Source organism: Monodelphis domestica, chromosome 8 (assembly GCF_027887165.1).
Source record: "Monodelphis domestica isolate mMonDom1 chromosome 8, mMonDom1.pri, whole genome shotgun sequence".
Lineage (NCBI taxonomy): Eukaryota > Metazoa > Chordata > Mammalia > Didelphimorphia > Didelphidae > Monodelphis > Monodelphis domestica.
Window position 1 is genome coordinate 246,052,842 of NC_077234.1, and position 72,089 is coordinate 246,124,930.

The window sequence follows — 72,089 nt, forward strand, 5'->3', positions numbered from 1 at the left end:
TATTGTTCCTTAATTGTTCTGTTTTCTCTATGAAATTATACTTTCCTAAAGAACCTCCTCTCTCTGTTCTAATCAATTTTTACATCTTTGCCTTTGGATACCTTTCCCCATTGTATTTTTTCCTTTTGACTCCCTTTTTGAAGTGCCATTAAAATAATTGAAAATAATCCAGTTGCCCAAATCACGGGGTCTGGTTCTATCCTTAGCCCTTGTCATCATCATTTCATCTCAATTCCATGTGTTTCTTCCCCTCTGTATCCCATGACTCCCCAGAAGTCACTTTCCCCCTTTTCCTGAGATAAAATGTTACTAATAAAAGAACCACATTCCCAAAGGAAATGGCTTCCTATCTCCTAGATTTGGCTTACCCTAAGTTCCCCAACTCCATTCACTGACAACTACCTCTGGTTCCCTGGGAATGTTCTTTAGTGGTATCTCCTCCCTTTTGATTTGAGACTTATCCTTTAATTCTTCCTTTTTTATCCATGTTGTTTTCCTCTTCTTCACATTACTTTTCTTTTTCCCTTCATTAATCATTTGTGGGTTTGATGTGAGTGGAATAAAACCTTCCCGCTGTATGACCCCTTCTTTTCTGCAGTTTCATCCCACAAAATAACATGATTAACAAGTATAGGGTTGTAGAATTTGAAGCGTTTCAGGACTACTTCTATATCATCACATCTATTTCTTAAATTTCATTTTCATCTCTATCCCTTGTTATCAATGTGTTTATATTAATGCTTTTCCAATATGTCTATATTAATAATCCCTTTGTTTTAGTTTTGTGTTATTTCCTGGTAAATCTTTATTTTTTTGGCTGGCAAACTCCCAAAATGGAAACATTTATTTCATTAATTATCCTTTCCTTATTATTTGTATTTGTTCATCTTAATTCTTTTCTTGTTTCATTTCTCATAGGGTAGAGGTCGCAAGTAAAATATTCTACTCATATCAGGATTGTGTTTTTTTCTGTTATTATGGGTATAACTCAAATGCTTTTCTTTTATTGAATGCCCAGCTTTTTTTTTTTTTTTGCAAATATTACTCAGTTCATCTTGTGAGTTAGTAAGTAAGAGAATGTAAAAAAAGTGAGCCTAATCCCTCTAATTAGAATCTGAACTGAACCCAGCATCAAATGAATGCCTGAATATAGAACAGAGTTTAATGCCACACTATAGTCTCTGGAACACCAAGCTACTTAATGAATCAAGTAGCTACTAAATGTGTACTTGTTAATGAATTAGTTTAATGAAAAAAATGACATCTGTCAAATGGAAGATTAAGGAGTTTTAATCACTGAATAAATGTTTATCAGATAAAATACTAGTTTCGATCTTTAGCGTACTGGTATTGGTACAATAATTACTGTGGCAACTGTGCTCCCTAGGCTTAGACGTCTGATTTTTTAAGGAGTATTTGCAACTCAATCCTTTTTTTTCTCAGCTTTCTCTTAGATATAACAAAAACTTGCATCCTAAGCTTACATTGACTGTTCCTGCCTGACTGCACCATTTTTACAATCCTTGTATTACAAAGGGATTGGCCATCCTTTTTCTCCCTTTTCTTTTTCTATCCCTTTCCATCTAAGCACAAAAAGCTCTTAAGAAGAAGGCTTAAGTGGAGCTCAAGAGCTCATAAAAGAAGACTGTGAAAACTTTTTTATTCTCCAAGCCCCAGCAAGCATGAAGTCACTACCAATTTTTTTCTTTTTTTTTAGAGTAGTGGATTAATTTAAAACACAAAATACTGATTATTACAGTCAAATAAAAGCTTACCTGCTTCCATTCATTTCATTTTTAAACTTCCCGTCCTTTTATATCTCACTATCCTCTAAGTTATTATTCTAGGTGGTGCAGTGGACATAACATTGGAACTGCAGTCAATAAGTTGTCAATTCAAATTTTGACCTCAAATGCTTAAGTAACTATGTAGCCCTGGCAAGTAACTAAACCTCTGATTGTCTATAATTTATCATCTATAAAATGAGGATGATGATAACACTTTCCTATCCAGTTGTTCTGAGGTACCTATGAGATAATAATAATGGCAAAACATTTAGTATGGTGCTGACACGTAGTAATTGTTAATAAATATATTATTATTGGTGGTGGGGATGATGATAATGATCCCTGTTATTCTTCCCACATAGCATTTCTTCTCCCAACTCTCTGGCATCAATTTCTGTCTTCCAAGCCTAGAATATTATCCCTCCCCACCTTTTCCTATTAGCTTTCCTGGCTTCCTTCCAGACTCAGTCAAATTCTATCTTCTCCAAGAGACCCTTTCTAGTATCCCTTCTCTATCTCTTAGGCTATTTGCCTTCCCTTTGAAATTCCCTCTGATTTAGATAATTATCTCTTCTTTGTAGCATTGCACTTAGCACAGTGGGTGGTATAGTAATACTGTTTTCATAAAGTTTAAAAATAATCAAATTTTAATTATTCTGTTCATGGTTACCTGAGCTATTTCATTCTTTCTTTTTCTTATCTTTTAACTTGCCTCATTCTTTTCCTAATTTCCCCCTCTACACCATATTTGCCCTCTTCTTACTTGTATGTTTAATCACATTTCTAGATAAAAAATATAAAATGATGATTTAACTTGAGGTAGGAAATTGTGCTACCTAACGGTGCTGACTTAAAATTTTGTTGAAGGAAAAATTTGATTCTTTTATAAGTGAGAATTATTGAATTTAATTTATTTTTATTATATCAGTAATCTGAACAGTTTGGGTCAAAACCACACATACACACATCCTGCTAGATAATAACATGGGTAATGTACAAGAACTGTAAAGCAGGATACCTTAAACACGGTGGAAAGAAGAAAATAGCCATTCATGGATATTCTCTCCTGAAATGAAAATATAATAGGAGTTTCTTCCCTTAAGCAATTACCCTTGATGACCTCTCCCACTGGTATCAGACCCATGTCCCAGGCTTGTTTGTTCGTCCAGTGCTGACTATCTTTACAGATGTTTTGGATAAACAATGAGAGTAATAGGGAAAGAAATACATGCTTTTCTGGGCTATATCATTATATTCACTAATTTCCCTAAAAAACCTGCATTTACCTCAAATACCAAAATTCCCCAGTATGTCTTTGATTTCTATTCTACAATGAAAATTAATTATTTTTCATGGATTGTTATCAATGTCTTCTCAGGAATTAATATATTCACCTCCAATGCTGCTAATATTTAGTATATAATTAGGAGGCTGGATGCTGGAGATAATCCATTAGAAAAATATAAGGTCATGGATTTCAAGCTGGAAGGATCTTCAGTCTATCCATAAACACTTACGGACACATGTCACAATAGGAGTTAGCAAGGTTTCAGTAAGTTGGTGAGTCAGGAAAAATTTATTAAGTGCCCAACAATGAGTTAAGCACAGGAAATACAAAAAGAAGCAAAAGAGAGTTCATTCCTCTCAAGGAGCTTACAGTCTAATGAGGAGACAACATGAAAGACTATACAAATCTAGTTATATACTGATAAAAGGTAAATAATTAATAGAGGGAAGGCATTTGGATTGAAGAGTTTTCTCTTAAATATATTTTAATTGGGATCTAAGGGAAACCAATGAGGTTAGTAGGCAATAGAGGAAGGAAAGTGTTACAGGCATAGAGGATATATAGAAAAAATCCCTATCGTTAAAAAACAGTGTCATTTTTGTGAATGACCAAAATGCCAGGGTCACTAGATGAGAGAGTTCTTACCATAGAATAATGTATAAGAAGTCTGGATTATGTTATGAAGGATTTTTAAAATGCCAAGCAGAAAATTTTATGTTGGTCATTAGAGTTTATTGAGTAGAGAAGTAAAATGATTAAACCTGTACTTTAATAAAATCATCTTAGTGGTTCAATAAAGGATGAATTGGAGCAGTAAGAAAATTGAGGCAGGCAGAACCATTAGCAGATTATTACAATAGTTTGGTAGAAAAGTGGAAACAGTCTGCACTAGAGCTGTAACACCGCCAGAGGAGAGAGAAGAAGGCGTCTGAGAAATATGGCAAGGGGTAATATAGAGGTTTGTGCAACAGATTAGAAATGGTGCAGATAGACGGGGTCAGCTAGAGTGAGGAATCAAGGATAACTACTAGGTGATGAGTCTAAAGTCCTAGCAAGATGGCGCTACCTCTGAGCATAATAAGGAGGGAAGGAGTGTGGAAGATTATAGGAGAAAGATAGCAATTTACATTTTGAACATATTGAGTTTAGGATGTCTTCTGGAGTCCTTTTTGAGATATCTGAAAAGTAGTTGGAGATGGTTGACTGGAGATGAGCAGAGAAATTAGGTCAGAATAGAAACATGTAAATAGGGTAAGTATAGAAGAGATCATTAAATCCATGAAAGCTGATGAGATCGCCAAGAGCATCGGTATGGAGGGAGAAGAGAAAAGGGTATGGGGCCAATGACTACAGCTAGAACACTGTGGATGTAGAAGAACATCCCACAAAGGAGAAGACTGAGGAGAGACCATCAAATGGGTATGGAGAGACCCAAGAAAAAGTGGTCTGGAAACCTAGAGAGCAGAGAAGAACAAGGAGGAGAAATGTCAAAGGCTGCAGAGATATCAAAGAGAATGAGAAATGAGCAAAGGGTGTTAGATGTGGCATCTAAGACATCATGAATAACTTTGGAAAAAGACGTCTCAATGGAAAGATAAGGTAAAATGTAAATAGTCACAAAGAAAGTGGGAGGAAAGATGAACATATATAAATACAGATGATAAAAACATGTGTATATATATATATATATATAAACTGTATATTTCAGCATATTTATGTGTATATATTATGCATATAGGCATCATTGTTTGCTTGTTGCTTTCCTTGGGAGGTGCTCCTTGGGGATAGGTGCTTATATTCTAATGCTTTTGCCCCTTATTATATCCCAAATGCTTACCATGGGACCTCACACATAAAAGGAGATTGATAAATGCTTGGTGGTTGATTGATTGATAAATAGTATAGATGAAAGTGGGGTATATGGGGTGCTCAGGGAGGGGTAGTATCTCTGGTATGGAGGGCTTGTCGTGCCCTCCTAGGGCAGCTCTCCAGCCTCTGACCTCCACCTCTGACACCCAGCTCTCACTTGTGGCTCCCAGTAGCTGCTAGCATGCGGCAGTGGCCACACTCACGGCAAGGGCTTCGACAGGCCGGCTAAACCTTGTGAGGGGAGCCATCGTGTCGTCGACCCCTGGTGAACCAGGGCTTTGCTCACCCAGCATGTGAAGACTGCTTTGGCGGAACAGGCGGAAGAAACCAATAAGAAGGTTCAACGGCTGAGAGGGTGACGCAGCAAAGCACTGTGGAGTGCTCAGTGTGTTGGAGCACAAAGGACAACACAGCCATCCAATGCAGCTGAGGAAGTCTCCAGGTGTAACGATTTTTTGTGCCACTGGACCGAGGCTTCCAATGCCAAGAGAGTGAGACTGCCTCTGTGCATCGGCTTTTCCACTTAAATCTTCATGCACAAGTATCTTTGTGCACAAAAACGCACAAAGACAATCATCATCCTTGGTTACCAAGAGACTACTACTACTACTACTATAGATAAAAGTCCAAGATAATTCAGTTTGCTGTCCTTAATACAAAGCTGTCAAGAATAAGGCTGGGTAACCTTAAACAAATTCCAGGAAAATAACAGAAATATATATATATATATATATATATATATATATATATATATATATATATATATATATATATAACTAGTCTGTTTCAGCTACTCTCAAATTTAAAATGAGGATGATAAAAGCACTTCCCAAGGTTGTTCTGGGGATCAGATGACATCATAGTTGTAAAGCATTTAAAACAGTGCCTGGTACATAATAGGTTTTTTTGTTCAGTTGTTTCATTTGTGTCTGACTCTTTGTGACCCTCTTTGGAGTTTTCTTGGCAAGGATATCGTCATGGCTTTCCATTTCCTTTTTTACCGTTAAGGACACGTCCCAAATATGGTGATGAGACGTGCCCAAGGTCCCACCCGGTACCCATCTGGGACCATAGAATTCAGGAAGAGGAAGGTCCTCCTGATGCAGGCCCAGTGTTCTATCCACTCATAGAGAGTGTAGGTTGCATTCTTTTCTTATGTCATCGTTTCCTCAGATTACACATTTTAATCCTTGTTTCCTGATATTTTGTGATCCATGTTCTCTCCCCTCCTTCCTTTCCCTCCTCCAGAGGGCAGGTGAGATCATATTGGTTTCACACATATTCTGGTGGGTCTTCCTTATCCTCGCCTGAGGAACACCTTGGATGCACCACTGGAGGCCATGTAACTCCCAATGGGATGATCCCAATCCGGTGGAGGGCTGAGGGAAGACCCCATTCCCAGGATGACCAAGTGGCGGGGCAAAGAAAATAAGCCTCATGGTGGTCCCTGCTGTACCAGAGCACACCTTCTCTTTGTAATTGGAATACCAGCAAGAAAATGACTAATGATGGCACCTTCTGGAAGAAAATATTGGAGGGAAATGTGGGACACCAGCACTAGAAGCGTAGGTGAGCTGGGGATAACACTTTGACAAAGAAGAAAAGAGAGATCTCGGGTCTTCTGAGGAAGGCAACAACAGAAGGAGGAAATACAGTAATTGGAAAGCATTGGGGGGAAAGCCTTTTACAGTCATTACATATGGAGCAGTAGAAGAAAATAGGGAGGGGGACGAAATACAGAATATGTTGGAAAAATTTGGTGATGACATTAAAAAGGCTCTTCTTGCAAAGAGGAAAAGATTGGACATTTATACTAAAACTCGTCTTCAAAATAGTCATCAGAAAATTGAGCCTATTTAGAAAACACAACAGGAACAGAAGCGAAAATTCAACAATGAATATTCTTTAAAATCCCTGACATTATTTCAGCAGTATGATGTGGATGTTCAGAAAGTTAAGAAACAGAAAGAAAAACCAACTAATAACAGTGAAGGGTTTTTGAACCAAAAGAGGATAGTCTAGAGCATATATTGTATATTCGTTCTAAAGCAGATCAATAAAAAGGCAAGGCAATGGGGATTGATAGACTTGCCTAGGATCACACAGCTAGGAAATGTGTGGGGCCAGATTTGAGCCAAGGACCTTCCCTGTCTGGGCCTGGCTCTCGATCCACCTGAGTGACCTGGCTGCCCCAAATATGAAAAATACTAAAAGAATGTGGAAAACTTGGAGTGGAATCATGAAAGCCTTCTTAAAAGGGCACAGAATAAACTTACAAAAGAAAATAATGAGGGACATACAGCAGGAAGAAGTGGTCATTATTCTAAAATCTTTTCTATCCATGTCATTCTGATGGCTCTTGCAAGAAAACAATTGTATCTAAGTACATGGTAAAATGACAACTATTAGCTGGAGGAAATGCAAATATTTGTTGTGGCTTAAGAAAGCTAATTTAATGATTTTCTGCTGTTGCATAGCCATAGGTTGTCTAGCAGTGCAAGACGTCTTTGTTTCATATTTACTAAAATAGTTATATGGAAAGTAAATAGCCAATTAAAATGTACAATCTTTCCAGTTCTTTGGTATGAATGGATTCCACCCCCACCCATGTTAGCAGTTAAAATCTAATGGCTTCTAGCAACAAAGATTTAATTTGGAGGCAAAGAGGTGGTTTAAGGCACAGCTCGATGGCATACTAGATTAAGAGCCATACATAGAGATTGGAATCCTGGGTTCAAATCTGGCCTCATATACTTCCTACCTATGTGACCCAGGACTTCTCTAACTTCCTTCAAGATATAGTTTAAATCTCACTGCTCTAGGAGGTCATTTTGCATCTTGCCCCTTGAAACTATCTTCATTTCTTCTGGATATACCTTATATGCACCTCATTTTCTACACCTCATTTTCCTCTAGAATGAAAATTCGATAGCTTATTTTTTGCCTTTGCATTCTCAGACATTAAAATACTGCAATAAAAGTAGGAAGACACCAATCTCTCTTAAACAATGTCAAGTCTTACAATAGATGGATAATATTTTTAATATCCTTAGGTGACCAAAAAGACAATGCAATAGGGTCAGAGCATAACAGTAAGCCTCATCAAGGGAGGAAATTCTGATCCTTAGTTCTCTAGACCAATCAATTCTGAGGGACAACTTTATGATCCTTTGAGGAAAGGCTAGCAAAATTCACATTAGAAATTTGGGGAAAAGTACTATTCTAGTTCTCTAACTAGTTCTATGAAATTGTCAAATATACCTAGTAAAATATAAGAATTACTACTTGTAGACAAAGATAATTCAAGCGTAATGGAGATACTGAAATAACTATTATGGGAAAAAACTGATCTAGGTTAAAATTTATAATAATAAATTTATTACATAAACTATCATCAAAAAAGCATGGCCCATTAACTCATCCCAGATTTCCTTCTCCTAAAAATGACTATAATTCAAAAACATTTTAATTGTTCTATTTTTTTAAGTTTTTATTTTGTTTTTATTTTTTTAAACCCCTACCTTCCATCTTGGAGTCAATACTGTGTATTGGCTCCAAGGCAGAAGAGTGGTCAGGGTTAGGCAATGGGGGTCAAGTGACTTGCCCAGGGTCACCCAGCTAGGAAGTGGCTGAGGTCAGATTTGAACCCAGGACCTCCCCCTCTCTAGGCCTGACTCTAAACCCACTGAGCTACCCAGCTGTGCCCTTTTATTTTGTTTTTAAAGGAAGTTTTGAAATCATATCATTACTATCATGATCATCATCATCAACTATAATCAATAATGATTGAGGTTTCTCCCTATGATGGCACTGTGATATCTATGGATTCCTAAGTATTGTAACAAGAAAATCAATAATTAATAACAATCAATAATTGGCCTGTGATTTTTAGAATTATAAAAAATAACAGTGAGTTTTATAGTAAGATTATAGTCCTGGGGTAATACCTCAGTTATAATGGTAATTGTATTATTATAATAACTTTAAGGGTGTGATACCACCATTATTAATTATATTATAAATTATAATTAAAATTATTATATTATATAAATTATGAGTTATTTTATTAGTAATTATAAATTAATATATTTATAAACCATAAATTTTTATTATTACTCATAAATTATTCTGAATTATAATTATTAACATTAATTATAAATAAATTACAATGCTAATCCTAAGTGTGTTAATCCATTTTCTAGTGTACTTTATATCAAACTAATTCATGTAAAAGGCTACAGGGACCAGAAGACCACCCAAAGGCCATGGAGGACAGTCCCTTTTAGAGGGCTGGGACCTTGAAGGTCAGGGACCTTGAGAGGGCTCCTGGTAGTCTGGATGTATCTGTAAAGAAGTTCAGGCCAAAAGTGTTCTGACCTGACTATCATGTATAAGTCACCATTATCCATCTCACATATAAGTTCCTTTTTTTGCCTTTGGAAATCTATAAATGTCAATGCTCAAAGTCTCAGGTTTTTAAGTGGCAGGAAACTTGCAGACTTCTTGTCCTGTGATTTTTCTGCCACAATCAAGTCAAATCTTTACCCAGAAATGACTCTCAGAATCTTAGTTTTAGACTATAGAATCTGTATGTGTGAAATAATATTCAACCTTTTGCCACTTTAATTTGGTAAGCCCAGACAACAAATCAAATTCAAATGTTTTTTGATATTCTCATAGCTATCCAGAAAATCATGAGAAAAAATGGTTAGATAATTGCTTTGATACCAAAATATATAAGAAATCTGCAAAATTATACCTTGTTATTCAGTTTGAAAGCTTCAAAATAAACAAACAAAAATTTGTAACATAGAGAATCCAGAAACTGTATATTATGATTTTTAAATTCATTCAATGTGCCTTTAGAAGGTAGAATTATAATTACTGCTACACTGATATTTAAAATAATTGACTTATTTTACATATGGCAGCCAAGCCAGTTATGATGTTGATTATTTTTGTAATTTTGAGGCAGCTTCACACTCCTTAGATGGAGAAATGAAGGTTGAAAGTAGTGAGGAAAAGGTTGATGAAAAATGGCTTCCCTCACAACTCCCTCCTGGAGTCACTGAATTACTTGACAAAAGGGAGATCTCCCCTAAGTGAAGCCTTGCCCCTTGCTGGCCATGCGGGCCCTCAATTATGATGGGGAAGTCTCTACAAGGAGAGGTATGTGGGACCTCAATCCAGATATACACTGCATTCGGGCACTCACAAGCCTCCCCCTCCTATCTTCTTGAAAACTGGCAACAAGATGGCGTCTGCCAATGGGCTTACTCTTTAGATATAAGTAAATGAGATTTAATTCAGTATCTGACTGCTTATTTGATTTAATTAATGATTGGGGCAACGGGTGGAGGTTAGAGGGGTTCTGGTTGCTCTAAATCTCTTTTCTAAATAAAACTAATTACTGAAGTACAAGGTTTTCTCGTACCCAGGGGAGAGGTAGAATAGGAGAGAGAACTGCTCACTGATTTGAGTCTAGTATCTCAATAGTTCATGGAAATGAAAATCACTGAAGAAATTAGGTTTCTTGACAGGAACCAGCGATGTTTAAACAGGAACCCTCAATATTAGGATTTCTGTCTGCAACAGAAATCTCCACAGATGTCTTGAATGGCCCAAAAACCATCTCCTTCTTTCACTCCCTTCTGTGTCTCTGCTCTCAAGACCCTACTTCTCAGGAGAATTTCCCAGAAGTCCTTGTTCAGTTCCCAACTGTTGTTCTTGCCTCATGCTACACTAGATGCTCAACATTCCATTCACCCTCAATGGTTCTCTTTCCTACTCCCCATCATTACGTTTTAAAATAACCCAAGACAAGAAAACAACAATTGAAATCAGAATTCAGAAAAATAATGTCTTTCTAAATTTAGACAGACTTGGGATAATTGAATTTCATCTCAGATATGTCTGCACAACATCTAAAAAAAATAATCAGGCACCAGGAAGTTTCAAAATAGTTGAAGATTTTCTATCATGTAATAGATAAAATACTTAGATTTTTGTGGCTTTAGTAGATGTAATTTGGAAATTTGATATCATATAAAATCACAAAAAACAGAACACATTAGAAAAGACCTTGATTTGGGAAGGCTTGAAAGCGAAAGAAGAAAAAAAGGGTAGTAGAAATGAATAGATAGAGTCATAGAAACAATAAACATGGACTTGGACAGATTTTGAGAGATAGTTGAGGATAAAAGGACCTGGGGGTCCATGGGGTCACAAAAAGTTGGACACAACAATGACTAAACAATAACAATAGAATAAACCTAACTTTTAGCTCAGAAACAAATTTTATTTTCTAGTTTTAAAATGTTTAATTCCAAATGTCAATAAAATAGAAATACTTCAAGCACAGCTGCATGTGTAATAAAGTGTTGGCAAGCCAGAAATTACACTGTGTAATTTAAAACTCTTTTGTTTTATTTTGGAGAGGAACTGGGAGAGAAAGAACTTTTGGCAAGTGGTTCAGTTACCTCTCACAGTTGTGTAATGACTGAGGCTCATCAGGTCAATCCTAAACTCTTCTCCTTAATCCAAATTTTCAAAAAAAAAAAAATAAACAATATGAAAAACTCTCTAACATTGACATTCTCTTCATTATTTCAAATGCATTTTAACAAAATTAAACATGTTTTAAGAAAGATATTGTATACCTAGTTTTATGCAGAAAAATGGGTTCATATATGGTCTGGGATTATAAATCTATAAATGACGTAGTATAAAAAGGGGAAAATAAAATGTGGTTCCTACTTAACAAAGAAATTGCCTGAAGCTTTTATGATACACAGAACATATTACAAACAGTGGGGAAAATTCAGCAACCTTTTATGTGTATACTTTTTTCCTCTTTTTTTTATGACAATGAAAATTTCTAAACATTGGAAGTAGCAAACAAGCAGCTGTGTACAATAATTTAATAACCAACTATTACAAATATCACCATGGTTAGAGGCACAGTAGGGGCTGTGGTTGGCACAGCAGTGTCCCTAATCCCAAGCCAACATAAATTTAATGGATCCATTAGCTACACTGGGGGGGAGGGGAATTTTTGAACTGGGATAGTTCTGATTCCCACTGTTTGGGAAGTAGTAAAAGCTACTGGGATTCAAATTCATTGTTCACAGCCTAACACAAAATACACACTACTCAGATTTGCTAAGAAAATATAGAATATATGTTCTGTTACGCTCTGATAACATAGCATATCAATTGAACCAGTTCCATTTAAAATACAATGCCCCTACAAAGTCAGAAACTTAGGTAGTCATTCTGCCCTAGAGTTAAACTAATTCAATAGAAACATTTCAATGGTCTTAATAATTTCGTGATCAGGTACCTTTATTTAATTTTAGCCAACAGTGATAGCATGTATTTAAATTTCATTTAATTTAGTTATGATTAATGCCTACCTTATAGAAAATGTTCCTTCACACACTTGCATAGTTATTAGTTAATAATCTATTTTTTCAAAGTAAGAGAGGACAGGTTTTAATAACTACTTCTATATACTTTAATACAAGAGTAATGTTTCCTGTGCAAATCAAGCATAATTCTATAGACAGAGAATATTCTGTGTAAAATTGTATTTGATAGGATATTTTGAAGTTAAAATGTAGTATCAGTTCTCATTGTTGAATTCTCCAAATAAGCTGAAAAGAACATGAATTTTGCCTTTATTAACTATTGCCTCCCTTATGAATATGTTCTCTGCAATCAAAATTAATTGTCAGTGATATCATTAAGTAATGAATAATTTTGTGTGAAAAATTAAAAAGCAAAATTACTATTGCACAATAGTTATTTCAATGCCTATGAGGGAAAAACATATAAATCGGTATTTTGCAGTAGACCTTTTTTCCTGTGTTTGCCTTTCTATTGTCCATCTTCATTACTTGCTTGATTGATGGAAATTCTGCTCAATTTTTTCCTTAAGCAATATATGGAGAGTTAGTGATTTATAACATAAGATCTGAATTAAAAGTATTTCTCAAATGTTAGAGATGTGTTCAGTAAATAATTATAGTTTAACAAGGGAAAGGGTTTAAAAAAGGTAAAAGAAAACATGATATTTGAAAAAAAGAATAAGAGAGTAAAAGAACCAAGAAGGGGTTGGAAAGGAGCAACTTTTCTGTGGAAAACAACTTTTAAAAATAGGCAGAAATGACAATCCTATATAAATTAATTTACTTATTTAGTGTTATACAAAAAAAAATTTCAAAGAATTAGAAAAATTATTATAAAGTTCATCTGGAAGAACAAAGGATCAACAATATCAAATGAACTAGTGAAAAGAAAAAGGGAAAGGATGGAAATTTAGCATTACTAGATCTCAAACTATACTATAAAACAGTGATCATCAAAACTAAACTATTAGGTACTGACTTACTGGTAAACATGGCAGCAGTCTAGACAGAGGACTCTTACTCTCCTCAGTACCTACTGATATATACTACTTAGACCAAGAAAACTTAATTCATATGAACAAAGGGACTCTACAGTAGGACTCAGCATTGAAGATACATGGGATTTGGACATTTCCACACTATAAGGGGGTGAAAAACCTCCCACAAGAACAAGAGCTGATCTACCTTCCCCCACCCCACCAACAGAGCCAGAGTCAGAGCCAGCTCGTTCTAGAATCAGTGAGTGAGTGAGGGGCACCTCTAGAGTGAGTGAGGGGTGCCTGTAGGTCCTTGGCAGCTGACTAAGACCACCAAGGACCTAACCCAGAGAAGAGCAAGACCTGAGACCTCATCAGGCTAAAGAGGTCAGACCGTGGGTGCTCACAAGTTGACTATATACTTCCAGGGGAAAGTATGGGTATTTAACAAAATACACTTCAAATTATTTGTAAAGAAAAGACTGGAACTAAGTGGAAAGTTTGATATCCAAACACAAAGATCGAGAGCAAAATGAAAAGGCAAATAAGAAAGAGAGGGGAAAGGGGATAAAATTGTTTTTTTCCAAACATTCTACTTTAAGGGCTTCAATACAATCAAATTATTTATATTAATATATGGGTAAATGTTATTTGTAACTCTCAAAATAATATTCACTATTATAGTAATTAGAAGAATCATTCACAGGAAAAGATTGGGGTAATAAGTGCTATAAGATGAGATGCAAAAGAAGAAAAAGGGAGGGGGGAATCAAAGATGGCACCAAGAGATACTTGAAGAAATAAAATAAATAGGATAATCTTTATCACACAAAGACACATGGGAAGGGGAGGGGAAGAATACTCTTATAAGAAGGAGAAGAAGAGAGTGCAAATAGGTAATACTTAAACCTTACTCTCAGTGAAATCAATTCTGAGAGGGAAGAGCATCTAGATCAATTAGGGTATTGAATTCTATATTACCCTACAGGGAAAGTTAGAAGGGAAAACTAAGGGGGGGAAAGGGGGTTGAGGGGCAGAGAGTACAAAACAGGAAGGAAAGAAAAGGGGAGGGAACTTAAGAGACCCTAAAAAACAAGAAGGAGAAAAAAAGCTAGGGGGCAGAAAGGGAAACATATTAAGGGTGGGGATTAAGGGGACTGAATAAAAGCAAACCACTGGTTTAAAAGGATATAGCAAAAGAAGAAAGGACAGAAGTAGGAGAGGATATCAAAATAATGGGGAATACAGAAGTGGCAATCATAACTGAATGTGAATGGGATGAACTCACCCATAAAACAAACAAAAAAAAATAGGAGAGTGGAATAAAAACTAAAATCCTACCATGTGCTGTCTAAAAGGAACACATTTGAGACATGTAGACACTCACTAGATTAGAATAAAGGTTGGAGTAAAAACCTATTGGGCCTCATCTGATAGAAAGAAGGAAGGAGTTGCAATCATGATATCTGACAAAGCCAAGTAAAAATAGATCTGATTAAAAGGGATGGGGAAGGTAAATATATTCTGATAAAAGGGAGTATAGACAATGAGGAAATATCAGTCATCAACATGTGTTCACCAAATGGTATAGCATCCAGATTTCTAAATTAGAAAATAGTGGAGTTGAAGGAGGAAATAGTTAGTAAAACTATACTAAGAGGAGACCTAAAATTGTCACTCTCAAATTTAGATGAATCAAATCAAAAACTAAATAAGAAAGAAATAAGAGATGTGAGTGAAATCTTAGAAAAATTAGAGTTAATAGATATATGGAGAAAAATATATAGGGACAAAAAATAATACACTTTTGTTTCAGCAGCACATGGAACATTTACAAAGATTGACCATGTTCTAGGGTATAAAAATATGGCAAACAACTGAAGAAAAACAGAAATAATAAATGCAACCTTTTCTGGTCATAATTCAATAAAATGATAATCACTAAGTGTACATGGAGAGGCAAATCAAAAATTAATTGAAAATTAAATAATATGATTCTCCAAAATCGTTTAGAGAACAAATCAGAGAAACAATTAAAATTTCACTGAAGAAAATGACAATGATAAAACATCCTTTCAAAATCTATGGGATGCAGGCAAAGCTGTATTCAGGGGGAAATTTATATCCTGGAATTGAAATATTAACAAATTAGGAAGGGTAGAGGTCAGTGAATTGAACATGCAAATCAAAAAACTTGAAAGCGAACAAATCAAAAATCCCCAGAAGAAAACTAAATTAGAGATCCTAAAAATTAAGGGAGAATTTAATAAAATTGAAAGTGAAAGAATTGTTTAAATAACAAAAAAGACTAGAAGCTGTTTGTTATTTTGAAAAAAACAAACAAAATAGATGAAAAGGGAGACCTCACCTCCAATGAAGAGGAAATTAAGGCAATCATTAAAAATTATCATGTCCTATTATATGGCAACAAATATGGCAATACAAGTGGTATGGATCAATATTTACAACAATATAAATTGCCTAGATTAACAGAGAAGAAATATGATTCTTCAATAATCCCATATCAGAAAAAGAAATTGAACAAGCCATTAAAGAACTCACTAAGAAAAAATCACCATGGCCTGATGGATTCACAAGTGAATTCTATCAAACATTTAAAGAACAACTAATTCCAATATTATACAAACTATTTGAAATGATAAGCAAAGAAGGAATTCTACCAAATTCCTTTCATGACACAAATATGGTACTGATTCCAAAGTCAGGCAGATCAAAACAGAGAAAGAAAACTATAGACCAATCTCCTTAATGAACATAGATGTAAAAATCTTAAATAGAATACTAACAAAAAGACTCCAGAAGTCATCACGAGGGTTATTCATTTTGATCAAGTGGGATTTATACCAGAAATGCAAGGATGGTTCAATATTAGGAAAACGATCCACATAATTGGCCATATCAAAAAGCAAAACAACAAATATAACATGATTATCTCAAAAGACACAGAAAAAAGCCTTTGACAAAATACAACACTCATTCCTATTGAAAATATTAGAATGTATAGGAATAGAACATCCTATAGAACATTATTTAGATAAATTATTTATCTAAAACCATCAACCAATATCATCTGCAATTGGGATAAACTAGATGCATTCCCAATAAGATCAGGAGTGAAACAAGGATTCCCATTATCACCTCTATTATTTAACATTGTACTAGTAACCCTAGCAGTAGCAATTAGAGAAGAAAAAGAAATTGAAGGTATTAAAGTAGGCAATGAGGAGACCAAGCCATGACTCTTTGCAGATGATATGATGGTCTGTTTAAAGAATCCTAGAGAATTTACTAAAAAGCTAGTGGAAATACTCAACAACTTTAGCAAAGTGGCACAATACAAAATAAACCCACAAAAGTCATCAGCATTTCTATAAGTCTCCAACACATCTCAGCAGCGAGAATTAGAAAGACAAATTACATTTAAAATCACCCTAGACAATATAAAATACTTAGGAATCTATCTGCTGAGACAAAAACAGGAATTATATGAACACAACTATAAAACATTTTCCACACAATTAAAACTAGTTCTCAACAATTGGAAAAACATTAACTGCTCATGGGTAGGATGAGCCACTATAATAAAAATGACCCTCCTACTCGAATTTATTTACCTATTTAGTGCTATACCCATGGAAGTACAAAAAAACCTTTTTACTGAATTAGAAAAAAAAACATGAATTCATTTGGAAGAACAAAAGATCAAGGATATCTAGGGAAATACTGGGAAAAAAATGTGAAGGAAGGTGTCCTTGCAGTACCAGATCTCAAACTATACTATAAAGCTATGGTCATGAAAACAATTTGATACTGACTAAGAGACAGAAAGGAGGATCAGTGGAACAGACATGGGGTAACTGACCTGACCAAGACAGTCTATGATAAGTCCAAAGATCCCAGCTTTGGGGGCTCAAATCCACTATTTGATAAAAACTGCTGGGAATATTGGAAGACACTGTGTGAGAGATTAGGTTTGGATCAACATCTCACACCCTACACCAAGATAAACTCAGAATTGGTGAATGACTTGAATATAAAGAAGGAAACTATAAGTAAATTAGGTGAACACAGAATAGTATACATGTCAGATATTTGGGAATGGGAAGATTTTAAAACCAAGCAAGAGTTAGAAAAAAATCACAAAATGTAAAATCAATAATTTTGATTACATCAAATTAAAAGTTTTTGTACAAACAAAATTAAAAAAATTAGAAGGGAAGTAACAAATTGGGAAACAATCTTCATAACCAAAACCTCTGACAAAGGTCTAATTACTCAAATTTATAAAGAGCTAAATCAATTATACAAAAAATCAAGCCATTCTCCAATTGATAAATGGACAAGGGACATGAATAGGCAACTTTCAGTTAAAGAAATCCAAACCATTAGTAAGCACATGAAAAAATGGTCTAAATCTCTTATAATCAGAGAGATGCAAATAATAAACAACTCTGAGGTATCACCTCACACCTAGTAGATTGGCTAACATGACAGCAATGGAATATAAAGAATGCTGGAGGGGATGTGGCAAAGTGGGGACATTAATTCATTGCTGGTGGAGTTGTGAATTGATCCAACCATTCTGGAGGGCAATTTGGAACTATGCCCAAACGGCGCTAAAAGACTGTCTGCCCTTTGATCCAGCCATAGCACTGCTGGGCCTGTACCCCAAAGAGATAATAAGGAAAAAGACTTGTACAAGAATATTCATAGCTGCAATCTTTGTGGTGGCAAAAATTGGAAAATGAGGGGATGCCCTTCATTTGGGGAATGGCTTGTGGTATATGTTGGTGATGGAATACTATTGTGCTAAAAGGAATAATAAATGGAGGAATTCCACGGAGACTGGAATGACCTCCAGGAAGTGATGCAGAGCAAAAGGAGCAGAGCCAGGAGAACATTGTACACAGAGACTGATATACTGTGGTACAATCGAATGTAATGGAGTTCTCCATTAGTGGCAATGCAGTGATCCTGAACAACCCGGAAGGTTCTATGAGAAAGAACACTATCCACATTCAGAGGAAAAACTGTGGAAGTAGAAACACCAAAGAAAAACAGTTGCTTGATTACATGGGTCGAGAGGGATAAATGATAATCCTACTGCAAACATGGAGATGAAGGACACATGTAATACCCAGTGGAATTGCACATCAGCTACAGGAAGGGTAGGGATAGGAAAGGTAGGGATAGAATATGATTCTTGTAGCCAAGGAATATTGTTCTAAATGGACTAAATAAAATTAAAAATAAAACTATATGGTACTGGCTTAGAGATAGAAGGATAGATCAATGGAAGAGGCTTGGGGTAAATGACAGTAGCAAAATAGTGTTTGATAAACCCCAAATCCCAGTTTTGGGGACAAGAGCCCACTATTTAACAAAAACTGCTGGGAGAATTCGAAAACAGTATGGGAGAAATTAGGACTAGATTAAAATCTTCCACCCTATGCCATGATCAATTCAGAATGGGTAAATGACTTAAGTATAAAGAGGTAAATCATAAACAAATTAGGTAAACATAGAATCTTGTATCTATCAGATCTATGGGAAAGGAAAGAATTTAAGACCAAGAAGGATATAGAGATTACTAAAAATGTAAAAGGAATAATTTTGATTATGTTAAATTAAAAAGTTCTATACAAACAATGGTTATGTTAAATTTAAAAGTTTCTGTTCAAACCAAACCAATGCAACCAAAATTAGAAAGGAAGCAACAAATTGGGGGAAAAATTATAACCAAAACCTCTGACAAATGTTTAATTTTCAAACTTATAAGGAGCTAAGTCAATTTTACAAAAAATCAAGTCATTCCCCAATTGACAAGTGGTCAAGGGACATGAATAGGCAGTTTTCAGATAAAGAAACCAAAACTATTAATAAGCACATGAAAAAGTGTTCTAAATCTCTTATAATCAGAGAGATGCAAATCAAAACAACTCTGAGGTATCACCTCACACCTAGCAGATTGGCTAACATAACAGCAAAGGAAAGTAATGAATGCTGGAGGGGATGTGGCAAAATAGGGACATTAATTCATTGCTGGTGGAGTTGTGAACTGATCCAACCATTCTGGAAGGTAATTTGGAATTATGTGCAAAGGGCTTTAAAAGAATGCATATCCTTTGATCCAGCAATACCACTGCTGAGTTTGTACCTCAAAGAGATAATAAAGAAAAATACTTGTACAAAAATATTTATAGCCTCGCTCTTTGTGGTGGCAAAAATTGGAAAATTAAGGTGTATCTCTAAATTGGGGAATGGCTGAATAAATTGTGGTATCTGATGGTGAGAAAATGATGTTGTACTATAAGCATTGATGATCTGGAGACTTTCTATATGAACTGGGAGAACCTCAATGAACTAATGCTACTGCAGTAACGTGTCTGTCTCCTCTTAGTATTCTTCCTCTTCCTCTTTCCCTGTCTCTCTCTCTCCTGCTTTGTCTTTTATTCCATATCCCTTTGCCTTTCTCACTCTCTGTCTCTCTCTGTCTCACACCAAAGTAGCATTAGAATTTGTGGGGACAGGGTTCGGGGAGACAGAACTGTTTATTTTCTAATCACCAAAGCATATGACTAATTTTTTGGTTGTCTCAAATTTCTGGCTACTGGAAAAAAAAAATTTAATCTTGACTAACTCAACTTGGTCCATAATTTGTTTGTTTTTAACAATGAGCTAACATTATATGAACATAAATGCAAAGGTAAGTGAAACATTGATGATAGAGATATATAGCAAGACAGAATAGATAGATGATAGTTAGATAGAAAAACAATTGAGCAAATAAGACTCATTTTTATATAATGCTTTTCAATATATGGAGTACTTTAGTCTTCCAAACTCTGAGACACATACTTCAAAGTATCAAAATAATTATGATTTCATAACTGTATGTCTTCCTCCCACCATGCAATTTGCTAACTCCTTCTATACCTTATGTAAGACAAGTTGATGAGATGTTGCAGGCAATAAAATTGTCACCTGATGGTTAAACTTCTGTTCCTGAAAACTAAAAAAAGATATAAATAGTTCCTGTTTGGTAGTTTATTTTCCTATTTTCCTCTTGGATTAACTAACCATGGCATAAACAAAGGAATGGGACAATCAATGAGAATTTTTTTTTCAAAATTGTTAGTGTTGTTATGGCAAATATTCTATAATCACTAGCTTCACAGTTCCATAATCAATATTGTAGCAGTTTTCAAAGTTTTCACATGTTTAGGTTTTGTTTATTTTTGTTAATTCCTACTCGACAACTTCATTCCAATTTGTAGTCAAAGTTGCAAAATTGACAAGTGAAATGTTATAAAACTTCATTTAAAAGACATTCCATATGTAAACTGAGACATCAATCCACTGTTTTAATCAAATCCATCATGTCTAGAATGCTCTAGTCCAGAGAAAACTAGTGTTCACAAATGTCACTTTATATTCAATTGTGAATTTCCAAAACTTAAAATCATTCTGGAACAAAAACTCTATTGAATCTAGAAATTAAATTTAAAAATTGAGATTTTAAAGTTAATAAAATTTCACAACAATTTGAAAAATAAAAATATGAAAAATTAGGAGTAAAACATGTGAAAAGCATTATGTAATAGAAAAAGCCCCATTCTTAGTCTAAGCAACCTAGATTTGAGTCCTAATTCCAACAATTTTGGAGTGAGTAACTTTTGTGGGTTCATTTTTTCATCTGTAATCTGATGTCATTCAGCGGCAAAGTCTGTCCAAAATCATCATAGATCTCTTAAATGAAAAAAATCAAATGACTTTTTTGTGTTCTTCATTCTGTTTGTTATTCAGGTTCTACTTTTGGCATCTCACTTTTACTAATCTCTCATTACATTTCCTTCCAGTTATCTTCCTAGAAATCTCCTGTTTTGTTATTCATGACACTATATTTCTGTGCCACATCTACTGTGCTCCCTAGTGCCAACAGGAAAATATAATTCTGTTTGGGATCTGTTGTGTTTGAGAATCCTATGATATACACAAGTTGAAATATCTAGTAAGAAGTTGGTTATGAAGATCAAGGCTCAGAAGGGAAATTTTAAACATTAATGTACTATGTAAATGTATGTCTATTATTTTATTAATCTCATTATTATTTCAAGTCCAATTGTTTCTCAACACAAAAACTAATTCTTAAAACTGCCTTCTGTACTGACATGTATCGAACAACCAGTGGGAAAAAGTATTTCTCTCTCTAAATCTATTTTTCTCATGTTTTAATACTACATTAACAATATATTAATGTTATTTTCCAGAAAACTAATCTCAATGGACAATAAAGAATTATAATATTTATAAATGAAGTTAATTACTTTTATTCAGTATTCTATGTTCATAATCCCATATTGTGAAAAGTAGTGTGGTATGGTAGAAAACCATGCAAATAATATAAAGACTCAAGTTTTAATTTTATCTTTGCCACTTATCAGCTGTATGTTTGTAGGATTAGGCTAAATGATTTATATGGTCCCTTTCAGCTCTGGTAAACTCTGAATATATGTTTTTCATATCCATAGCTTGGCCATTTTGGTCCTGTCATTCTTTCAGAGTTTGAATCACTTCATTAACTACTTTTGACTGATGGATGGTTCCATTTGCAAAATCATTTAATTTTTTAAAAATTTCTTGTTTTCCTTTTCCTATGGTAATATGCACCAGACTTCCTTAATTATCTTTAATCAATATTTGGTTCAGAGACCCTGTTAGACAGAACTTTAATGGCAAATTCAAAGATATTTACAAGAAAACTTTAAGCAAGATATGGAACAAACTTCTTCCTATATTTCCAATGAAAATAGTCTCAAATTAAAGGCATGAAGCATTCAAGATAGACATAAAGGGCTTTCTTTCTGTGAAGGTCATCACATATTTTAAATGGTCTATAGGTAACAGGATACAACTGAGGAAGAAAAACATGGAGGCGCTCCTAAGATAGAACATATTTTCCACTTCTTGTATTTTACATATATTCACAAATACAGTCAAGTAACCTTTTCTCCTTGCCTCTATAAACTCCCTACTTTTGGACTATTCTTACCCTTGCTAATAAACAAGATCACACAAGAAACTGTTCTGAAGTCATTTTGTCAAGTAATGCTTCTTCCTCCCTTTTCAAATAATTTCCATACTCCATGTTTGATCCTTTAGTTTCCAAATATCATTGTAGTTGGCATGTCACCTACCAATCTCCTCATGTAGACATCTATATAGTAAAGGTCAATTATTATCATACTGCTTTTTTAGTTTATATGAAGGGAAGGAGAAAGAGAAATCATATAACTCCATTCTTAACACGAGAAACCCCATATTATATAAAATCTTCCATTTCATCCAAAGTCAATAAAGATGTGCTCCAATTTTTCTTTCTCATTTAAAAGTATTTCATCCTTATCTATACCATTGAGCTAATAAAATAGACATTCTAGGTTTATGCTAAAATTCTAGAGTGAGGTTATAATGCAAAAGCAACACACTTGTAAGATTTTTAAAAGGAAAGTATTCTTCTTGACTCCTTTTAAGATTCTAGAGTAGGGGTGATTGGAGCATTATTTTCTTAAAGTAAAAAGACTCTTAAAATCATTATTCATGTTTCTGTTACTTTTAATAAAATTATTAATTAATGTATGATCAAAATGTGGTCCTTTAACCAAAGAATGTGTATTGAAGATTTTATAAGCACAACTTCTCTAAGGCTCCATTGATTTTCTCTTTAAGTGGCATCCTCCAAATAGGTAACCATGGTAATTGCACCCAAATTCCTTGATTATTTTGAATTTGTATCCCCAGTATAATACAGTGCCTTGCAAAAGTAATCAAATAAATGTAGTTTTAGATGAATTGAAATGTATTGAATAAGAAAAAAAAATTTAAAGAGTCATCAATGTGCATAATAAATATTTTATTATTTCTCAATTCTGGGACAAAAGACGTTTTAAAAAATATTAAGAGTAGTAATCTTGGTGCTTCACCTTGCCTCAGGGCCTCTCCTCCCTTGTCACCTGCCCCTGTGCCCATATTGCCTTCTTGGCTCTGCCAGGTTTTCCACCGTGGTCCCCAGGGATCCGGATCCATGCCTTCAATTAATTTGCAAAGCTCTGATGGAGAGATATTTGAAGTTGATGTTGAAATTGCAAAACAGTCTGTAACTGTCAAGACCATGTTGGAAGATTTAGGATTGGATGATGACGGGGAATATTATCCAGTTCCTTTACCAAATATTAATGCAGCAATGTTAAAAAAAGGTAATTTAGTGTTGTACTCACAACAAGGATGATCCTCCTCCTGAGGATGATGAAAACAAAGAGTAGCAAACAGTTGATATTCCTGTTTGGGACCAAGAATTTCTGAAAGTTGACCAAAGAACCCTTTTTGACCTTATTCTGGCAGCAAACTATTTAGACATTAAAGGTTTGCTTGATTTCACATGCAAGACTGTGGCAAATATGATCAAGGGGAAAACTCCAGAAGAGATCCGCAAAACATTAAATATCAAGAATGACTTTACTGAAGAGGAAGAAGGCCAGGTACACAAAAGGAACCAAGGGTGTAAAGAAGAGTGAAGTTTTGTGCCTGTTGACACTATAACACTGTAAGGATTATTCCAAATAACTAGCTACAATGCTCTGTTTATAATTGTTATTATTAGACAAATGCAGGAGCAAAATCCATTGTATTAGCAGGATATAGATCATTTCCATTGTATGTCTATTGTTTTTTGAGACCAGAGTCTAATCCTATGGCTGTTAAACCAAGTATAGTCAAAAGTCTTTTTACTTTGATATGAATAAAACTGAAACTGTGGGTTCTGTATGGAAAGTGGCACTTTTGGCTTTCTTTTTATCATTTTGAGCACAATAGTATTCCATCACCAACATATACCACAGTTTGTTCAGCCATTCCCCAATTGATGGGCATCCCCTCATTTTCCAGTTTTGGGCCACCACAAAGAGCGCAGCTATGAATATTTTTGTACAAGTCTTTGTGTCCATTATCTCTTTGGGGTACAGACCCAGCAGTGCTATGGCTGGGTCAAAGGGTAGATATTCTTTTGTCGCCCTTTGGGCATAGTTCCAAATTGCCCTCCAGAATGGTTGAATCAGTTCACAGCTCCACCAGCAATGAATTAATGTCCCTACTTTGCCACATCCCCTCCAGCATTCATTACTTTCCTTTGCTGTTATGTTAGCCAATCTGCTAGGTGTGAGGTGATACCTCAGAGTTGTTTTGATTTGCATCTCTCTGATTATAAGAGATGTAGAACACTTCTTCATGTGCTTGTTAATAGTTTTGATTTCTTTATCTGAGAACTGCCTATCCATTTCCCTTGCCCATTTATCAATTGGAGAATGGCTTGATTTTTTGTACAATTGATTTAGCTCATTATAAATATGAGTAATTAAACCTTTGTCAGAGGTTTCTATGAAGATTTTTTCCCAATTTGTTGTTTCCCTTCTGATTTTAGTTATATTGGTTTTGTTTGTACAAAAGCTTTTTAGTTTGATGTAGTCAAAATTATTTATTTTACATTTTGTGATTCTTTCTATATCTTGCTTGGTTTTAAAGCCTTTCCCCTCCCAAAGGTCTGACATGTATACTATTCTGTGTTTACCCAATTTACTTATGGTTTCCTTCTTTATGTTTAAGTCACTCACCCATTTTGAATTTATCTTGGTGTAGGGTGTGAGGTGTTGATCTATTCCTAGTCTCTCCAACACTGTCTTCCAATTTTCCCAGCAGTTTTTATCGAATAGTGGATTTTTGTCCCAAAAGCTGGGATCTTTGGGTTTATCGTATACTGTCTTGCTGAGGTCGTTTTCCCCCAGTCTATTCCACTGATCTTCCTTTCTGTTTCTTAGCCAGTACCAAATTGTTTTGATGACTGCTGCTTTGTAATATAGTTTTAGGTCAGGGACTGCAAGGCCCCCATCATATGTGTTTTTTTTCATTATTTCCCTGGATATCCTTGATCTTTTGTTCTTCCAAATGAACTTTGTTATGGTTTTTTCTAAATCAGTGAAGAAGTATTTTGGTAGTTCAATGGGTATGGCACTAAATAGATAAATAAGTTTGGGTAGGATGGTCATTTTTATTATATTGGCTCGTCCTATCCATGAGCAGTTAATGTTTTTCCAATTGTTCAAGTCTAATTTTAGTTGTGTGGCGAGTGTTTTGTAGTTGTGTTCATATAGTTCCTGTGTTTGTCTTGGGAGATAGATTCCTAGGTATTTTATTTTGTCTAAGGTGATTTTGAATGGGATTTCTCTTTCTAGTTCTTGCTGCTGAGCTGTGTTGGAGATATATAGAAAAGCTGATGATTTATGTGGGTTTATTTTGTATCCTGCAACTTTGCTAAAGTTGTTGATTATTTCAATTAGCTTTTTGGTTGAATCTCTAGGATTCTTTAAGTAGACCATCATGTCATCCGCAAAGAGTGATAACTTGGTCTCCTCCTTGCCTATTCTGATGCCTTCAATTTCTTTATCTTCTCTAATTGCTACTGCTAGTGTTTCTAGTACAATGTCAAATAGTAGAGGTGATAATGGGCATCCTTGTTTCACTCCTGATCTTATTGGGAATGCATCTAGTTTATCCCCATTGCAGATGATATTAGCTGTTGGTTTTAGATATATACTGTTTATTATTTTTAGGAATGACCCTTCTATTCCTATGCTTTCTAGTGTTTTTAATAGGAATGGGTGTTGTATTTTATCAAAGGCTTTTTCTGCATCTATTGAGATAATCATGTGGTTCTTGCTAGTTTGCTTGTTGATGTGGTCAATTATGTGGATGGTTTTCCTAATGTTGAACCAGCCCTGCATCCCTGGTATGAATCCTACTTGATCATGGTGAATGATCCTTCTGATCACTTGCTGGAGTCTTTTTGCTAGTATCCTATTTAAAATTTTTGCATCTATATTCATTAGGGAGATTGGTCTATAGTTTTCTTTCTCTGTTTTTGACCTGCCTGGTTTTGGAATCAGTACCATGTTTGTGTCGTAAAAGGAGTTTGGTAGAACTCCCTCTTTGCTTATTATGTCAAATAGTTTGTATAGTATTGGGGTTAACTGTTCTCTGAATGTTTGATAGAATTCACAGGTGAATCCATCAGGCCCTGGGGATTTTTTCTTAGGAAGTTCTTTGATGGCTTGATGGATTTCAATTTCTGATATGGGATTATTTAAGAATTCTATTTCCTCTTCTGTTAGTCTAGGCAGTTTGTATTTTTGTATATATTCATCCATTTATCCTAAATTGGTGTATTTATTGCCATATAATTGGGCAAAGTAATTTCTAATGATTGCCTTAATTTCCTCCTCATTGGAGGTGCTGTCCCCCTTTTCATCTTTAATGCTGTGAATTTGCTTTTCTTCCTTCCTTTTTTTAAGTAGATTGGCCAGTACTTTGTCTATTTTGTTTGTTTTTTCAAAGTACCAGCTTCTTGTCTTATTTATTAAATCAATAGTTCTATCACTTTCGATTTTATTAATTTCTCCCTTAATTTTTAGGATTTCTAATTTGGTTTTCTGCTGGGGGTTTTTAATTTGATCGCTTTCGAGTTTTTTCAATTGCATTTCCAATTGATTGATCTCTGCTCTCCCTTGTTTGTTAATATGAGCTTTCAGGGATATGAATTTGCCTCTAATTACCGCTTTGGCTGCATCCCAAAAGGTTTGAAAGGATGTTTCGCCATTGTCATTTTCCTTGATGAAATTATTAATTGTTTCTATGATTTCTTCTTTAGCTAAACGGTTTTGGAGTATCATATTGTTTAATTTCCAATTGGTTTTAGATTTGGTTTTCCATGTACCATTACTAATCATTATTTTTATTGCCTTGTGATCTGAGAAGGCTGCATTCATTATTTCTGCTTTTTTGCATTTGTGTGCTATGTTTCTGTGACCTAATGTATGGTCAATTTTTGTGAATGTGCCATGTGGTGCTGAGAAGAAGGTGTATTCCTTTTTATCCCTATTTATTTTTCTCCATATGTCTATTAATTCTAATTTTTCTAAGATTTCATTCACTTCTTTTACCTCTTTCTTATTTATTTTTTGATTTGATTTATCTAAATTTGATAATGGTTGGTTTAAGTCTCCCACTAGTATGGTTTTATTGTCTATTTCTTCCTTCAATTCTCCTAGTTTCTCCATTAGAAATTTGGGTGCTATATTATTTGGTGCATACATGTTGATTAATGATATTTCCTCATTGTCTAGAGTCCCTTTTAACAAAATATAATTACCTTCCCTATCCCTTTTGATCAGGTCTATTTTTGCATTGGCTTTATCAGATATCATGATTACCACTCCTGCCTTCTTTCTATCAGTTGAGGCCCAGAAGGTCTTACTCCATCCTTTAATTCTGACCTTGTGGGTGTCAACCCGCCTCATGTGTGTTTCTTGAAGACAACATATGGTAGGGTTTTGGATTCTAATCCATTCAGCTATCCGTCTACGTTTTATGGGTGAGTTCATCCCATTCACGTTCAAAGTTATGATTGTCATTTGTGGACTCCCTGGCATTTTGATTGCCTTCCCTAATTCTAACCTTTTCTTCTTCGGCTCTACCTTTTAGTCCAGTGATTTACTTTGAATCAGTCCCCCTTGTCCCCTCCCTTGATGTTTCCCTTTTTAGTCCCTCCCTTTTTGTTCCCTCCCCCTCCCCCCTCTCTTTCCCTCCCTTTTTGTTCTCCCTCTCCCCCTCCCCCCCTTGGTTTTCCCTTCTCCTTACCCTTGTTGGGTAAGATAGAATTCAAGATCCCAATGGATCTGGATGTTTTTCCCTCTCAGAGTTGATTTCCCTGAGATTGAGGTTTAAGTAAACCCCCCCCCCTCTCTTCCTCTCCTTCTTATAGGAGTTTTCTTCCCCTCCCCTTCCCCTGTGAATCTTTGTGTGAGAACCATTATTCTATTTGGTCTTTCTTTACCCCCTATTTATACATTACATTTTCCCCACATATTAGTATACATGAGTTGATATAAATGTAGTCCTTATAGAAGAGAGTTTGAGTAAAAGAAGATAACATTTTTCCCCTTTCCTTAATATTTACCTTTTCAGGTATTCCTTGCTCTTTGATTTTCGGTATCAAACTTTCCACAGAGCTCTGGTCTTTTCTTTGCAAAAAGTTGGAAGTCTTCTATTTTGTTGAATGCCCATACTTTCCCTTGGAAGTATATAGTCAGTTTTGCTGGGTAGCTGATTCTTGGTTGGAGACCCAGCTCTCTTGCCTTTCTGAAGATCATGTTCCATGCCTTACGATCATTCAGCGTAGAACTTGCAAGGTCTTGTGTGACCCTGATTGGCATTCCTTTATATCTAAATTGTCTTTTTCTGGCTTCCTGTAGGATTTTTTCTTTTGTTTGATAGCTTTGGAATTTGGCAATTACATTCCTGGGAGTTGTCTTTTGGGGGTTTAGTGTAGAAGGTGTTCTGTGAGCTCTGTCAGTGGCTGTATTGCCCCCTTGTTCTAGAATCTCTGGGCAATTTTCTTTGATTATATCTTGTATCACCATGTCCAGTTTGGTGTTTATTTCTGGCTTTTCTGGGAGTCCAATTATTCTTAAATTTTCTCTTCTCCCCCTGTTTTCCAGATCTATCACCTTGTCGGTGAGATATTTTATGTTCTCTTCTAATTTCTTGGTGTTTTGGCTTTGCTTTATTAGTTCTTGCTTTAAAGCCTGGTTTTCTTTTACACTTTGGTCAAACTGGTTTTGTAGATGCGTGAATTTCTTTTGCATCATTTCCCACTTTTCCTCCCAGAGGGCTTCCATCTTTTTGGTCCTTTCTGATTCAAATCCTTCATGGGTTTGTGGAGAGTTTCTATTTTCTTTGGAAGGTTTTGGAGAATTTTCTTGTATATCTTCTTCTATCTGTTCTGTATTTTGTATTTTGGCTCCATAGAATGTGTCCAAAGTCGCCCCTTTCTTCTTATTTTTCTTGGTATTTTGGGGCTTCTGTGCTTCTGTGGAGTTTGTCATCTCTGAACGTGGAGGATTGGCTTTTCTTGTCTTTGTCTGGTGATCAGAGGCTTTAGTCCTGGGCAGATGTTGGTTCTATGAGCATTCCCTGGGTTAAACTGAATATGCCTCACTGGAACTGGAATGGAAGGGTCGGACCACGAGGCCACACTCTCCCCCTGGCTCGATTTCCGGAAGTTGCCTTCAGAATCCCTGGCCGTGAGGCTGTTTCGTCGGCCTGCGGGGGGATGGGCTGCCGCTTCCCCAAGCTCTGAGAGCACAGACTTTCACTGAGACTTGGATAGCAGGATCCAGCCCGTGAGGCTGTCTTGCCCGCCCTGAGGGTTGCTGTTGTTTTGACCAGCTCTCTGCAGCGGAGGCCCCAGGCAGTAACTTTCACCCGGACCGACAGGCTCTTTGCAGCGGAAGCCCCAGGCAGTAACTTTCACCCGGACTGGGACTTGGGTAGAAGACCCTGAGGGTTGTTGTTCCTCAGACCCTGCTCTCTGAGCCTGGCGCGGCTGCCGCTTCCGGGAGCCTTGGACTCTGCGCTCCTACCCCTGAGGTCCGAGTGATCTCGGGTTCTGGCTTTTAAGGGGAGCCGTACCTTTTGAACCGGGTCCAGGTCCAGGAGGAGGGTTCTCAGGGTCTGTGCTGTTGATCGTTTTGAATTTCGGCGCCTTAGGAGCTTCTAGTTTGAGATCGGTCGGGAAGGGTTTTCCGGAGATCTGAACTTCAGCTTTCTCTAAGCCGCCATCTTAACCGGAAGTCCTCTTTTTATCATTTTGTAAAGCAATTTGGTCCAGTTATTGTCCAGTTTTAATCTTCAGTTTTCTTGCTATCTGACTTCCCCTTTAAGAAACATTGGCATTGTAAATAAAATGACTTGCAAAAGTTTTCCACAATAGAAAAAATATTAAAAAGAATAGACACAATAACTGTATACATTGGCACTCTGAATATTTGCTATATCTATAATAATGCCTATAATAATGAGGGCAGGGTCAAGATGGCGGCACAAAGGCAACAAACATTCAGACCTCTGAAGATCCTTTCTTACCACTTACAAACTAAATGCTCCTAGGGGACTGAAAATCAAACCTAAAAACAAGAGAGAGCCAAGGAACCCTCCTGCTTGATCCATCTTAAAAGGTACACCCCCAAAGTCAGAATTCAAGAACACTCTGGTTTAAGGGGAAGGAAGAAGGAAGGTTCTGGGACCCCTCCCCCAAATAGAGTACTAAACCCCTGGTGGCAGCTGGAACCTCTGGACTGGAAAAGGCGCCAGTCTGGAGGGAGTAACTTTTGGCAAAGCTGTGCCAGGCTCAGAGCGTCCAACATAGACAGTGGGGAAGCAGTTAGAGAAGAAACACAGAGCTCTGAGCGGGCAGCAGTTGCAAAAGTGGAGACACTCCATATTGCCCCCACCCTTCCCAAGGTTTTGCCCTCAGGGCACATCCAACAACCCAGCTGGATTTACTCCCATCAACGCCTTTAGAGGGAAGGGAAGCTCAAACTCCAACACCCCTCCCCCACAGACTTCACTGAGAGATTTACTGACAAAATTCCAAGGGTGAAGGAGGGAAGAAAGGCCCAAAACCACAAAAAAAAAAAGAGAGAGAGAGAGAGAAGCAAGAGCTCAAGCAACTGCAGGGAGTAAAGAAGGGGTAAATATGAGCAATCAACAGAAAAAGAAAAAAGAAATTACAATTGACAACTTCTATACAGACAATGAACAAAGAGCAAACATAGTATATTCACAAAGATTAAACATGTATTAGGGCATAAAATCATAGACAACAAGTGCAAAAACATTAATAATAAATGCAACCTTCTCAGATAACAATATAATGAAAATAATAATTAGTAAGGATACATGGAGAGAAAGATGAGAGAACACCAAGCAAAAAACCAGAAAACCCAGCAAATTGGATACAGGCTCTGGAAGAACTCTAAATACAATTCAAAACACAATTAAGGGAGTTTGAAGACGAATGGGAAAAGAACTTAAAAACTAAGATAAGACATCTGGAAACAGAGGCACTTAAACTAAAGCAAGAAAATAGTGTCTTGAAAGCCAAAATCAACCAACTGGAAAATGAGGCAAAGGAGACGAAAGATGAGGGGGAGAGGATGAAAGATGAACTCCAAAGAAAATCAGACCAGAAAGAGTAGAACAACCAATAAGCCAAGGATGAAATCTAGTCTTTAAGAACCAGAATCAAGTGACTTCACAAGGCAGCAGGACACTATAAAACAAAATCAAAAGGATGAAAAATTTGAAGAAAATATGAAAGACTTCATTCCCAAAACAGAAGATTTAGAAAATGATTACAGGAGAGACATAAGAATCATTGGTCTACCAGAAGACTATGACAAAAGAAAAAGCCTGGACATCATACTACAGTAAATTATCCAAGAAAACTGACCCAATATTCTAGAACAAGAGGGAAAAGTGGAGATTGAAAGAATACAAAGATCATCTCCTGTACTTAATCCCCAACTGACAGCACCCAGGAATGTTATAGCCAAATTCAAGAACTATCAGACCAAGGAAAAATATTATAATCTGCAAAGAATAAGTCATTCATATATCATGGAACCACAGTGAGGATAACACGGGATCTGGCGGCATCTACACTGAAGGATCAAAAGAATATGATATTCTGGAAAGCAAAGGAACTAGGTCTACAACCAAGAATCAACTACCCAGCAAAACTGGCTATATTCTTACAGTGGAAAGTATGCTCAGTTAACATAATAGAAGAATTCCAAGCATTTGTAAAGAAAAGATCAGACCTGAACAGAAAATTTGATGCCCAAGCACAGAACTCAAAAGAATTATCAAAAGGTAATTTAAAAAGAGGGAAAAAACAAAAGCAAAACAAAATAAACAAAAAAAAAACCCTCTTTTTTTAAAGAGACCCAATACATTAAAATGATATTTATCCCTATAAGAAAAGAGATCATTGGTAACTCTTAAAAATTGTTATTATCACCTGGGCAACTAGAAGAATTACACTTAGAGGGAACAGTGACAAACTCTATAGGATGAAATGATAAGACATAAATATGTATATCGACATATCTATGCATAATATAAATATAATTATATTTTTAATATTTATATTTTTAGAAAAATATAGCTTTTCTGATTTCTCTTCCAATTAAGTTATTTCTCTCTCAATTATGTTTATTTTTTCTTTAGTTTTTCTTATGATCATGATTTTCATCCCTACTGTTTTTACTTATACTGAAATATATCAGATTTTGTGTTAGGTTTTTTTTTTTTTAATTTTAACTTTCTTGATATCTTTCTGTTTCAAGTGTATCTCTTGTAAACAACACATTGTAATATTCTGGTGTATTATGTATTCTGCTATCTGCTTCTATTTTGGAAGTGATCTCAATCTACTTATATTTACAGTTACTGTTTATTTTTTCAATCCCATTATATTCTGTTTCTTATTTTTTCTCTTTTTTTTAATTCTGTCTCTCTTAAAAACTATTTTCTTTTTAACCACTCACTCCCTTAATTTGTCTTTCCCTTTATCACTTCCCTCCCTGTTCCCTTTTGAGTAAGTAACATTTCTATACACAACTGAATGTGGGTGTTGGCAGGGGGGGTATATATTCTTTCATCTTTGAACCAATTCCAATGAGAGTGAGGTTCAAGTGTTGCCTGCCACCCTGTCTCCAATTTCCCCATCTTTTGCAAAAGTTCTTCCATGTTCACCTTTTTTACGTGAGAAAATTGTCTTCATTTTACCTCTCTCTTCCCCTTTTTCCCAGCTCTCCCTTTTTCTCACCCTTTCACTTTTTTCAGAGATCATTCCAACTTAATGAATCCCCTGTACATATAAATTCATTTTAACTTCTCCAGTAATGATAAAGTTCTTAGGACTTAAATGTTGCATCTTCCTACATAGGAATGTAAACAGTATATAGTTATCTCACCTGTTAGGATTTCTTCTTCACTTAGATTTTATGCTTCTCTCGAGTTTTGTGTTTAAATGTCAGATTTTCTATTCAGTTTTGAAGTTTTCAGCAAGAATACTTGAAAAACATCTAATTCAATAAATATCTGTTTTCCTACGGAAGGATTAGACTAAGTTTTTCTGGGTTAGTAATTCTTGGTTGTAATCCTATTCCTTTGTACTCTAGAATATCATATTCCAATTCCTCCATTTCTGTAATGTGAAAGCTGCTAAACCTTGAGTGGTCCTGACTGTAATTCCATGATATTTTAGTAATTTGTTTCTCACTGCTTGAAGTATTTTCTCTTTGAACTGGGAACTCTGGAATTTGATCATAATCTTATTAAATGTTTTTATATGAGGGGCTCTTTCAGGAAGTCATCAGTGGAATAATTATGTTGTTTTTATTATTTTCCAGTTTATATGCCAATAAAATTTTTAACATTTTGCAATTCATGTACTCTTACTCTCTCCCATTCCTCCCCATTTCACAGTCAACATGGAGTCTAGAAACCTCAAATGTGTAGCCTCGTAAGATCTGATTGCTGTGGGGGTGAAAAGGTGTAGCCTTGGGGTTTGGGAAGGATACCTTTCTGCAAGAATTCTAAGGCTTAAAATGAAAAAGAAATGTATTAATTTAGAGAGTAATGTTGACAATGGCCAGGAAGATAGTACAAGAGGAACAGCAAGATGGAAGGCTGCTCCTTGGGAAGACAGCATGGATGGAAAGGCTGTCACCCTGGGAGGAAAGCATGAATGGAAAAGCTATTCCCCAGTCATGCAAATCAATTCTGGGGATTTTATACTCTTTACAACAGATACTGTGTCATTCAGTCAGTGGTTTGGTTATCTGACTGGGGTCTGCCTGGAGACATAGGGAATGACCTTCATAAAAGATTCTTTAGTTTTAGGGAACAGACAGATGTCTGAGATGTAGCCTGATAGGATCGAGGTGTAGCCTGGAGGTGCATCTCTCTGTTCATCTTAAATCTAAAGGAGGATCAAAGGAGGACAATCATCTCAGGGTCCTATAGGGGTCATTGGATGTTTTAGGTTAGGAGTCACGAGGATGTAAGGGAGCAAAAGAATTTCCCTGATAATAGTTTGCCTGAGTTTCTGGGGATACAATGCCCATGTCATGATGAACCCCAATTTTTAGGACTTATTTGTAAATTGGAGACCATGAAGCTTGTACTTGTTCTCTGTTCCATTAAGAATCCACTCTGAAGGGAATCTCAGGCTAGCAGTTTCAGACTGAATAATAGACCCTGGGGTAAATAATAATCCTAGTTAGATGGGACTAAGCATATCTTAAGTACCCTTTTTGTCTTAGGTAGTCTTCCCTATTGTGTCATAGACCCTCTCCCAAGAATACCCACACCTGGGAAGAGACCATCCTTTTATCCTTCATTGTAAGTATCCCCTTCCCTGCCACCTTAGCCTCTAGCTATTATTCTTTTCCCAAGCTTGATTGTATCCTGTCAGTATAGTTTAAACATTCCCATTTCCTTGTAGCTTTGGTGATGACAATCATCTTTCCCTGCCCCTCTATCTCCCCAAATGGTCCCCCAAATTCTTTTGTTCCTTAGAGTCATCACCTAATGTGGTGGCACTCCCAGAGATAATATCCCTAGAGTCCAAGGTGTTAACCCTGAAAAAGTTATGGCACCAGACACTGAGTAAAGGGCCAAATATTGGACTTATCCCTATCCTGATTAAACAGTTGGTTTTTCTGACTACTTTGGTAGTTCTGTGTTATTTCCAAGTTAACACAGGAAAAGGTAGTAATACAATATAGAATATAGATATATTATTACATAATGAAAAATGGCATGTTTCAATCTGCATTCAGACTTCAGCAGTTCCTTCTGTAGAGTGGATAGCCTTTTTCATCATGAATCCTTTAGAGCTATCTTGGATCTTTGCATTACTGAAAATAGTTGTCATTCACAGTTATGTACAACATTTTCCTGGTTGTACTCACTTCATTTTTCATCATTTCATATAACTCTTTCCAGAATTTTTTGGGATCATCTTATTTATAATTACTTATGGTTCAATATCATTTCATTACAATCACACATCACAGCTGGTTTGACCATACCCCAATTGATGGACATCCTTTCAATTTCCATATAATCCTTTGCTACCATAAAAAGAGATACTATAATTATTTTTGTACAAGTAGATACTTTCCCCCTATCTTGATCTCTTTGGGAAACAGACCTAGTAGTGGTGTTGCTGAGTCATAGAATATGCAGAATTTGATGGTCCTTTGGGCATGGTTCCAAACTGTTCTCCATAATGGTTGTGCAGGTTAACAAATCTGCCAGCAATTTTGAGGATCCCAATTTTTCCACATCCCATCCAACATTTATCATTTTCCATTTTTAGCATATTACCCAGGCTGGTAGGTGTAAGGTGGTATACCAAAATTGTGTTAATTTACACTTCTCTCATTAATAGTTATTTGGAGCATTTTTTTATAATTTGACTAAAGATCATTTTAATTTCTTCATCTGAGGATTATCTGTTCATATACTTTGACTAGTTGCCATTTGGGAAATGCTTTCTATTCTAATAAATTTGACTAAGTTCTCTATATATTTGAGAAATGAAGCCTTTGTCAGAGAAATTTGCAAAAAAAATACAGTTTGTAGTTTCTTTTAACTTCTTTAATTGATTTTGTTTGTGCAGAACCTTTTTAATTTAATGCAGTCAGATCTATCCACTATATTTCATAATGTTCTCTCTGCCTTGCTTAGACACAAATTCTTCCCTTATCCATATATAGGAAGGTAAACTATTCTATGTTCCTCAGATTTATGGTTTTTACATTAATTTCTAAATCATGTATTCATTTTCACTTTAGTTAGTACATAGTGGGAGATGTTAGTCTGTGCCAAGTTTCTGCCATATTAATTTCTATTTCTCCAGATGTTTTTGTCAATGATAAGATCAGTAGATTATTTCCATTTCTAATTTACTGCTGAATCTAAGATATTAGGGCAACTTTCCCTTATAATATCATAATATTATTATAACATGATGACTAGGCTTTTTCTTTCATCATAGCCTTCAGTTAGTCCAATATATTTTAAATTATCTTCTCTGTTTTCAAGATCAATTGTTTTATGATGAGATGTTTCATATTTTCTTCTATTTTTCATTTTGTTTTATTATTTCTTGATATTTTATAGTCACTAGCTTCCACTTGTCCATTTCCACTTTAAAAAAATATTTTCTTCAGTGAAATTTTGAAACTATTTTTCCTTTTGACTAATTTTGCTTTTTTACAGAGTATTTGCATTTAGTGAATTTTGGGGCCTCTTTTATTATTAAGTCAACTACTTTTTAAGGTTTAATTTTCTTTAAAAATTTTGTATTTCTTTTACTTGTAATTTTATCCTTTACTTCTTAATTCCCTATTCATTATTTTCTTGAAAATCTTTTTACATTTACATTGAACCCACATTATTGAATGTGGGTTCAATTATCATTTTTTCTATGAGGCTTTTCTATACCTGTTTCCACATTATTTTCTTCCTCTGAGTGTGTTACTATCATCATAGTATATATTTGTGGTCAGATACTTTTTTGTTGTTTGCTCCTTTTTTCCCAGTTTATTTCTTGACTGAATTTTATGTTAAATTGGATATTGATTGTGGGGAGGATTAGCAGGCACAGTCTCAATCTTTATCCATTTTTGTGTAGCTAATTTCAGTTAGTTCTGGGAATCAGCAAGGTTTTGGTGATGCTATAGTGATTTAATCCTGGGATAGATATGGTCACTATTCTGCTTAAGTGCCCTTGTGGTTAAGGACTAGTGCTATTCCATGCCTTACAACTATAGGCAGGTTCTCTGCTCCCTGTGACTGCTCACTATAAAACTTCTATTCCTTGCAACTGTAATCTAGAATAGTGAATTGGTAATAGAGCTGCAAATCAGGACCTGTTGTACTCAATGCTAACATAGAATCTTCTGTAATTTTTTTTTAATTGAGTCAATTTAGAACATTGTTCCTTGATTAGAAGAATCATATTCTATCCCTCCCTGCCCTACCCCTACGCTTCCACTGGATATTACGTGTCCTTGATCAGAACCTATTTCCATGTTGTTGATGTTGATGTTTAGAGTCTACATCCCCAACCATATCCCCTTGACCCATGTATTTAAGCAGTTGTTTTCTTCTGTGTTTCTACTCTCAGAGTGTATTCTCTAAATTTGGATAGTGTTCTTTCTCATAGATCCCTCTGGGTTGTTCAGGATCACTGCATTGCCACTAACAGAGAAGTCCATTACAATCAATTGTACCACAGTGTGTCAGTCTCTGTATTCAATGTTTTCCTGGTTCTGCTCCTTTAACTCTGCATCAATTCCTGGAGGTTGTTCCAGTCTCCATGGAATTCCTCCACTTTATTATTCCTTTTAGCACAATAGTATTCCATCACCAACATATACCACAATTTGTTCAGCCATTCCCCAATTGAAGGGCATCCCCTCATTTTCAATTTTTTTTGCCACCACAAAGAGCACAGCTATGAATATCCTTGTACACGTCTTTTTCCTTGGTATGTCTTCGGGGTACAAACCCAGCCAGGCTATGGCTGGGTCAAAAGGCAGACAGTCTTTTAGCGCCCTTTGGGCACAGTTCCAAATTGCCCCCCAAAATGCTTGGATCAATTACCAACTCAACCAGCAATTAATTAATGTCCTGACTTTGCCACATCCCCTCCAGCATTCATTACTTTCCTTTGCTTCAATATTAGACAATCTGTGAGGTGATACATCAGAGTTGCTTTTATTTGCATCTCTCTGATTATAAGATATTTAGAACACTTTTTCATTTGCTTATTTATAGTTTTGATTTCTTTAACTGAAAACTGCATATTTATGTCCCTTACCCATTTATCAATTGGAGAATGGTTTGATGTTTTGTACAATTGGTTTAGCTCTTTGTAAATTTGAGTAATTAGACTTTTGTCAGAGATTTTTATTATGAAGATTGTTTCCCAATTTGCTTTTTTCCTTCTAATTTTAGTGTCATTTGGTTTTATTTGTACAAAAACTTTTTAATTTGATGTAATAAAAATTACTGATTTTATATTTTGTGATTTTTTTCTAGCTCTTTCTTGGTTTTAATGTCTTTCCTTTCCCAAAGATCTGCCATGTATACTATTCTGTGTTCACCTAATTTACTTATTGTTTCCTTCTTTATATTCAAGTCATTCACTCATTCTGAGTTTATCTTGGTGTAGGGTGTGAGATGTTGATCCAAACCTAATCTCTCCCATACTGTCTTCCAATTTTTCCAGCAATTTTTTAAATTAAAGAGTAGCTTTTGGTCCCCAAAGTTGGTAACTTTGGGCTCATCATAGACAGTCTTGCTGAGGTCACTAACTCTAAGTTTTAATACCATTTTGATGACCACTGCTTTATAGTATAGTTTAAGATCTGGTAGTGCTATGCCACCTTTCTTAGCATTTTTTCATCATTTCCCTGGATATCCTTGATCTTTTGTTCTTTCAAATGAACTTTGTTATGTTTTTTTCTTTCAGTAAAAAAGTTTTTTGGTAGTTCAATGGGTATGGCACTCACTAAGTAAATAAGTGTGAGTAGGATGGTCATTTTTATTATGTAAGCTCATCCTACCCATGGTCAGTTAATGTTTTTTCCAATTGTTTAGATCTAGTTTTAATTGTGTGGAGAGTGTTTTGTAGCTGTGTTCATATAGTTCCTATGTTTGTCTCAGCAGATAGATTCCCAAGTATTTTATATTGTGTAGGGTGATATCAAATGGAATTTCTCTTTCTAATTCTTGATGCTGAGATGTGTTGGAGATATATAGAAAAGCTGATGACTTACATGGGTTTATTTTCTATCCTGCAACTTTGATAAAGTTGTTGATTATTTCCACTAGCTTTTTAGTTGATTCTCTAGGATTCTTTAAGTAGATCATCATATAATCTGCAGAGTAATAGCTTGGTCTCCCCATTGCCTATTTTATTTTATTTTTTCCCATTTGAATGAGTTTATTTAGTCAATTTAGAACATTATTCCTTGGTTACAAAAATCACATTATTTCTCTCCCTCCCCTCCACCCATTCTTCCCGCAGCCAACATGCAATTTCATTGAGTATTACTTGTAACCTTGATCAGGACCTATTTCCATGTTGTTGTTTGCACCAGGATGTTCATTTAGATTCTACATCCCCAACCATATCCCTTCGACTCATGTATTCAAGCAGTTGTTTTTCTTCGGTGTTTTTATTCCACCAGTGTTTCCTTTGAATGTGGATAGTGGTTTTTCTCCTAGACTCCTCAAAGTTGTTCAGCATCACTACATTGTCACTCATGGAGAAGTATATTGCCTATTTTAATAACTTCAATTTCTTTTTATTCTCTAATTGCTACTGCTAGTGTTTCTAGTAAAATGAAAAACAATAGTGATGATAATGGGCATCCTTGATTGACTCCTGATCTTATTGGGAATGCATTATCCCCATCCCCATTGCAGATGATATTGGCTGATGATTTTAGATAAATATTGTTTATTATTTTTAGGAAAGACCTCTATTCATATGCTTTCTAGTGTTTTCAATAGGAAAGAGTGTTGTATTTTGTCAAAGACTTTTTCTGAATCTATTGAGATAATCATGTGATTTTTGTTGGTTTGCTTGTAGTTATGGTCAATTATGTGGATGGTTTTCCTAATATTGAAACATCTTTGAATTCATGGTATAAATCCTACCTGGTCATAGTGAATAAACCTTGTGATGACTTTTTGGAGTCTCTTTGCTAGAATTCTATTTAAGAATTTTGCATTTTGTTCATTAAGGAGATTGGTCTATAGTATACTTTCTCTCTTTTTGACCTGCCTGGCTTTGGAATCAGTACCATATTTGTATAATAAAATGAATTTGGTAGAACTCCCCCTTTGCTTATTATGTCAATTTTTTTGAATATTATTGGGATTAGTTGTTCTTTGAATGTTTGATAGAATTCACTTGTGAATCCATTAGGCCCTGGGGTTTTTCCTTAGGGAGTTCTTAGATGGCTTTTCCAATTTCTTTTTCTGATATGGGATTATTGAAGAATTATATTTCTTCTTCTGTTAATCTAGTGCTCCTCAACCTGCTGGGGCCTCAGGTCTAGCTGCTCTCAGGAATAGGTCCTCGATGGTCTCAGTCAGCTGGAAAGGACCCAGAGGTGCCCCTCACTAACTACAGAGCTGCCCCTCACTTACTCACTGATTCTAGAGTGAGCTGGCTCTGACTTTGGCTCTGTAGGTGGTGTGGGGGAGGGTAGATCAGCTCTTGTTTTTTGTGGGAGCTTTTTCACTCCCTTATGGTGTGGAAATACGCAAATCCCAAGTACCTTCAATGTTTCGTCATACTATAGAGTGCCTTCGTTCATATGAATTTGGATTTTTTTTGGCTTTTTGAGGTAGTCTGTATCAGTAGGTGGTGAGGAGTGGAAGAGTCCTGCATCTAGATTGCCACCATGTTTACCCGGAAATTTTCTGTAATTTCTGTATGTGTTATCTCATGGTTAAAAGGCTGTCAAGGCCTTCGTTGTCACTGTGTATGTAGACTCTAGACTGATATCCACATTGGTGTCATTTTTGCAGCCATCTTAATTTTTTTAGGATAGAAAAAATGCATCACCTTGATTTTTTCTTGACTCTGCTGCTCCTAAATTTAAATTTGGGGAGAGTCACTGCAACTGATCTATCCTTTAGGCTCTGTCCTCAAGAACAAAGTAATGTAATAATTAAAAAAAAAGTTTAAGAAAATCTATGAAATGGATCAAGAATTCAACTTTTAACTAGCTCCATCTGAGAAAAGGCAACTTTAAAGAGTAATATCTTGTTAGAAAAATGGCAAGATTTTAAAATTCATAATGAGTAGAAATTAACAATGGTATTTCCCTGTACTTTGGATATAAAGAATTTGCAATTTGTCTGTACTTATTATATAAATGTTGAATCAACAAAAATTTCCAAATTATCAATTTCATAGAAAAAATATTGCCTTAGGAAATTATTTTTGACAGGATCAAATAAGTTAATATATCTAAACTTTATTTCCATCTTTATGACTCTCTATATATTTTAGCTATTGTTATGATTATTACTAACCTTTTAATTATGGATTAGGAATATAAATTCTGGAAACCTATCTATGTAATTTCTTCTTGGCCTTTTATTCAATAAAATCCAAATAGGATATGTCTCCTATAAAGTGCTAACAGAACATACACTTAATGAATGCTCAGGTGGTACAAAAGGTATTTACTATTCTTCCTGCTCTCTACTGATAGTGCTTTCTCTCAGATTACATTCCATCTCTTCCATATATAACTTGTATGTACAAAGTTGCTTGCCTGATGTCTCCTCCATTAAAATGTGAGGTCCTTGATGATAGGAACTATCTTTTTCAATTTTTTTATATTGCAAGCACTTAACAAAATTACTGGAACATAGTTATTAATAAAATGCTTGTTCTTTGACTTACTGAATGTGAGATAGAAAATTTTAAAAATCATATAAAGGAGTTTTAGACGTCTATGGAAATCAGTAGACAATTTTTCCTCAATGCCCTCTTTTCATTCTGGTACCCTCCAGTATTAAATTCTCTGTTCATATTATCTTTTATGCCTAGAATGTATTTTCCTTTCCTATTTTAGATTTTCCATAATTTTATACCCAATGAAAATAATCTCTTTTCTTAATACTTTAAAGCACTTTACCTCCTTTTGCATTGTTCATTATTCCTTTATCATAGGTAACTGTAAAAATGCTTCCCCTATTAGACTAAAAGTACTATGATTAGACTGTCTGAGAGAATGATTAATAATAATTTGTTGAATTGAATGTGAATTCATTTTGTTAACATTAATCTTTAAACTTATTTAATGTGTGCTTGTTAAACATTAGTCATATGTAGAACTCTGCTAAGAAGTAGAGGAACTTGTTTTTCCATTAAGAAATACATAATCCTGCTTTCATGGAGATTAACTTTTTCTAGGGGCTAAGATACAAATGGGTCTGAAAATACATAATATTATATAATAAGAACATTATAAAGTTGTGAAATAAAGTATCACTTGAAGTCTGAAGGGAAAAATAATTAATTTAAAAATATTTTAAATACTTTATAAACTGGAATGGAAAGGATAAATAGGAATTTATCAGGCAAATAGACATAAAATATTTTTGACATATTTAAGGGAACAGAGAGTAAATTATTTTGGATGAAGAATATAGTATATAGCAGGGAATAACATAAGCTAAAAATAAAAAATCTGTAGAGGATGATACAATGGAGGGCCTTGAATACCAGGCAAAGAAGTAGGAAATTTGCTTAGGTGACAAAGTAGCACCATAGACTCTGAGAAGAGTATTGTTGTAAAACATATATGCATAAGAAAGATTATGCTGAAAACATTGCAAAGAATACATTGATGTCAGCAGCTGGGTAGTTTAGTGGATTGAGAGCCAGGCCTAGAGATGGGAGGTCTTGGGTTCAAATCTGAACTCAGATACTCCCCAGCTGTGTGATCCTGGACAAGTCACTTAACCCCCACTGCCTAGCCCTTACCAATCTTCTTCCTTGGAACCAATACACAATATTGATATTAAGACAGAGGATAAGGGTTTTATATTCATAAAAAAGAACAAATTGAAAAGAGTGGAACCATTGACAGTGGGAAAACTCACCCCCCCCCCAGTCTCTAGGCAATCATTGCTACAGTAAATGCAGTTTTAATCAATTGTAATGTTTGGAAAACTTTAAAAAATAATTCCCTTGAGAGTTTCAAATTAATTTGGATAATTAATATTTTACCTGTCCCTTTGAACATTTATCCCTCACTGCAACAATTCCTTTTGTACCCAGATAAGACTTATAATGCCATGTAGATAGATCAATAGATATAGATAGATATTCAATTAGAATAAAATAATTTTGGAAATATTTCCTATACTTCCAAGGGCTAAATTTTAGGGGGGGTTGTTTTGCATATACCTGTATGTGTGTGTGTGTGTGTGTTGTGTATGCATGTGCTGGGAAGGGCATTTTCATGAAAAATGGACCAAATTCATAAATATGCCATCACTCTATTGAAAGCTAAAGAAAAAATACAGTATGAATTGTGAAGCAGAAACACAAGTAAATTAACAGATAATCCATGTCGTGTAGACCACACTTTAGCTAAATTACCTGTATTGATCTTAATTAACCAAATGGCTCCATTAAATAAATTAGAAATCTAAGAACCACAAAGGAATATACTTCACTATTTTTCTTGTTTTGATTAATCATGCAGCAAAAGTAATTAGTCTTAGGGGGATCCCATTTTAAACTTCGTTATACAAATTATTGAACAATGAAGTAGTAAAGAAACTAGCTCTCCAAATGGATGTTTGAGTATGATATCTATCCTATTTTTTATTACTATTAGCTGTGGTAATTAAAGTCAGGGAGAGAAGGAAAAGTGGTTACATTACAAAGAGTTCTCTTAATTCTATTTTGAATATCCAGTGTCTAATATTGGACACCAGTGTATATAGATAAATGTAGATCAATCAATAAAAACTTTTTTATTTTTATTGTCCAATCATTTTAGTCATGTCCTGCTCTTCATGACCTGATTTTGGGTTTCCTTTATAAAAAAACTAAGTTTTTTGCCATTTTCTTCTCCAGTTGATTTTATAGATGACAAACAGACTTAAGTGACTTTTCCAAGATCACACAGCTAATAAATATCTAAGGCTAGATTTGAATTTGGGTCTTCCTGATTCGATGTGTGGAGGAAACAACACCAACAAATATATTCAAAGCAAACTATATACAAGATGAATAGGAAGTAATTATATAAGTACATATATCTGTTAATACCATATGAAGTTCATATTGACAGGGAATAATATCAGAATTAAGATTCCAGAAAGAACTTTCTGTCCTAATTTACAAATGGATATAATACACACTATTCCATGGGAGAGGAGGAAGAAAGCTTCTAAATCTAACTGCAACTAATTAAAGATTAATCCTTTTTCATTAATTAAAATATGCTTTCCTTCTGATAAGTGGTTATAAGGGAATACTCTAAACTACCTTATAATTTTCAGTGTTTTAATGTCATCTCTAAATAAGTATATGTGACTTTGTTCTAGTGTGGAAGAGTAGTGAAAAGCAGTCATTATTTTGCAGATAATTTTCTGATATTAGCAACTGCAGCTTGAGTGTCAAAATGTGTCAGGCACCCAGGGTTGTCAGTCCTCAAAAATAGCAGAGCTGTCAACACATCCTGATTCCCTCCACAATTAGACAGAATTTTTCTATTAACCACTTGAATGCCCAATGGACAAATGCTACAATCATGAGGTAGCACCTGTACCAATGTATATTGCTTGATCTGAAAGTTCATTTGCAAAAAAAAAAGAAAGAAAGAAAGCAAAATTGCTAAACAAAAGCATCCCTGCATTTTTGGCAGTGAAGGAGTTTCTTCAAAAATGGTAGATTTTGTCTACTTGTGCCAGAGACACTGGTTTATTTGAGTAATTCAATCAAATATCAACTCAAATAAGTGACAAAAATAAGTCTCTGATTGAATGACAGGTGATCATGACAGTAAATGAACAACATTTTCTTGTTTTTTTTTTACAATTAAAATTTCAGAGAATAATGTTCAAATGAATTTATCTGGTTAGATTTTAGACTTCTATAGATAGATACATAGACAGACAGATAGATAGATAGACAGACAGATAGAATGATATAATGATAGATAGATAGATAGATATAACTTTATATAGTTTGTCCATTTTTTATATAATTATAACCCACTTTCCCATAGTTCTTAACATAATATATCATAACAATATAGGGTCAGGGTCAATAATTGATCGATGAGTTCCACTTGGCCCTTTCCATTTTGAGCAGGATAAAGCAAGTCACAAAGGAATGAGCTGGAATGGATGAATTGTAACATTTATTATGGATATCATTGTATTATTTTTTCCACAGGTGCATACCATTCTTCCCAATTTTCCACATTTTCTCCAGTATCCATGGTAACTTGGGAAATAGTCTTACTTTGTAGGGATAATAAGTAGATACTATAAAAACAAGAGTTAGAATATCAATGAAGATATGGCCAAAGAGTCTGAATATATGTGAATTTTATTTTGGTGCTTTTTTTGCTCTCAGCAAAGGAGAATCAGTGGGATCAGATTTTAGCTTAGGGGGAATCTGAATTCCAGACTCTATTTTTGTTATCTGTTTAGAAGCCTTTAGGAGATTTGTGCAGACTCTACAGTGAAAAGGAATGGCATTAGATACTTAAAATAGTGGCCACTGGATATCTACCTGAACCAAGCTCTGACTACATTTTAAATTAGGAACTAGAACAAATATATCCAGTTGTCTATGGATTATTCATTAATCTTTTTTCCCCCAAAACTCTTACCCAGGTCTGTGATTCAGGGCAAAGGGTTCTTCCAGGGAGGGTTCTATATGACTGAGTTAAAAAGAAAAAGGTTATGGGAAATACTAACGTCTCTTATAACTATTCCTCGAGAAAAAGAGGGTCTCGATAAGAAATCAGTTGGATACTATGAAACCTTTTGAAGTCACCTTTGTGAAACTGCATTGCTTTCCCTGCTATTTTTCAAATAGAAAAATATCCTTCAGTAGGGACTGTATTACAAGTCCAGTCTGAAGATTCTGAGTTCAGGCTTCCAAGGGAGGCATACAGAATCATTGTAGCTATGACTCAATGATTAAAGCAGTGTGAGCAAGACAGAGATTGATTGTACTTTTATTGTAAATATCATTGTATAATTTTCCACTCAAATTCACTGCTCTTACAAACTTTCAACACTCCACTATATCCATGGCAACTTGGATTCCAGGGAGTTTTCTGGAATGAAAAGTAGACATTATACAGATAAGAGTTAGAATATCAAAGAAGCTATAGCCCTAGCTTTTATTATTTGTATAACCATGAGCAAATTGTTTAACCTCCTGATCCTCAGTTGGCTTCTCCCTAAAATAGACAATCAAATTTAAAGTGCCTAGCTTGCTGAGTTATCACAAGGATCAAATAGACAGAGGTTGTATTAAGGGCTGAATTATTTTACTCTTCATCAGTTCATGTGGGTCTTTTCAGTTCTTTCTGAAGTGATACTGTTCATCATTCCTTTTGGCACAATAGTGTTCCATCATCATCCTATACTATAATTTGTTCAGTCATTCCTCAATTATTTCCAATTTCATTAGCTTCCAATTCTTTGTCACCACAGAAAGTCCAGCTATAAATATTTTTATACAGACAGGTCATTTCCCATTCTTTAAAATCTCTTTAAGATACAGACCTAATAGTGGTTTTCCTGGATCAAAAGATATACACAGAATAGATGAACTTTAAATCAACACTCTCCAGAACAATGGAATTAATAATTCTTCTACATACAATTGGTGGCTACCTTTACCCATTTGTACCACACTGAATTTCTATTTATATTTTATATGACAGTAGTAAAAGCATTGCTATTCTAGAATAATAAATCTCTTACTCATTTAAATTTTCCCAATTTTTATTTTGAGGTATTAACATGATATGAATTTTTATTCATCTGTCTTATATGATAATGCAAATAGAACCAAAGAAAGAAGCTCCAAAATGGTGACTAACTTAAATGTACAAGCTTGTCTTCTTTTTCAAACATTCATCAGCATGTATTTGTGTGTGTATCTTGCATATGCTTCAAATATGCAAGCAGTAGCATCATTAGTATTGAATCTGCCTCTAGAATGTAAGATAGTGGGAAATCAAGGTTCTTCTGTTGATCAGGCCTGAATTTACTTCAATTTTTTTAAAATATCAAGGACTATACTTTCTCTGAGATGATTCTCATAGGTATTCTTTCCCAGGCAAAATCTTAGGGTATGTGTCTTATATCATACCAATTAAGCAGGCATCATTTCTCAGAGATTGATCTTTTTTTGCATGTGAATTAAATTTTCTTCAGAAGCGAATGAATGACAGGCAAATTGTCAGAATCTACTATTAATGTGCCTCACTGGGTATCATATACTTGATTCTTCCATATCAGTTTATTCAATATCTGAAGCAAATGTTATCTGTATTCATACCTTCCTTCTCTTTAAGAAATTTTATATGTTAAAAATATCCTTACCCTAAACATATAACATCTTAGTTCTTATTCTTTGACTCTTGTTACCTAGGACTTCCCTCCTTTCCATTTCCTTTTGTCCTATTTTAGAAACCACTGAAACATTCCTATACCTTTTTCCCTAGTCTTTGTTTTTGGTATGACTAATGTTGACATGAAGGAAGCGTTGGAAAGGGAGGAAGATAAATGGAGACTACTTCTTTTCCTTCAACCCTCCACCATTGTCACTTTCAACACGTTTTAGTAACATCCTTAGATCCCTTCCTTGTCCCGTCATTGTCTTTCCAATCACCCAGAAGCCACATTTTGAAAGTATTTTTTACGTATAAAAATGATATACATATGCACATATACTTGGAGAGAGTTTTAAATAAATGTTATACAAGTATGTGTCTCTTATGCACAACTTTGTCTTTCACTATAGTTACTGTCAAAGGAGCCTGGGAGCTCTTGTTTATTCCCCCCACAGATTTGTCTTTTCTTTGACAGAATAGAATACAAGCAAATAAATCAAAACCTCAGTAACTCTTAAAAAGATTTGAGTGAGAGCAATTGTTTTACCTTGAAAAGAAGTAATCAGCCATTCAGTAGCTGTAAGAAAGCTGTCTATCAGGTGCCCCTTATCAGATGCATCTGTGGCTATATTACTGACACCATCAAATAAATGAGTAGATAAGAGACAGTCATTGCCTCAGTGGTGGCAATGCTATAAAGAATCGATGTGCCTATAGCCAAAATAGGGAGTGTCTTATTTTAATATCTTCAATCAAACTACCATCACCTTCTTACTTTCTTTGAGGCTTGGTTTGTCTTCCAATAGTCTCCAATGACACATGAATATTTTAAACTATTGTCAATAAGTGTGAAAATTAACTCTCCCTTCAACTGCCTTCCTTATTTCCAGTTTTAGCCTTTTATTCCTCTTTTTCATAAGAGTATTTCTGTCCTGACTGGAAACAGAGATTTTAACTTGTAGCTGAAGCCAAGATTGTCCCAAAGGTATATCCTAATAGAATGAAGCTTCTGTTTTATTTTTTTTAATTTGGAAATTTTTATTTAATTAATTAATTTAGAATATTTTCCATCGTTATATGATTCATGTTCTTTCTCTCCCTCCTCCAAACTCCCTCCCATAGCCAATGCACAATTCCATTGGATTTTACATGTGTCATTGATTGAGACCTAATTCCATATTATTGATATTTGCACCAGGGTGATCATTTAGAGTCTATAACCTGGTGATCAACATTAGATCATTTTAGAAGGGTGGAGGAGTCTGCTTCTTGGTGATCCCTGGTAACAGAATTAATTAGTACTAGTGGACTAGAACATGAAGACTGGTACCACAGATTAGAACTCAAAGCTATTGTTTCTGATTATAAAATTGATGCCAAAATTTAATCTTGGGACAGAGTCTATACTATGTTTAAAGAAAGAAATGCTTGTCAAAAGCAAAGGAAAGTGCCTAGAGAAAATGAACCAAGTAGGCCAATGGAAAAAAAGAAAAGGAAATGACTCTACTGTGAAACAAGAAGTGTCCCTTTATGGTTACACTTACATCTGTGTACCAACATCTCCTTGCTCCTAAGTCCATTAAATACCAAACCCACCTACAAACCTTCTAGAGGCTATCGGAGTAATGAGACTCGAGGTTTAGACTGAATATGTATCTACCATAAAAAAAGAAGAAAATAAGTATTTGGAGAGACAGACAGACAGATAGAGACAGAGACAGAGAGACAGAGACAGAAGCAGAGAGATACGTAGATAATGTGTTTGTATTTACCTATGTACAATGCACTTATATACATCATCATATGTATATATATTATTAGTATCTAGCTTTGCATATTCTGTGATTTCACCTTATTAGAAACTGTGCTTAAAATACTATGAAGGTTAAAATCTGAAATACATGAAGAGGCAGAAGTTCAAGTTTCTGAGCAGATCAATTTATGAAGTTATCTGTGACAATTGCACGATTAATTGGAACTTGGGTCCGGATCATAAATGCAAGAGAAGACATTCTTATGCATTAACCGAAAACAATAAGAAAAAATGATGTTAAAAATTAAGTAATCTGCCTTCTATGTAGAGGGAAGATTTGAAGTTTTCCAAATTGAGAGGAGAAAGAACAAGTGCAATTCTCTGAAATAAGAAAAAGAAATGGACTATCCCCCCACTCTAGTGTCTGTATTCAATCACATGAAGAAAGCAACAGTAACTGATTGACAAGTACATTGACAGTTTTCAGATACAATTTATAGTTTACTTGAGATGTATAATTGTGAGAAAACTCCTTATGTCAGTTTTTGGTTCTGGCAGGGTTTCTGGCCACCTTAACCTAAGTTGTAAGCAACGGATTATCAGTAGATCTGTTTTCCAGCCATGTAGGGCTAGTGTATTAGAGGGGAATAGTGAGACCGATGAGGTAATCAGAAAGATGTTACACCAGGAAACAGTTTTTATAGGAAGGGAGCTGATTTCAGAGAACACCCTTACTTCCTGTTCTCACTAAGCAGCCTAATGGAGTTTGCCTCACAGATGCTGAGTCAGTTACAAAAGTCTTGAGAACAGCTTCTTTAGTTGAAAAGAATCTATTTTCTTGGTGGGAGGAAATAAGAGGGAAAACTGGGAGAGAGGGAGAGGGGTCTTCCTTAATTCTAATTTCTATCATTTATTGAAGGCTTTTGGGATTAAAATTGATTTTCCCTGAGGGAAACAACAATGATCCTGCTGAGGTCTTTTCTGGGCAAGACTGTTTTCTTCAGCTCAAGTTAGGTGGAGAAAGGTAACAGATTTTCTTCAGCTTTCCTCCTTTCCAAGAGGTTAGCCAGAGAGAAAGGAAGTGGTGTGGAGATCAGACCACTCCCAAGTAGAAGTGACCGTCCAGAATTCAGCTTGGGGTAACTGCCACCTCCTCAACCTTCCATAGAATTTTCTCTCCTCCCCCATGGATCTGGGTCTGGATTCTATGTGCTTTCTTGATCTCTTCTTCCTTTGCAGTTCATTTCTTCTGTTTGTGCCACATTAGTCTCAAACAATGCAACAAAGTTTTCTCACAATTCTTATGATAGACTAAAGTTTTAGCAAAAGATAAAATGTGGACTAGATTTACAGTTAAATAGAAAGGAACTGAGCTAGATCCAGAATTGAGTCACAAGATGAAGTCAGTTTGGTTCACAATTTCCTTAATTAGCAGCAATCAAATTAGAAGCAAAAGATTGGGGTGAAACATTATTACTTAGCATTTGCTTGTTTTTTACTGGATGTTGTTGGATTTAAAATAGTTTTGAGCATTAAATAGTCGTAGATAAGAGAGTGGGAGCCATAAAATGTGATAATTAAAATGTTTGGGAGCAAGGGAAATATATAACAATTATGACCACTGAAATATGTTTTCTACTGTGTCTTGGTTTTATATAAATATAAGATGGTCGCCAGGAAATATATTCCCAATTTATGAATATGCCCAAGCCAACTGGGTTTTATAGAGAAATTTAATTTATAATACACTGATTAATCAATAGAAAAAGAGAGAAAGTAAGAAAGGAATAAGAATGAAGGGCCTCAAGCCAATAAGGCCTAGACCTCAGTCCTAAGAGATAAATCAGTCAGTTGGTTTTATCACTCACCCAAGATCTCTCTAGGTAAGGCTTCTCATGCCAACCTCAGGCTCCACCTTCAAGAGAGCCTCCTTTCAAGAAATGTTTCCAGAGAATTCTCCTCCTGACTCCTCCTGAGTTCTCCTTCCACAGCCTTCTTCAAGACCTCTCCAGGAGCTCTCCCTCCAGGACCTCTCTCCTCTCAGACCTCCTTCAGAGCATCAAACCTCCCTCAGACCTCCTTCAGAGCCAAAACTCCTTCCAGTCCTCAGACCCTGCTGTCTTTAAGGAAACAAGTCCCCTCCCCTCAGTTCTCACATCTACCAATCACTGTCAATGTCTCCCCTGTGCCAATTGTGGTTCTAGCTTAACCCAGGACCACCGAGAGGTCTGTCTCCTTTGCACATGTCTGTTGAAGGACATATTCTCAAATAATTAAATCTTGATCTTTGCTGCAGCCCTTCCTAAATCCTGTTACTCTGAGTAGAGTGGAGATGGTGGTTTCCAAGACCTGGTTCTGTCATTCCAAGTATCTCTATTGTATCAATTCTAAAATCAATCATGACTCAAAGAACTTCCTGTTCTATGCTTAAGCATAGGTCAAAGCCCTTTCCATTGTTTAGCAAAAGGTTTCTGTCCTAAAGTAGTCTTAAGTAGGGAGGAGAAGGATCCTCCCCTGCCAAGGAGTTTCATATTCCAATAGAGTTCTTACTATCAGTAGGAAATTTTTTCAAGTATGAAATTTCCCAATGGGGGAAATTTCCAACATTCATAAGTCTAAGAAATTTTAAGGTTTACAATATAAATGGCATATTAACAAATGAGTTCAAGAAGTGATATAAATTATATCATGAGGGATATGGATGACCAAAAAAAAGCAGGTAGTTATACCAATTTCATAGGAAGAGGGAAGGATGATAAATATGTGTTTATTTCCAAATGTTATTTTTAATATATTTTGTGATTATCTTTTAAGTTTATTTTCTTTCAGTAAATGCAAGATCATATGGACAAGAATTATTTAAGTTTTTTTTTTGCCTCTATACTTTCAGTCCCTAGAATAGTATCTGAAAAAACACTATTAGTAAAATCTTAATAAATTCTTGTTGTATTGAATTGTACTTGTATCCATGAAAAATAAATAAAATCATCAGAGAAAGTTCTCCAGCACACTTGGAGGCTGGTAGCGGTTAGGGGAGGGATCCAATTGATGATTTATAAAAAACACATGAACAAGGATTGCAAAGCATGAAAAAATTGGAATGGGTAGAAATATTCATGGATGCTAATAAGATAACAGATTTTCTAAAGTCCTGAAGAAGCTCAGCAGACTGTTGGGAAGAAGGATTGATTCAGTCCCTCATCCCCCACCCTCTTGTCTTCCCATATGGACCTTAGAGATAGGGTTAGAAACTGATTTATAGAAGCAACTTGAGTACAAATAATGTCTACTATCAAAGCTTTACCAGTTTCAGAGAATTCACATATCTCATGAGTTTCTTATATGCATTTTCAGTTTATTTTGCATATCTTATGTCACTTTTCTGTCAATTTCCATTACTCTACTATTTACAAAAATGAAAAGAATTAACTGCAGTCTCACATGGTTAGAATTTTTTTTTCTATTTGATTTGAACTAGCAACACAGATAGGACATAGTTACATGAAATATAGTATATGCTCATAGCAATTGTATTTTCCCTACTTTTCTTGCATGTTTGGATGACACTACTCTATGCCTTCAAATAAGTTAAAGAGTTTGTAACAAAATTAAACAGAAAAGTTGAAAACTCTTTTCCACTGTGTGTGCAATATTTATACAAAAATATTATCATACAGTCTCAGTTCATTGCAATAAATATGAAGCACCTACCATAGCCAAAGACATTGATATTTATGCTTGTACATCTGGTATAAAAACAATAATACTATATGTGATTAATTTCTGATTATGTCAAATGATTTTAAAATATATAAATATTCCCCAAAGTGATAGAAAGTGATTAGAAAGAATGGTAGCCTTATAGTCAGAACACTTGGTCTTGGACCCGAGGCTATGAAAGTATTACTATTACTTTATACAAGTAATTTCATAGCTTTGAGCTTCTGTTTCCTCCCCTGTAAAAAAGGGCAACAATTTGATATTACCTGTGCTACCTGCTTCCCAACGTTTTGTAAGTGAGTATGTAGGGAGTCATTACGGAGTGTCTCAAGTTTATAACTTTGGTTTCTTAGTCTATTTAACACCTTGTTGTTAATCAATTGCCAGATAGTGTCAGTTCCACTCCTATAGCATCACGTGCCTTGTCACTTATCTTCTCCTCATGACTACAACCCCAATTCAGCCCTTAATACACCTTCTGTCTATTTAAATATAGTCCTAATTGAACTCCTTGTCTCTGGTCTCTTCCCTCCCCATTCCAGTCTCCACACAGCTCTAAAACAAATATACCTAAAGCATTAGCACAGACTATGCTGCTCTCCTCCTCAAAAGTCTTCAGTGATATTCTATTGCATCTGGGATCAAATGCAAACACGTTTTTAATTTAAATATTCCACAATCTTCATTGCACCTGCCCTCTTAGACACACACATCCAAATTCACATTTATCCCTCCAGCCAATTTCCCTGCTTGTTCCATATTTTCATAGACTGTCCTCAATGCTTAGAATATTCCTTCTCCTCATCAGCCCTCTCCAGGCTTCCATATCACTTTCACATTCTGTCTTTATCTCTTATATATGTTACCTCTTACATCTACCTTATCCTGATACTTGAGGGCATGAACAATGTCATTTCTGGTTTTTGTATGTCCAATGTCTAGAGAGCACAGTAGACAGAGTTCTGCACCTGGAGACAGGAAGACCTAAGTTTAAATCTGACTTTAGACACTCACTAGGACTTAATTCTATTTGCCTTGGTTTTCTCATCTGTAAAGTGAGATGGAGACAGCATGCCAAACCACACCATAATCTTTGCAAAAAAAATGGCGTCAGGAAGAGTCAGACATAACCGAGTAGCATGTGCCTTCACTCAATCAGAAAGTGTTTTTTGAACACCTACTATGATCCAGGCACTACACTAAGCACTTGGGATACAAATACAAAAATGATTGTGCCTAAGTTCAAGGAGTTTATCAAAGAAATGGAATTCTTGCACAAAGCATGCGCATAATATATCATTTTTAAACTGAACTGTTTAGTAAATTTTAGAAGCCAGTTCAGTATAATTGGTACTTGATGTAGAGCTGAAGAAGCTGTGTTTGAACCCTCATTCTATAACTATACTTGTGTAGCTATACATAGAGCCGTGTATGAGTCACTTCAACTTTAAAAATTCCAATTTCTTCATTTCTTTCATAAAATGGAGTTTGACCTAGGTGACTTAAGATCCCTTCCAACTATAAATATAAGGTCCTATGAGTAATTTTAAAATCATCATCTCTGTCTTGGTGATATTTTCTGTAACTTCCACTTCAATAAGTCTCAAAGATCATGGCAAATTGAAGGCAGTTTATGCAAAGAAAAGGTGGGAAGTTTTTTTTTTTTTTTTAATAGCTAGCCTGTGTCCAGATAACTTAAGTTTCATGGATGAAACTTCAGTTTTCTAAGGTACAAAAGCAAGGAAGTGTCTCTCCCATTATACAGGAAACATGAATACACTCCTTGAAGATTTTCTGATACTAATAAGAATGTCCTCTACAGGATTCTGAATTTCTAGTGTAGGATAAAAAAGCTCTCCCTGGCCCACATGAAGCTATAAAACTTTCATAAAAATAAATAGTAATGTATTTCTTTGTTTATTACCTCAAAGAACTGGGGCTCTGTTCTAGCTTTGGACATCAAAGGGATACCAACTGTACACCTAAACTTTATTCATCACTTATCCTTCTTTTGGAACAACCCATCTTTTTTTCCTCATCATACATTTTGATGACATTGATTAACCCACTTCTGCCATGTAATTTTTCAATTACAATATGCTATAGCTTGTTGATACTTATCATGAATCTCTCCATTGTCCTTTGAAATATCTTAACTTTCAAATCTTTGGAGACTATGGTGGCCCATTATTCCCAACCATACCAGTTATTTACTTGATGGAGCCCCCATTATGAATTTTTGAGATGAATTGGACAAGACACACTCAAGACAGGCAGGTGTGAATGGATCTACATCATTAGAGGAAATGCCAACTATGATGAAATCAGAGATGCACTAGAGTACTAGAAAAATTCAAAGACGCAATTCATTTGGTGATTTCTTAAGATCTCATCATCCAGTTCATGAAATGAAACGTATTGAATAATCTGCAAGAGTACTTCATTTGTATGATTTAATGAAGAATATGAAGACCATTTATTATTGATAAAACAGTGTTCTGTGTTTCTCTGTCTCTGTCTTTCTTTCTGTTTGTCTATCTCTGTCTCTATATCGATATCTATATCCATATAAATTTTCTTCCTCCATTCATTATATAACTTACTTCCAGAGAGCCAGAAGCTGCTTAAATTATGTCTCACCCAAAAGGAACATTCAGATACTAAAATAACAATGTATTAATTTTATGCTGGTTTTAACATTTATTTTCTTTCCATAAGTCCCAATCCTACTGCTCAGAAATATTTCAATATTAGTTTTAGCACTATTTCAGTGAACATAGAAAATATGATCCCTGACTTTTTAAAACTTAACCAATCTGATCCAACAAACATTTAATAAATGTGTTCTATCTGCAAAGCGTGGTACCAAATGTTAGAAGTAGAAAGGAAAAACAAATTTACCTAGGTGAAGAAAATTACCTAAATTTGAACATGCATTTTGTATAATAAATTTATTTACCTGTACATTTGTTCTTGTGTTTTTCCATACAAACATACATACACACATATGCACATGCATACATTATTTAAAACAAAGTAGGAAACATGAAAAGTAAATATTTAATTTTTATATAAGATTTCATTGTTAACTAGTCTGTCTAATTGAGAAAAGCTTGAAGAAGAAATAAGTGTTGCATTTAAATTGTGTGGCATTCTTTCTGGTTACTAGTATGTATAAATACTTAGGAAATTTGTCAAAAAGGGAAGAAATAGAAGTATTTGTATGTCTAGAAAATTGACTGGATGCTTTTGATTTCTATCTAGATATTTATTGCCAAATGTATAAAAAACCAATAATATTTGATGCTATTAATGGAAATGGAGCTTAAAAGGCAGAAAAGTAAATGGTTAAAGATCAAAATGGTGATATAAATCATATCTACTTGCAGACATTAAACTAGGACCCTTAAAAGCTAATCTGTTTATTTCAGCTGCCTTCAAGATCTATGTTCATTGTCATAACCGAATTGATTATACACAGGCCATCATCAATCCTTAAGTAAAGCGGTTTAAATTCTTTGATGGACCCAGTTGTAGTGAGAGACAACTTAGTGGAGATGACTAAAATGGAAATTGTGGCCAGCCTTGTATGTAATGAATAAAACAGTTGACTTAATCATTATTTAGTAAGCTACTTTTAACTTCCTCAATGAAATACATCATGAGTCATCAATTAATAAAGTCTATAACAGTGATGGTGAGTTTTTTAGAGAAGGAGTGCTGGGCTCCACCCCACCCCCACCCCCACCCCCAGACTGAGTGCCATGCCCCTCTCCCCACCAAATACCAGGGGTGTCCTGCCTTTCCCCTTCCCCCACACAGGGGAGGGAGAAAGTGTTCCTATTGTGCTGCTAGGTAGAGGAGAAAGTAATGTGAAAAAATGTCATCAGGCATAGTGTAGAGGGGCAGGGGAGAAGCTCTGCACATGCCCACAGAGAGTGTTCTGCATGCCATCTTTGGCACCCATGCCATAAGTTTGCCATCACTGGTCTACAGTAATCATTTCTTTTTCTTAATGTTTTTACTTTTATTCTAATTACATGTAAAAATAATTTTTGACATTTAAAAAATTTGAGTTCCAAATTCTCTCCCTCGCTCTGTTTATGCCTCATTAATAGCAAGAAATTTGACATACACTATACATGTGTAGTCAAGCAAAGCATTTTTCCATATTAGTCATGTTGTGAAAGAAAACAGATAAAGCACACATACACACAACTAAAAATTGGCAGGCTTCAGTCTGCACTCATATTTCTTCAAGTCTTTCTCTGGGATTAGATAGCATTCTTTATCATAATATTTTGTAATTGTCTTAGATTATTGGATCATTATACTGATGAGATTAGCTATGTCATTCATAGTTGATCATTGACTAATACTAATGTTACAGAATTGTTCTTGTTCTCACTTCATGTTGCATCAGTTCATGTAAGTCTTTCCATATTTTTCTGAAAACATCGCGCTTGTCATTACTTATAGCACAAAACAGTAGCTCATCACAATCATGTACCACACATTGACCAGCCATTCCCTGGTTAATGGGCATCCTCTCAATTTCTAATTCTTTGCCACCACTAAACAAGCTGCTATAAATATATATAGCAATGATTTCTATAAACCATTTCATTAATATTCCTTTTACTACCACTATAGAAATATTGTTTTTCAAAGTATTCTCCAAAATCCAAAGAATCTATCCAGCAAAACAAAACCAAAAAATGTTTCTTTATCACTGAACACAGTGAAACTCCTTCTCAACATTTAATTATGTTTTTCACTAATCTAACTAATTACATAAAAAAATAAGATGCCTTGCTACTTTGGTAACATGTAGACACAAACACAATAATGTAAACAAATGATTCTGATAATTCTAAAAAAAAGTAGATTTTTGTCTAGAATAGTAATTTGAATTATTCATGTTAAAATGGTAAAGGAGGGGTGAAGTCATAGGAAACTTTTCCAGTCTCCAAAAATCAATTAATATTATTAAGGTATCTATTATATGCAAGACATTCTATAGATGAAAAGATATATAAACGATTTTCCTTGATCCTGAGCAGCTAATAACTTAATTGGAAAGATGATTTTAAAAAATACGTGAAATCTAAATTAAAATATAAAAGTTATATGACAACAGAATATCACTGAACATTTGCATAATAATGTAGAACTTTAAAGGGGCCTTTCCTACCACAACTCAACACAATTCAAACTATGCAATGCAAACATAATTTTCTCCATTTTACAGGTGAGGAAACAAGATCACAAAGTTTAAGATATTTTCACAGCATCACAAAGCTAGTAAGTATTGTCATCATACTCATTTTGTGTGTGAGGAGTTATATTCCATGACCAATTGTTTCTACTTTCTTACTATCAATATAGAAATGTTAAAACAGATCATATGAATTAATTGCTAAATGAATTTAGTAATATTTGAAAATGGTATGAAGTTACTTGCAAGCAAGTGAGATCTTCATTACTAGAGAGATACAAGTATAAACTTCAATAATATCCTACAGGTATGATATTTGGAATCCTTGAATTAAAAGAGAAATGCTAGAGGAACTAATTTTTAAATTCCTTTTCAGTTCCAGTTTTAGAGGTCCCTTCTACTTTCAGATCTATTCTAATGCATAAATGAACTTTGCTGTTTTATGACGGTGATAGCGAACCTATGTCAAACGTGCCGAAGATGGCATGCAGAGCACTCTCTGTAGGCATGCACCCGCTTCTCCATCCCCAAAGTTTATTACTAGAAAGGCAGAGGGACTCAGGCCGAGCTGGTCCCTTCCACCTCTTCATCACTCCGGAGGACATTCTTTGCAGGTTACCTCCCCCTGTGCCCAGCAGACCAATGGGAGAATTTTCTTCCTCCCCTGTGTGGGGAAAGGGGGGAAAAGGGCAAGGGTCTGCAGTCCTCTAAAAGGTTCATTATCACTGTTCTATGATCTGTCCTATAATCTGAACTTTGTCTTTCTCCAAAGGGACTGAAAAATTGAATTAGTCTCCTAAATGAACTTTGCCTAAAATCTCTCCCTTCTCCAATCCATCCTTCACACAGCTGCTAAAGCAAATTCATAAAGAATTATTCCAAATAGATCTACTTCTTGCTCATTAAGCCCCATCAGTTTAACATTGATTTTAGGATCAAATATAAATTCTTCTATTTAGCATCAAAAGTCTTTTAAAATCTATTTCTGGGGACAGCTGTGTAGCTCAGTGGATTGAGAGTCAGGCCTCGAGATTGGAGGTCCTAGGTTCAAATCTGACCTCAGACACTTCCCAGTTGTGTGACCCCAGACAAGTCACTTGATCCCCATTGCCTAGCCCTTACCACTCTTCTGCCTTGGAGCCAATAAACAGTATTGACTCCAAGACGGAAGGTGAGGGTTTAAAAAAATATATTTCTAATATATATATATATATATATATATATATATATATATATATATATATATATATATTTCCAATTATCACACACATGTAATTTGCATCTTCCATCTCTAACTTTTCCTATGTTTCCTCCCATGTTTGTAATGCATCCTTTCCTCATGTTTCCCTTAAATCCTTGCTTTTAAGTTCAGCTCAAGCACTACCTCTTACAATTTCCTAAATACTAATTTATCCTCCTTGAAGTTATTTTATATTTGCTTTGGTGATATTTTATACACAACTTTTGTCTGGTTACTTCATTAGATAGATTGGAAGTTTCTTGAGTGTAAGTACCATCCTGAGAGGTCAATTTTCTTTGCCACAATTTTAAGCTCAATAAAACTCTACAGATAGGTTATTATAAACAGGTGCAGAGTGAAGAGGAGAATCCAGAGAAAAATTTATACCAAAACATGATATTGAAAAAATAAAAACCTTTGAGAGATTCAAGAAATCTTATAAATGTAATACCAACCATAATTCCAAAAACAAATGATAAAATATATTACTTCTCTCCAATCAGGGAGATGATAGATTGAATATACAAAATGATACACATATTTTTTTAACAAGGCTGGTGTGGGAATTTGTTTGGGATGACGGTAAATTTATTATTTTACTTTTATTTTTATTTTCTAAGATGTTTTATCTTCCCAATTCCACGTAATAACAAATTTCAACATATATTTTCTGAAATTATAAGATGTAAATTGTCTCTGTTCCTTCCTTTCTTCCTCTTCCTCCTTTTCAGAGATGTTAAATGATTTTATCTATGCATTATCATACAGAACATACTTCCATATTAGTTATTTTTGTAGGAGAATACTCACAAAACCAAAACCCCCAAATAAAATAAGCAAATATGAAAAAAGATATGTTATGATCTGCATTCCAAATCCAACAGTTCTTTCTCAGGAGGTGGAGAGAGTTGTCCTAAGTCCTTCAAAATTGTCCTGGATCATTGTATTGCTGACAGAATCTAAATCTTTCACAATTAATTGTATTGTGTAGAATGTTATTCTTGTTCTTCTCACTTAACTTTGCATGATTTATATATGTCTTTCCAGGCTTTTCTGAAACCATCTTGCTCATCATTTCTTATAACACAGTAGTATTACATCACAATCACATAGAACCACTTGTTCAGTCATTCCATAATTGATGGGCAATCCCTCAATTTCCAATTATCTGACATGACAAAAAGAACTAGCATGAATTGTTTTTGAGCAAATAAGTGATTTTCCCTTATGTCTTGATCTCTTTGGTTTCTAGACATAGTAATTATTGTTAATTGTATAGATTAGTCATGTAGTGGATCAATAATAACAACTGAGAAACAATTCAAACTCTATGATTTATTAGCAAAACAGACATAATGAATGGATTAGCTAACTTCAAAGATCCTAAATATAGTGCGACAGATTTTTATGTATTAAAAATAAGTAATCAAATCAGATAAATTAACTAAAAGAAAACAACCAGAGATGAAATATAAGATAAACTGATTCCTAATTGGAGGAAATATTAGGGGATTTTCAAAGTTGGGAGAGAGAGAGAATGGATAGGTAAAATTACCTAAAATCAAAAGGAGAAATGTTCCATTCCTCCTTAGTGTCTGTATTCTGTCAAAAGAACATGCAAACAAAAATCATGGATTGTTTGAGATGTAGAATTATGCAAAAACTTCTTGTATCATTCTTCAGATCTGACTGGATTTCTGATCCGCATAATTTAGGTACATTGGTAATATTCTTTCATAGCCATGCAAGGATAGGTTCAAACAAAATGATAAATAAAGTTTTCTCACAATTTATAAAATTGAGTAAAGTTTTTTTTTTCTCAAGACAAAATCTATAAGTGAATAGAACAAAAACGAACATATTCTTTATCAAGAATAAAGTTTAAAAAAGGATTCAATATGTACAGTTTGCTCAGTTCTAACATTCAATATGTAGACTGTAAGGGGTAAAATTAGGGGTAATTGACTGAATATATTATACTAGTGGTAGCCAGGGATTAATTCAATCCCAATAAAATAATCAAGTCATGTGGTGGTTTAATTACAATAGAGGGAAGAAATTAAGAAGAATAGAGAGAAAAAAAGGGCATAAGATTTCTCCAGCCTAGCCTAAGCCAACAGATGTTTAGAGAACTCAGTCATGAGGCCTCCTCAGAAGATTAAAACTAGCTTGGCTTACAGCCACTAGGTCTACTCGGAGATGAAGGGTCTCCTAAAAGGATAGTGCTTTAGGAGGTAAAGGAAAGGAGGATTCAGCCTAACCACTCACCCAGGTTGCTCAGGGAAGATGCCTCACCTAACCCATTCTACAGAGCTTCTCCAGTCACCTCACAGACAAGCCATAAATGCCAAAATTCCACCCAGTGCTCCCCACGCTGCCAACAGAGACCAATGTCTCCAAGATTGAGAGCAAGAGAGAGCCCAGAGAGAGGAAGTGACACAAAATATATAGGCAGTTCTTTACATCACTTCCTGCATCTCACATGTACCAGTGGTAGCTTAAGCTTGACTTAGGACAGCCCAGGGGTCTGTCAGTTGTTTCTGATTTGTCACATGCTAGTATATGTCCGTCATAGACCATCCTACTCACAGTTAATACCTAAGTGGGGGTGTATACATTCCTTGGTTGCTAAATTTCTAAAGACTAAGCAGGGTGTAGAAAATCTAAAATTCACAACACACAGATTGCAGTCTTTTTGGTATAGTTCCAAATTGTTCTCCATAATTGTTGGACTATTTCACAATTTCACACCACCAGAAAAGAAAGACTATTCCCATTTTGCCACAAAACCTCCAGCATTTATCATTTCCTGTTTTTGTCATGTTAAACAATTTGATAGAATGAGATAGTATCTCAAAGTTGTTGTAATTCATATTTCTCTAATCAGTAGAGATTAAAAGCATTTTATGTGACTATTGATAGTTTTTATTTCCTCTTCTGAAAACTGCCTGCTCATATCATTTTACCATTTATCAACTGATAAATGACTCATTTTCATAAATTTTGCTCAGGTTCCTATATATTTGAGAAATAAAATATTTCTCAGGAAAATATACTTTAAATTCTCCTGTTTTCTCTTTGCTTTTAATTTTGACTCCATTAATTTTGTTAGTGGAAAAGCATTTTAGTGTCATGTAATCAAAATTATCTATTTTAATTTCTGTGAACCTTTCTATCTCTTGTTTTGTTGTAAACTCTTATTTTTATCCATATATCTAAAAGATGCATTCTTCTTCATAGTCTCCTATTTTATTTTTGATAACACCTTTTGTGGGTAAATAATTTATCCATTTTGACTTATCTCGGTTGAACAGTGAGAGTTATTGCTTCATACCTAGTTTCTGCCAAATTCGTTTCCAGTTTTCCCATCTATTTTTGTTAAATGGTTAGTCCTTACCCACAAATATTGGATGTTTAGGTGCATCAAACATGAAAACATTATGATCACTTACTACTGTGAATTCTGTACCTAATCTATTCCACTAATCCACTACTCTCTTTCATTATAATACAACTTGAAAACTGGAACGAACTACTGGGCCATCTTCCTTAACATTAAAAATAATTGATTCCCTTGATATTCTTGATTCGTTATTCTATCATATAAATTTTGTTACTCATTTTTTAGTGTAATAAAATAATTTTTGGTAGTTTGATTAGTATGGCACTGAATAAGTAAATTAACTTCTGCAGAAGTGTCAGTTTTATTATACTGGAACAGCCAATGCATAAGCAGGTAATATTTCTCTAATTGATTAGAACTATCTTTATTTGTGTGAAGTGTTTGTATAATCATTGGATTTATCTTGGCAGGTAGACCCACAAGTATTTTATAATGTCTGAAGTTGTTTTAGATGGAATTTTTCTTTCTACCTCTTCCTGCTGGTTATTCTGGGTTTTCTAAGAATGCCATTATATCATCTACAAATAGTGACAATATTATTTCCTTTTTTTCATATTTTCATTCCTTCAACTTCGTTGTCTTGTCTCATTGTTATATCTAGAAATTACAGTATACTATTGAATAACAGTAGTGATTATGGGCATCCTTGTTTAACTCCTTATCTTACTGAGAATGATTCTAGTTTATCTTTAATACAAATAGGTCTTGATCTTGGTTTTATATAAATAATACTTGTTTTGAGGGCAGGTAGGTGGCACAGTGGATAGAACACTGGATATGGACACAACAAGACTTAAATGCAAATGTTCTTAAATCCAAATCCAACCTCAGACATTTACTAGAGGCATAACCTTGAACAAATTCCTTAACCCAGTTGCCTCAGTTTCCTCATCTGTAAAGTGAAATGGAGAAGGAAATGGTAAACTCCATTAGTAATGTTGCCACAAAAAAATCCAAAATGAGGTCATAGAAGTCAGACACAACCAAAATAACTAAATGAAAAAGACATTATCTGAGCTCCAAGGAAATGCTTTCTAATGTTCTTTAATAGGAATGGATTTGCATTAGTTCATATAAGTATTTCAAGGTTTTTCTGAATTCATTCCGTTTATTGTTTCTTATGGCTCGATAGTATTCCATTACAATCATAAAAACTAGTTTAACCATATACTAAGTGATCAATAGCCCGCTTCCAATTCTTTGCCATTACAGAAAGAACAGTAAAAATATTTTGGCACAGGTAGCCTCTTTTCATTTATCTCTGATCTTTTTAAGATATAGACCCAGTAGTAGTATTGCTATTTCAAACTGTATACATAGTTTATTGAACTTGGAACAGGGTTCCATATTGCTCTCCATATTTGTTTTAATTTGTATTTCTCTAATCAATAGTGGTTTGGAGCATTTTATATGACTATAAATAGTTTTATATCATTCCTCTGAGAACAATCTCTTTATATTCTTTGACAAATTTTTCATTTGGAGAATGATTTATATTCTATTAATTTGACTCAGTTCTTTACATATTTGAAAAATGATGCTTTTTTTAGTCTTACAATGATTTTCCCCTCCAATATGTTGTTTCTCATCTAAACTTAGTTGTAATAGTTTTGCTTGTGCAAATCATTTCAATTTGATTTAATCAAAATTATTCATTTAATTTTTGATAATGTTCTCTCTGTCTTGTTTGGTCATATATACTTCTCTTATTCATAAGTCTGACAGATAAACTTTTCCACATTCCCGTAAATTGTTTATGGTGTTACCTTTATTACTAGATCCAGTATTCATTTTGTCTTTATCCTGATGTATGGCATGAGATGTTAGTCTATGCCTAGTTTTTGCCATACTATTTTCCAGTTTTCTAGCACTTGTTAAATAGTAAGTTCTTTCTCCAAAAGCTTAAATCCTTAAATTTTTCAAATAATAATTTGCTATGGATATTCACTACTGGATATTGATTGGTTATTCTACTCTATTGATCCACTACTCTATTTTGTAGCCAGAATTAAGGTTGTTTTGGTGATTATCATTTTATACTTTGAAATCGAATATGGCTAGACCTCTTTCCTTCACATTTTTTCATTGATTTCCATGATATTCTTGGCTTTTTGTTCTTCCAGATGAATTTTTTTTTTTAGTTCTATGAAATAATTTTGGGTAGATTGAATGGTATGGCTCTGAATATGTAATTAAATTTAGGTAGGGTTGCCATGTTTACTATATAATATCATCCTATCCATCCTGTTATGCTTTTATTTTTTCCTTTAAAAATATGATGCTAATCCATTTGCAGCATATAAGTTTAGTACTAATATTACTTCATTGTCTATCATTATTTTTAGCAAGATGTAGTTTCTCTGTTTAATTTAGTTTATTTTTTCCAATGTATGGACTTTGCTACTAATAGCAATGCAACAAGCCAGGACTTGAAGTACTTAGGTAAAAGATTGCTATTCACATTGAGAGAAAGAACTATAGGAGTAGAAATGCAAAGCACAACATATGCCATCACTTATCACATATTAGGCCTTTCAAAATTGCTCTATAGCAAAAATGAATAATGTGGAAATAGGTAACAAGTGACAACATGTATACAACCCAATGGAATTACTCATGGGCTCTGGGTATGGGGAGGGAAGAGGAGAGGGAAAGAAAATGAATCATGTAAACATGGAAAAATATTTTTAAATAAATAAATACATTTTTAAAAATAATTTAATTTTTGTTTTTGCTTTGTCTGAGATCATGACTGCTACACCTGCCTTTACTGACTAATATGAAACAACATAACAGATTCATCTCCAGCCCTTTATTTTCATTATGTGTGTGCATCTCTGTTTCAGGTATGTTCCTTATAAACATTATATTGTTAGAATTTGTTGTTTTAATACATTTTAATAACTTTTTAAAATAATACCCCTCCCATTGTGAGTGAGTTCATGCTATTCACCTGCAATTATAATAACCATGTTTTCCCTTCAATTCTCTTGTCTCTTTCTCTGTCTCATTCTTCCCCCCTCTCTCTTTCCCTTCTTCTTTCCTCCCTTCTCCTTTTTGAAAATCTCTTATTTATGATCACTGACTTCCTGAACCCACCCTACTTTTTATAAGCCCCTCTCCCTTTTTCCTATCACCTTCTCCTCCTACTATCATGTAGGACAAGATAGATTTCTCAATCCAATTGAATATGCATGATTTCCCTCATTGAGCCAATTCCAATGAGAGTAAATTTAAAGCATTGCCCAACAACCCATACCTTCCCTTCCATGTTAAAAAACCATTCCTTGTGCACACCTTTTATGTAAGATAATTTTGCCCCTTCTTCCTTCCCTTAGTCCTTTTTCTCGCCTATCCATCTTTTACATTATCCCAACATAATTGACTCATTACCTTACTGTTTTTCTATTTATTATCCTTCCATCTTACCTAATAATAATGAAGTTCTTAGATGATATACCTATCATATCCTCTAAAAAAACAAACAATTTATCTTTAGTGAATCCCCAATGATTTGCCTTTCATAGTTAGACTTTTTTTTTCTTCCTTTCAAGTATTGTGTTTTAAGGAAAATTTTCTATTCAGCTCTGTTCTTATTTGCAAGATTCCTTGAAATTAGTCTATTTCATTAAATATCTATATTTTTCCTTAAAGGATTATATCCAGTTTTAATTGATAAGCTATTATTATTTGTAATTCCAGGTTTTCCCCTTTCTGAATATCAAATTCCAAGCCTTCAACTCCTTTAAAAGTAGCTAATAGTTCCGGGTAAATATGGTAGCAATCTAGATGTGAATTGCTTCCTCTCCCCGTACCAAACGAAATAGATTACATCAAAAGAGCATAAAAATAATCTTTGGAAGATCGGAGGGACTCTCCAGCAGCCCACAGCAAGGAAGGTACGTGGGGTTTGAACACTTCCACACTATAACAGGGAGAGAAAGCTCGCTGTCAAGCATAAGCTGAGCTGAGCTGCCCTTCCCCACCCTGGAGTAGGGACCAACATACTCACCGGAGACAGCGAGTGAGTGAGGAATGTCTCTGCAGTGAGTGGGGAGCACTCTGGGGTCCTTGGGATCTAAAAGGACTCCCAGAGTCCTACCCCTCAGAGTGGATTCACTGGAGAGCACGCAGACCATGGGGGCTCCTTCAAACTGCAAATGCTGCAAAGGCTCTAGAAATGGACTGAAGCAAAATCTCCTCCTCTCCTTTCTGTAATGTGTGTGTGTGTGTGTGTGTATAGGGGCACACCAGGGTCCTTGTGAACTGACAAGGACTACCAGGGAACTACCCCACAGAATGGTTTTACAGGGGAAGCCTGCGTGCACGGGAGAGAAGAGACCGCAGTCTGCATGGGCAGGCACGCTAACAAACTTTGGAGGCTGGGAAGAATCGCCCTGAGGCAAAAACATCAAAATCCTCCCATTTCACCCAGATTCCTGACTGAAAAGAATAGGGAAAACCACCAAAGGAATGGCTCAGAGTGCCCAAGATCAACCCTCCAAGAAGAAAGGGAAAAAAAGTGACTATTGAAAACTTTTATGGAGGGAAAACAGACGAAAAAGAGGATGAAATGCAAACAAAATCAAAACACGCCCCCAAAAATGGAAACTACCCACAAGCTCTGGAAGAACTCAAAATGGAGCTTATCCAAAAGATGGAAACATTCTGGCTAGAAAAATGGGAACAAATTCAGAAAGAGGTATTCAGCCTGACAGACAAAATCTCACAATTGGAGAAAGAGCTAGTGTAAACCTTAAAATTTCTTAGACTTATGAATGTTGGAAATTTCCCCCATTGGGAAATTTCATACTTGAAAAAATTTCCTACTGATAGTAAGAACTCTATTGGAATGTGAAACCCCTTGGCATGGGAGGATCCTTCTCCTCCCTTCTTAAGACTACTTTAGGACAGAAACCTTTTGCTAAACAATGGAAAGGGCTTTGACCTATGCTTAAGCATAGAACAGGAAGTTCTTTGAGTCATGATTGATTTTAGAATTGATACAATAGAGATACTTGGAATGACAGAACCAGGTCTTGGAAAATATGATCTCCATCCTACTTAGAGTAACAGGATTTAGGAAGGGCTGCAGCAAGATCAAGATTTAATTATTTGAGAATATGTCCTTCAACAGACATGTGCAAAGCCACAGACCTCTGGGTGGTCCTGGGTTAAACTAGAGCCACCGTTGGCACAGGGAAGACATGGAGAGTGATTGGTAGATGTGAGAACTGAGGGGAGGGAACTTAGATGGTTTCCTTAAAGATAGTGGGGTCTGAGGACAGGGGGAAGAGAGATTTTTTTGCTCTGAGAAAAAGGAGGTTTTGCTCAGAGTGAGGTGGTTCTGAAGGAGGACTGAGGAGGTTGCTATGTTGGAGGACCAGGAGAGAAGGCTGGCTCTGAAGGAGGAGAATTCTCTGGAAACATTTCTTGAAAGGAGGCTCTCTTGAAGGTGGAGCCTGAGGTTGGCATGAGAAGCCTTACCTAGAGAGATCTTGGGTAAGTGATAAAACCAACTGACTGATTTATTCATTCTTATTCCTTTCTTACTTTCTCTCTTTTTCTATTGATTAATCAGTGTATTATAAATTAAATTTCTCTATAAAACCCAGTTGGCTTGGGCATATTCATAAATTGGGAATATATTCCCTGGCGACCATCTGATATTTATATAAAACCAAGACACAGTAAAAAATATATTTCAGTGGTCATAATTGATATATATATATTTCCCTTGCTCCCAAACATTTTAATTATCACAGTTTATGGCTCTCACTCTCTTATCTACAACTAATTAACACTCAAAACTATTTTAGATCTAACACTAGAAGCCTCTAACAGAAGGGCAGACCAAACTGAAAAGCAAAACCAGTTCTTTAAGACCAGAATTAAGCAACTGGAAGACAGTGATCTTGCAAAACAGCAAGAATTCATAAAGCAAAGTAAAAAAATTAAAGAATTAGAAGCAAACATAAAATATCTCACTTACAAGGTGACAGACAGGAAAACAGAGGAAGGAAAGACAACCTGAGAATCATTGGTCTACCTGAAAAACCAGAGATTAACAAAAACATAGATGCCATACTACAAGAAATCATTGAAGAAAATTGACTCAATGTTCTCAAACAAGAGGGCAAAATAGAAATCAAAAGAGTTCATAGAACACCCTCTATACTAAATCCCCAAAAGACAACCCCCAGCAATGTAATCGTCAAATTCAAGAACTTCCAAACTAAGGAGAAAATATAACAAGAAGCAAGGAAGAGAAACTTCAGATACAGAGGCACATCAAAAGGATCACACATGACCTAGCAGCAAACATGCTAAGAGACCGTAAAGCCTGGAACACGATGTACAGAAAAGCAAGAGAACTGGGTCTTCAACCAAGAATCAGCTACCCATCAAAACTGACTATATGCTTCCAGGGGAAAGTATGGGCATTTGAAAAAATAGAAGATTTCCAAATATGCATAAAGAAAAGATCGGAACTCAGTGGAAAGTTTGACATCCAAACACAAAGAGCAACAGAAACATGACAAGGTAAATATGAAAGAAAGGGAAAAGGAGAAAAGTGCTTTATTTTTTCTTTTACTCAAAACCTCTTCTATAAGAGCCACAATTAGTTCAAATTATATATATACTAACATATGGGGAAAATGTTCTGTTCGACTTTCAAAAATTGTATGCATTAATAGAGTAATCAGAAGAATCCCTCATAGGGAAAGATTGGGGCATTAACTTGATTTGGAGGGGAGAGAGAAAAAAAAAGAAAGAAAAAGGAAAGGGGGAATGAATGAAGTACTAAGATATACTTGAAGAAATAGAAAAAAAAGTTAAATAGAACAATCTTTATCACACAAAGTTATACATGGGAAGGGGAGGGGAAGAATTCTCCTATAAGAAGGAGAGGAAAAGAGTGCTAAGAACTAAAACCTTACTCTCAGTGAAACCAACTCTGAGAGGGAAGGGCATCTAGATCCATTGGAATCTTGAATTCTATCATATCCAACAGGGTAAGGGAGAAGAGAAAACCAAGGTAGGTAGGGGGATGACACAAAAAGGGAGGGAAGGAGAGGGAGGAGGGGAAGGGAACAAAAGGGGAGGGGCTAGAAAGGGAAGCATAACAAGGGAGGGGACAAGGGGGACTGATTTAAAATAAACCATGGGTTCAAAAGGTAATAGCAAAAGAAAAAAGGTCAGAATTAGGGGAGGATATCAAAATGCTGGGGAACTCACAAATGACAATCATAACATTGAACGTGAATGGGATGAACTCACCCATAAAACGTAGATGGATAGCAGAGTGGATTAGAATCCCAAACCCTACATATGTTGTCTACAAAACACACATATGAGGTGAGTAGATACTGACAAGGTCAGAATTAAAGGTTGTAACAAGACCTATTTGGCCTCAACAGATAGAAAGATGGCAGGAGTAGCAATAATGATATCTGACAAAGCCAAAGCAAAAATAGACCTGTTTAAAAAAGGTTAGGGAAGGTAAATACATCCTGATAAAAGGGAGTATAGACAGTGAGGAAATATCACTAATCAACATGTAACAACGAGAATAATTAATGGAACTAGGAAACTACTAGATGAACTGATCGCTTCTTTCTCCTACATCATTGTGCCATAGGTGCAAAGTCAAACTCCTTTGAGAGCAGAGGCCTCAGCATCTCCAACTATAGTGTTCTAAGGATATCCCCTATTAGGATAGAATTTGGAGAATTTCCATTACCCAGAGTGAGTGTTCAAAAGTCTTTCTTTCTATTCAACTGAATCTGTCTTAATTGTTTCTTGTACTATTTTCACATCTTGAATTATAAAGGCTCTTCTCTGAAGGTACTTCTTATGGCACTTATCCCAGAATCTAAAATTGCTAGTGGCAGTTTTGCTTAAATTTGTCACTCATTATGTGAGTAAACTTGAATGTTACATAATTTCCCTAAGACTGTTTTTTCATTAGCAAAATTAGGAGGTTGGACTAAAGGATTTCTAAGGCTCTTCCTGACTATTACATCCAAGTATGCCATTAAGAAAATTTTAGCCATACTTTGTTGTTAAAGGAAAAAGAGAAAGGGAACTGAAATAAATTCTGACCCTTTTATAAAAGACGTACAAAGAATGATATGAGGTACAATCAAATGTGATAGAAGAAATAATCAATGATGTACAAGAAGGATCAGGACAAGACAGAATTGTGAAGCCCATGGGAGACCGGAAAAAATAAGTTATCACATATGGGGAAAGAAACAGATAAATCATTTTAGTTAAGAGTTACAGATGGTCCACTCATAACTGGCCAGGAGAAGGTGATTTGTAATCACCTGCTAGAACAGTCAGAGTGTTGAGAAGAAAGGGAAAAAAAAAGCTTGATTATAGGAAAGAGTGACTGCTCTTTTTGATTCCCAGGAAGTATTTAAAGGCATAGATCAGAGATACAAAATGATTCATATTTAATAATTTTAAAATTTACAAAGTGATTTCTTCACAGGCAAATGACATTTCACACCAGGCTATCAAAATGATGAGGGAGAGTGGATGGTTTCTATTCATGACAACCACTATTGTTAAAATTTGCTGGTTAATTCTATTGTCTAGAACTCTGAGGTCAAAGTATCCTCTTTTTCTTTCATTCCACTTCACTTTTCTAGTACATCTAGCTGTCACTAGACTGTACTACCTCCCAATAATACTACTATTCACTACAATCCTTTGTTTCCTTTTTTGCCTCAGATTAAAATACATATTCTTATATACTTCTTAAAACAATCCTGGAATATAGATAATATAGCTGTGGTTATACATATCTTAAGGATGATGTTATTTTTTAGGCAAGACCAACTCCTCATGACCCTGTGAACTATAGGAATCAATAGACCTATCATGGAAAGGATATTGTATAGGTTGGTAATTTTCTTCTCCAGGGGATGCTTTTGTTAGAGAGAAATGCCTTGCCCAGGTTATGTAGCTGAATGAATTTTAGATCTTTTTGAATCCACATCCAGCCATCTAACCATATAGTTTATGGTTAAGGGGTAAGGGTCAGCATAGGTCACAGAGCTAGCAAGTGTCTGAGGCTGGAATTGAACTCATGTCTTCCTAATTTCAAGACTCCTATTCCTAAGCACTGAGCCCTAGATGGCTCTGCATCATAAAATGACAGAAACTGAAGTTTGGAGAATGTGTAACTTTTGCCTAAAGTCACATTGCAAAGAAGGGGCCTTTTTAT

The 72,089-nt window shown here is 35.1% G+C and overlaps 1 pseudogene; it reads left to right on the plus strand.

Annotated features, from left to right (window-relative positions):
- Positions 1-23,425: 23,425 nt before the first annotated feature.
- Positions 23,426-23,925, plus strand: LOC100015068 (S-phase kinase-associated protein 1-like; annotated as a pseudogene).
- Positions 23,926-72,089: the final 48,164 nt, after the last annotated feature.